Genomic DNA, 72,089 nt, shown 5'->3' on the forward strand with positions numbered 1-72,089 from the left:
TGGCGGCCTTTGCAGCCAGAAGACACAATGTCCTGGTTGCCAGGCAACAACTAAGACACATGTTGGCAGCTTGTAACAACACCACCCCCCCTTGAAAATTGTTTAAAAAAAAACCTAGAACCCAGTTTATCAGGAAATTATCTAAAGAAAGTTTTCTTATGGTTAGGTGCATGAAGAAATCTATCAGAAATCCATTCTCTCTCTTCAGGGCCGCAGCCCTTCCAAAGAACCAAGAAATGCACTTGACCCCATATAAACTTAGAGTCCAGAATCTATTCCACCACCTACTCTTGGCGCCCTTGGACAATAATTGGAGAAGGTTTTCTAGGACAGCAGATTCTGAACCTTCAGAACAAGATAAACATATCATGCTTAGTGTCAAAATGATCAGGAGAATGTGTGTGTTAATTTGATAGTTAATTTGATAAACTACCCTCTGTCGGCCGATAAAACATAGTATCTAGAATAAGTTCCTGAACTCATGTGTTATCGCTGCAAAAACGGGTCTCTTGGGCTGCTTATCGGGGATTATCCTTACTTGCCTCGCATATTCCCCAATAAGTGCTGGGTTTGGGAGATCAGCACGCTGCATCGGGGGGTAATAGGATAGCTCCCGACACATCTACAGGATAATAGGATATCACCTTAAATTACAAAATTTGTCAGTTTATAGTCTATTATCAGATAGAACAGATTAGGTGTGACAAAAAAACTCCATGATTTTGCAAGGAATTTTTTTTAAGGAATAATATTTCTCACTGACTTGACTGTAAATTGGTGTAGCACTGTTGCTGTCACATATGAGTTGTATTGGTATAAAATCAGTGTTTAATAGCAGGGATTCTATTACTTTTTAAAATGTTAGAATTGCTGAAGCTCTTGAAAGGGATTTGACCAAATATAGATATAAATACATTTCTCAGTAATATAATATAACAGATAATATGTTACAACAGATCCTCCAAAACCTAAACGTGAAATAACTGTATAAGATATTCAACTTCCACAAACCATAATAATAGACTTAAGGCCCATACACACTATGTTACTAACAAGCAACCTGGTATTAATGTGTCTGATGAGGAATTGTTACTGAAGCAAATTGAAAAAGCAGCAGGAGTAGGAGACGTAAAAGTGTTCAGAGATTTTAACTATCCGGAGATAAATTGGACAAATGACTCATGTGATACTGCTGGGGGTAATATGTTTTTAAACACACTAAATGATCACTACTTACTTCAATTAATCAAAGAACCAACTAGGTACAATGTAATCTTAGACCTGGTATAAACTACTAATGAGGAATTGATGTCAAATATTATAGTAGGGGAGCCCATAGGAAACAGCGACCACAATATGGTCACATTCAATATCAGCCTTAATAAGCAGTCCTATATAGGCTCAACTAGGATTCTAAACTTTAGTAAAGCCAACTTTGACATGAGGAGGGAAGCTTTAAGGGACATTGAATGGGAAATTTTGCTTCAAGGAAAAAATACTACGGAGAAATGGGAGGTATTAAAATCACTGCTAATTATTAATACTTGCAAATTTATTCCCATAGGGAGCAAACAAAGGACTAAAAAAACAATGTGGCTTAAAAAAAGATTAAGGAACTAATGGGCAAAAAAAGGCGAGCACTTAAAAAATACAAATCTGACAGGAATGCGGAGTCATTCCAGCACTATAAGGATTGTAACAAAATATGCAAAAAAGAAATAAGAGCGACTAAAGTAGAAACTGAAAAGCTAGTGGCACGGGAAAGCAAATCAAACCCCAGTTTTTTTAAAATACATCAACAGCAAAAGATTAAAGAAGGAGAGTAAAGGACCTTTAAAGGACAAGCTGGGAGTCTTAATCAAAAACGATAATGACACTGCGGACAAATTAAATGAGTTTTTATCATCTGTATTCACAATAGAGGACCATATGCAGGGATTAACACACAATCTCAACAAAGGTAATGTCTCACAACTAAGTGCTTATTTAAGTGAGGAAGTAGTCTGTGACTGATTAAAAAAATAAAGAACAATAAGTCACCTGTTCCCGACGGAATTCACCCAAAGATTCTCATGAAGCTTCACTCTGAACTAGCAAGACTGCTATTTTTGATCTTCAATGACTCACTTACATCAAGTATGGTTCCCAAAGACTGGTGTATAGTGGAAGTAGTGTCGATATTCAAAAAGAGAAATAAAGCTGAACCTTTCAAACATGTCAAACAAACTTACTAAGCCTTTATGAAATGGTTAGTGTGAACCTTGATCAGGGTAAGGAGGTGGATGTAATCTTTTCAGACTTTGCTAAAGCTTTCGACACAGCACTGCACATGAGACTTATCTATAAGTTACAAGAACTAGGGCAATTGAGCACAAATATGCAATTGGGTCAGAAATTGGTTAGATAATATGGAGCAGCGCGTTGTGGTAAATGGAACTTTTTCAAATTGAACTGAAGTACTAAGTGGAGTGCCACAAGGGTCTCTACTTGGACCACTATTGTTCAACAGTTTCATTAACGATCTAGCAGTAGGTCTAGAGAGCACGGTGTCAATTTTTGCAGACGATACCAAATTGGGTAAGGTTATAAATATGGAGGGAGATGCTGAGTCTCTTCAGAATGACTTAGTTAAACTGGAAGCATGGGCGGCAAAATGGAGAATGAGTTTCAATACAGACAAGGTAATGCACTTTGGTAGCAAGAACAAAAATAGCACCTACATACTGGATGGGGTAAAATTAGGGGATTCTGTACTGGAAAAAGCCTTAGGTATTCACATAGATAGCAAAATAAGCAGCAGTACCCAATGTTAGATTGCAGCAAAGAAGGCTAACAAGGTATTAGCATGTATAAAGTGGGGAATTGACGCAATGGATGAGAGTGTTATACTATCATTATATAAATCCCTAGTGAGGCCACATATTGAATACTGTGTACAGTTTTGGGCACCATATTACAAAAAGGGTATCCTGGAACTAGAAAAGGTTCAGAGGCAGGTAAGAAAACTAATTAAGGGGATGGAAATGCTGGAATACAAGGAAAGGCTTGCAAGGCTAGGCATGTTTACACTGGAAAAGAGGAGACTAAGAAAGGACATGATAAACATTTACAAATATATAAGGGGACACAATACAGAACTTGCGTGTGATCTGTTTTTGGTAAGATCAACACAGAGGACATGTGGACATCCGCTTAGGTTAGAGGAGAGGAGATTTTGCTCACAGAGACGTAAAGGTTTCTTCACAGTAAGGACAATACGTGTTTGGAATTCCCTGCTTGAGAGAGTAGTAATGGCAGACTTGGTTAACACTTTTAAGAAAGGGCTAGATAAGTACCTAATGGATAAGGACATACAGGGCTATGGTACGCATTCACGCACTATAGTAAAAAGAAAAAACCTGAGGAAAAAACACAATGGCCGACATTAGCAACAGACAAAATTAGTCCTAAAAATAATACAGCGTAGGAGACCACACATAGGTTAAACTCGATGGACAAATTGTCTTTTTTCAACCTCAGAAACTATGTTAAGGCCCATACACACAGGGCAATTTTGAGCTGAAAGCAACTCACTTTTGGTATTTTGAGCTGCTTTCAGCTCAAAACCACTCATTGTGTATGCCCTGGCGATGAGCGGTGAGTGCTGATGCGTGCTCCCGTTACATCGCTGGTGGCTGCCGATCATCTGCTGGTGTTACTAGCAGATGTACGGCGGGGTGGACGACTTACCATTGTGCCCCCGCTGACATTGCTGGGCAGGGAAAAAAACGCTCAGCGTGTATGCACCTTTACACTAGGAGATTTTCATTTCAAAAGACTTTGACAACATATCTGAAAGATATTTCTTTCACCAAAGTAGTGTATACACACTCAGCTATTTTCCCAAAGAGCAGGAGATTTTCAGGAGGTGAAAGACTTTGTGGAAAATCTTTCATTAGAAAGGCTATTTAGATAATTGGCTGGGCCAGCAATGTATACGTTACCAGCTTATTCATATACATTGTTGGGCAGTGTTGGAGGGAACGTATACATTGCTGGACTGTGCCAGCAATGTATATATTTACTGGCTCATAAATCAACATGCATAGGTGGGCAGTGGTGCCAGTAATATATACATTGCTGGCCTGTGCCAGCAATGTATATATTACTGGCTTTTAAATAAATAAGCATTGGTGGGCAGTGGTATATACATTGCTAGCCTGTGCCAGCAATGTATATAACCCAGGGACACAACAATGGTTGCAGCGACTCACTTCACAGAGAAAGCTGTGCTTCTGCCGCTGCTTGCTGATCCCCAGCGTGCGTCTCCGTGTGGTCACGAGTGAGCTGGAGGGAGCTGGGCGGGACCACTGTGCTGAAGCTGATGTGGTTTGGGGAGGGAGCAGGGCAGGTCCACCGGGCTGAAAGTCGTTCATCTTTCAGCCATCATCACTCGCGGCCGTACACACTGAGCGATGATGGCTGAAAAATTAACCATTATCGCCAAACATGCTGGTAAAACCAGCCAACAGACCACCTTGCTGGCGATGATGCCGGAGCACGCATCATCGCCCATCATCCGTCACTGGGCCATACACACTGGGCGACTTTGACCTCAAAATCACTAAAAATGGCAAAAATAAGCGATTTTGAGGCCAAAGTCGCCTAGTGTGTAAGGGCCTTAAGAACCCTATTCGGTACGGATTGCAAATTCTGCTAAAAAGCAGTATTTTCCATCCAATCTTTTGCATGCTGAGGGCCGCCCATCGCAGGGAAATGCTGCCCAACATGCTAACTGCCGCCCACTAACTGTGACTACGCACTAATAGCGATTGCATAGCAATTGGTTCGTGGTCGCAGAAACTAGGGAAGCCTCCTGCCAGCGCTGCCCCACTACCATTTTCGACATGCTGCCTCCCGGAATGGTCCGCTGCCACCCCCCACCCGCCCTGCGAATGCCTCTGCCTGATTGCAATTAATGCAACCCGAAAGCATCTCCAAAATTGCGGTTGCAATGTGTTTCCGATGCAACATAAATAGGGCTCCATAGCCTTCATAAATATCCATGAAATAATTTTTAAAAGCTACTGGATACAATAATACACTAATATAGGATACTATGCAGCAAACTAACATCTATTTTTAAACATCAATAGTTTTTTTTTACATTTTTGAACACTTTAAAAAGAAGGGATACAGAAAAGAAAAGGAGGGCGAAGGGAAACATAGATCACAGTCGGCTATCACACTAGTAAGAGAAATGCAGTTTAGAATAGCCCCTTAGGGTCATTGAATTATAAATACCATTTTAAACAACATAGGAAGCACAATCTAAATAATAAACAAATACTCAATGTAAAGGCCCATACACACTGGGCAATTTTGAGCTGAAAGCAGCTCACTTTTAGTGTTTTTATAGCAGCTCTCAGCTCAAAACCACACAGTGTGTATGCCCCGACGATGAGCGATGAGTGCTGATGCGCCGTCCTGCTTCTTAGCCGGCGACTGCTGTTCATCTGCTGGTATACCCAGCAGATGAACGGTGGGGTGGACGGCTTTCCATAGCATCCTGCTATGGAAAGCCATTCACCCCCACTAACATCACTGGGCAGGGGAGAAAAGCACTCAGTGTGTATGCACTGAGCGATTTTCAGCTTAGTGATGTCAGCGATCATTGCTGTGCATACACGATGGCCAAAAACACCTAGTGTGTATGCACATATAGACTCTGTAATAAAGTTATGCGATTTAGACCAGTCAACCAACAGGGAAGGGGTAGTGGACAAGTAAGGTATGCCAATTTGCCTAAAAAAAATTGTTCAGATTTAGGTACATCTTCGGGGTATTGGTGGAGAAGAGACAGAGAGGGTGATTCCTGGATTTGAACATTAGGAATTTTATAGGATAAGGAGGATATCACCGTCCAGAGCTGTTGTATCTTTGGACATCCCCAAAATATATGAAAAAATATTACCTGCTTGTGAGCAGTTCCGCCAGTAGTATATTGACTAAGAAGGCCATAATTTACGGAGCTTGGTCACAGTGAGGTACAACCTGTGAAGTAATTTAAAATGCATTTCTAAATGGTTAGAGCATGTCAAAAAAATGATGGGGTGTGAGATATATGGACTCCCATTGCTTGGTTGTAAATATCACTTCCCATTGTGTCTGTCTTTTCATTTTATCCATATACCGACTTTCTGATGAAAATAAGTTCCAATATTTCTTATTGACATTTTAGATGGTGGTTGGAGGGAAAGTCAAGGAGTAGCTTATCTTAAACATGCAAGCAACCCAGTGGCTAACAAGCAAACAAGTAAACAATTCCTCAGGAGGCAGATGATAATACTTCTGGAAATAGAAAAAGGGAGCGTAGAGTTGTTACATAAATTATCAGCTATTTTGGAGATGCCTGAGTTCTTCCATACAGAAACTCGAAGGTCAGGACTCAAGTTCGATAAGGCATCTATTGATAGATTGCAAGTGGACAATACTATAGGATTAGAGGACAATAAGATGTCATCCCAGGAGATAAGGGAATTTGATATAGCTTTAGGAGAACTGGGCAGTAAAAGGCAAAGTTGTTTTGGAATCTATATCAGCCCAGCCAATGGGAAAAGTGAGACCAAGGCTTTCTCTAAGTTGACCCAAGGTTTAACTGCAAGGGCTAAGGTTCGGTCACTAATTTGTGCTACTATGCATGCCAAATGGTAGAGTGCTAAATTTAGAACAGCAAACCCTCTTCATGCCCTTCAGCAATGTTAAAGTAGTGTATTTTGTGGCAAAAGATGTAGTCCAATCTGAGTGTGTGGTCCTAAGCACAAAAAGCTATTTATTCCATAATAATAAAGTATAAGTACCACCAGTACAATACACAAGCCCATGAAGAGCACTGCTCTAAGATTCTATACAGAAATTCTGTGGCCTTTAAGGTCCCAGCTAGCAATTTTAGGCATTTCCAAAGGAACAAGGCTAGGACATCACAACTGTAAAGAAGCTATACAATAGAGGTCATCATTCATGGGTTGAAGGTTCTGGACATCCCAATTACTTGACTTGCGATAGGTCAAATCCTTTGGTTTATGTCCCCTGGAATGAGTACTATCTTGACACATGTATTGCCTCATGGCTTCTCTTGTAGAGTATCTCTCTAGAAAGTCCTTCTGTGTTTCAGTATCGTGGGAACAGTTGAGTTTCAGGGCCAATGAAATTATAAACAAACCTCTAACTAACATAATTTCTTGATGGATCTGAAAGCATTATACTGTACATATTATCACATACATATATGCCGTGCATATTTGGTATTTATATAAAACAATGCATATTTTCTCATGCTGATTAAAACAAGTCTAAACATGAGCAGACAGCTAATCAAACCTAGAAATATACGGAACTACATTTTTTATGTGAGAACAATGTATTGATTATATTTAATAGCTGCATGATGTGGATGTAGTTATGTGACCGGCAGTCAGGAGACCTGCGGTCACAATACTGGCACCTACATCCCGCCCACCTACAATCCCAACAGTTGGCATGCCGATGTGGCAAGCCCACGGCACGTTGAGTGTTGCAAGCCCGCAGTGTAGTGAGTGCAGTGAGCCTGCAAGGGGCTTCATTGCACTCACCCCCCCCCCCCGCCGGCCATCTCAATGCAGGGATGCCAGCGTCGGTATTGTGAGTGGCTATCTCCCGACCACCGGTCATGCGAGACACACCCGCCTGATGCAATCACTTTCACAGTGTCACCAGGAGATTATTAAACAGATACAGTATTCCATAAATCCAACCAGTACATAGTTTGCGTACTGTGTACACAAATCACTTTTATCTAGATAGTACATAATGAATGTGTGTGCTGGCTATTATAAAGGTGCCTTTATTACTTTTTGTTGCAAATACCTTTTAATTGCACCAATGTTACAGTACATACCATATTTAAAAGTCATAAACTCAACCATTATCAACCTTAATAGAACTGGCGACCTGTCATAAACATGCAAATAAGTTGAAATCAAATGCGAGCAAATCGCATACAATCAAACTGAGCGATTAGTGACCTGTATTAATACATGCCTCCATCCAATATATCTGACAGCAACAATTGCTAAATTTATGTATTATTCCCACTTTATTCGGTTTTATTTTTTGTAAAAGAAAACTTTATGTACACCATGCAGTCGTTTAGTATCATTGCCCTGGTTCTGTGTATATACAGTAGCTGTAAACCGTGCAAGAGCCTGAGCTGAGCTGTATCACATCCAAGGATAATGGACATGACATACTAAGCTTTGATATAAAAGATAAAATACCTGGGGAAAACCATGCTGACCTACTCTCCTGAGAACTCGAGAACTGAAGATAGAATCAGAGTTTCATTGCATTTTTCCTCATCCCCATCTCTTACCTAGTGAAATAGGCTGGATGTGATGATGCATTTTACAGTTAATTACATCAGAATGGTCCCACTCCGATGCATGATACCGTGGTTTGCGGCATTATGCAGAAGGGGGGGCTTGATATGCAAAGTGCATTGCCATGCCCCTTACACTTGCAATTTGGCTGCCTTCAAGAGAGGGGATTCGAAAAGTAGTAAAGTATGTGAAAACACAGAACAGAGCTAATATCATAAGTAAAAAAAATCCATAATTGTTAAATCCTCCAAAATCGATAAAACAGATAAAATTGTAATTTTTGTAATGTGAAATTCAGATTCAGAATCTGAATTCCAAACCATGGGAAGATCCGGACAGGGTTTTGGTTCAGTCCAGATCCACACAATTTGGGTCTATTGAGATTTCTGGAGAACTGAACCGCACATCTCTAATCCTCAGTCAGGAAAGGAGCATCAGCACCCTGTTTAGGAAAGTCTGAGTAGTAAGTATTAGGAAACAGTGAGGAATCATCATCGGTTATTGCAGACATTGCATAAGGAGCATTCCCATTAGTATTAAATATGACATTTTAAAGTTCCTTTAAACAATTTGTAAGAATTATCTCACTTGGGGGGATATTCATTATCGCTAAACAGGGTTTGTTTGTTTTTTATTATATTACTCCTTTTTCTTATTTTTAAGTGGCAGCCTCAGTCATCAAGGTTGTAACTCATATCTCCTTGTTAGAGACTTGCCACAATAATTTCCACACTCCCCATACTAAAGTATGGGGGTGTAGAAATTGTGAAATTCATCAAACTCCAAAAATGAATTATTATCAGAATTTAACAGGGAAACTGTTCGCCATCCTGAGATGGCGTACTGCCCCCAAATCTCTACCCAAGCTGCCGTTTTCAGATCTTTGGCTGCAATGTCGCTGGCAGTACCCCAAAGGCCGCAGCATTATTGATCTAGGGGAATGCTGACCCAATTTTCTGAGCATTACCGAGAGAGTGGCATCTTGGATGCAGTTTTGCTGCCCCTGGCAGCGTGATTTTCACGGACATTCTCAGATGTCCGATAGTCATGCAGTTGATCCGACGCTCCTACTTTACTTTAGTTTTAAACTGGTCAAAGCATTATATAAATTTACTTTTTGTGTTTAAATAAAATAAGAAATGTTACTCACATTATTAATATGATGAATTAATACTGGTTTTTTTTGTTTTTTTTTCAAATACAATTTTTATTATTATTCAAAGGTATAGGTGAATGCACAAAGAAGATGTATCGTCAACTGCATAAAATACAGTAATCCAGTAGTACAGAAACAATTAACATGAAGAACTAATCCAAAAACAGCGTATTAAAATGGAAAGAAACCTCGACTAATACAATGCAGATTGGATTATAAATTGAGGATTCTGTAGTGTTTATCCAAGCGAAACTATGACGAATATAAAAAATAAAATTAGTAATAAAAAGGAGAACAGAAAAAGATAAAAGAAAAGGAAAGAGAAAGACATGGAGAAAAGAAAAACCTAAAAAAAAAAAAAGAAAGAGACAATAGAGGGGGGGGAGGAAGGGAGGGGGGACTTTTTGTTATTATTTAAATAAAAACTTTCATTAAAATTTTTAATAATTTGTTTTGAGAATTGACTTGCAATGGGTTTGTAGTGCTGGAATAAATCTATAGACACAAGGACATGGTGGGACAAGGTTTGGGAACCACTGATTTAGAACTCGCAGAACATTTGCCAAAACAGGAAATCCTGCAGGTTTTGTAATAACCCTCACATTGCATGCCCAGGGTCACCAGGGACAGATAATTACATTAAATGACACTGAGCTTATAATTGCCTCTCGTTACATAAATAACTGCCGTGTGCCGCCTGTGTTGGATCTTATAGATCCTCAGTGGATTCAGAGGAAGATACTTTGCCGTCCCCTGAGGTTCAAAGTCCCTACCAAGCAGCAATGATTATTCTCCATATAAATAACATGAATCCTTATAAGTAGTAGTGCAGAATTCAAGAGTTATGCACGTAGTGTATGTATACATACTGTATATTCTGATATGGTGCAAGAGCCTTAAGAAGCAATTTTGATTTCATCCCATGGACTTAACTCCTAATGGGTTCCATAGGTGAAAATATATATATAAACTTCAGTATGTTTCTTAAATTTTAAGCAGCTGAAGATAGCATCTTATTGCTGTTACATTATAGAAGACGCCAGGTATGTGCATGTCAGTTATAAATCTTGTAACACACATTTTGTAGCTCTAAATATTTACTTACTGATTAGCAGAACATGATTTGTATTTTTTACATAGCTTCATGTGATCACTATTTTGTATATTTATACATATTTAGAGTTTTATGCATTGTATGGTGCCCCCACTGCAGCCCAGTTCTGCCTCTGTAGTAATCGGCAAATATATAAGTGTAATGTGTGTGAGTCTTCATCTCATGAATGCTCGATATAGGATGCCAGCCATGTAAACATTACAGCATATACAGCCACCATACCCACAAATGCAGCACCAACTGGCTGGTAGTTCAGTGCTGCTGCTGGCAAAGGGCATGTGAAAATGCACTGTGCAAGGGGAAGAGATAGTGCTATGCGCAAGGGGGAGATAATGCTATGTGCAAGTGGAGGAGATAGTGCTATGCGCAAGGGGGGAGATAATGCTATGCGCAAGGGGAGGAGATAATGCTATGTGTAAGGGGAGTAGATAATGCACATGAGGGAAGACTGCCCTACACATCAGATTTTACAGTCTATAGCAGTGGTTCCCAAACTTTTTGGAAATCAGAAGTTTTTTCACGCCACCCCTAGGCTAAAACTTTCTTACTGTTAGATTTAGAAAGAGAAATTAAATTAAGTAAATTGTGTTTATATGTCAGTTGTGGTCAATTGTAAGGCGAGGGACAGGATTTGCTTCTGTTTGTCCACATATGTTATGACTGGCAGCCACCAGCACTGGTTTTGCCTATTACATTGACCATAAATAATTTTAATTGGTCCTGGACTATCAATCCAAGGCACCCCTGCAAGTGTCCTGAGGCACCCCAGGGTGCCACGGCACACAGCTTGAGAACCACTGGTCTATGGGATTTAGGCAGATAGACAGGGGTGACACCGGGTGGCAGAGTCAGTGTGCAAGGCATGGGTGGCTCTACCTTAGGCAGCTTTAGGCAGCTGCCTAAGGTACCAGGATCTGGGGGTGGTGCCACTGATGCTGCCTGTCACAAAATTAAGGATGTCTCTGAAAGAAAGATGTTGTTGTACTTAATGCAAGTGGTGGCTGTGGAACGTATAAGTCACTCTTTCATCTGAAGGGCTGGGATGATGGTGGTTGGGGGCAGTAGGCTGAAGCTTTGTCTAGGGTGTTGAGAAACCTTGTATTGGCCCTGGTGTAAGGAGCATATAGCGGTGGGTTAGGATGAGAGCTTATAGGCTTGTAACTGGTTTCAAGAGCCCATTTTAAGCTTTGGAGAAAGGTCTAGAGAGAGTTCCAGTGAACGGAATCAGCACTGACAAATGTTTGGAGATTGGAGTAAGAAGAGGCAATCTGTATAAGTAGTTGGGAGAGCAAAATTGGTGAGTAGTGGGAGTGTGTAGGGAGATCATGTCAAATATGTAGAGGGAAAGGATCAGAAGAGGGCTTCATAGGAGAGTGTGAGGTGTTGGAAATGGGTTCTGTAGGTAAAAAAAAAGCCAAAGTAGGGTCTGCCCAAGAAAGGAGTGAAAGATGAGCCAAGCAGCAGCGTAGAAGATGTATTGGAGATGAGGGGATCAGGGTGGCCAGACAGGAGGTTGCAATGGTCTAATTGAGAGAAGACCAGGTAGTGAAAGCGGGTTTTATCGCCAGGTAGAGAAAGGGTCTGAGATATTATCAAGGTGGAAGAATAAGAGATCTCTTACGGTCTGATTGTGAGACATCTGCTGCCTCTTTTCTCTACAGTCATGGCAGGCGCATTCCTTGTATGCAAATGTTGGAATCATCTGCCCATACAGTATACTGTATGTCACTAATCTGTGCAACTGCATGTGGAAGCCCATGTCACCAATTGTTTTTACATCCACAGCCACCATTATTAGTAGCTGGACTTGCACCCACCTAATACAGGGGGTGTAAAATATCCACACAAAAAAAAACACATATATAAAAGTAGGTGCTATTATAATGTAGTATAGAACAAAGCAGAATCACCATGCCAAGAACTGCATGCATTGCCATTTGCAGCCGACTCAGAGTCTGACACTTAGGACATCAGTTATAGCGTGTGTTTCCCAGTGTAGTGCCGGGTGTCACTAATTCCTCAGTGCAGTGCCAGATGTCACTAATTTCTCAGTGCAGTGCCAGATGTCACTAATTTCTCAGTGCAGTGCCAGATGTCACTAATTTCCCAGTGCAGTGCCGGGTGTCACTAATTTCTCAGTGCAGTGCCAGATGTCACTAATTTCCTCAGTGCAGTGCCAGATGTCACTAATTTCTCAGTGCAGTGCCAGATGTCACTAATTCCTCAGCGCAGTGCCAGATGTCACTAATTTCCCAGTGCAGTGCCGGGTGTCACTAATTTCTCAGTGCAGTGCCAGATGTCACTAATTTCCCAGTGCAGTGCTGGGTTTCACTAATTTCCCAGTGCAGTGACAATTGTCATTAATTTCCCAGTGCAGTGCCAACTGTCATTAATTTCCCAGTGCAGTGCCAGGTGTCACTAATTTCCCAGTGCAATGCCAGGTGTCACTAATTTCCCAGTGCAGTGCCAAGTGTGGCTAATTTCCCAGTGCAGTGCCAGCTGTCACTAATTTCCCAGTGCAGTGCCAGCTGTCACTAATTTCCCAGTGCAATGCCAGGTGTCACTAATTTCCCAGTGCAGTGCCAAGTGTCGCTAATTTCCCAGTGCAGTGCCAGCTGTCACTAATTTCCCAGTGCAGTGCCTGGTGTAAAGGTTTAACTATGGAAATGTCCATGTGTTTCAAAATTGACAGAATGCACAATAAAATCCTCGTTTTACCTTAGACGTTACACTTTTGCTCATACAGTATCTGAATATTTATTGAAGAAGAGAATTTAAAATGCAAAATAGACTATGTAATGAAGTGCAGTAAGCAGGACGTGACAGAGACTTTAATCCGTTAGGGTCCCATGAGACTGTATAGCCCGGCAAGGGCTCAGTAGCCGTGTGTCCCTGGGAAATAATGAACAATGCTGTCAGATGTGCATGTGCATATCTCTGTGATTATAACTGTAATCTGTTATTCAGTATGACACAAGATATGGCTCAGCTATATAACACAAGGGAGGGGCTAATACAGTAATATTCAAACAATACACAGTACAAAAGAAAGGGGATTACTCCCTGACGGAGCTCAAAGATTTACAACAGCAACACATAGCATCTTGTTAACACCAGACAGCCAACCCCTAAAAATTAAATAAAATATAATCCTAGTCTGAAGTTCTGCCCGAGTTGTTTTTTTTCCATGGATTTTCATTCACAAAAACATTTTTTATAATAAGCTGAAGTACAATCACTTTGCAAGGTCTTGACTTAAAGCAGCCACCTACCCTCTAAAGCTTAATATGCAAACCAATACTTAGATGGTCCCCGATCTTCAACTTCAGATAGTTAGGATTTATTAAATCAGGGTATTGCTAGCGGGGTTTAAGATGGTCATACAGTATATCTGAAGCAGTTCCTTGTTATAAATCAGGTGCAGGATACTGGAGGGTCAAGTACAGCAGATGGAATCATACAAAGTCCACAGAACAGCAAAGGTCAGGGCCAGTGGCAGACAGGGCAAGGTCAGGACACACCCCAGGATCAGGGCTGGCAGTAAACAAAATAGATTTCAAAGGGCAAGCCAAGATCTGTACAGGAGGAGACAGAAAATTCAAAAGTTAAGTGATGGGGAAAAACAATTTAAAGACAGGATTTGGACTGTTTCTAGGATGTATGCTACTTATTCTACATTTATTCTACATTTATTCTCTATTAGAAATCATTGTGCTTTGACTGTGATACCGCATTATATTATAATGTGAGTCCTTCTCACTTTGTTATCTCACAAGATGTTTCTTGTCTTTTCATGTTTCTTGTAACATGTCACTTATCTGTACTGTTATTCTGGATGAACATCATTATACAGAACCTCTACACATTATCAAATCTGATTTGTATCAATTGTGTTAGCAAATCAGAAGGTGAAGGCAATGAAACAAATACATATACATTTATAATTGCAGGCTTATACAGTCATTTAACTCTATGAAGTGATTCATGTGGAGTCTATAATTCCTAAAAGTGATATTATAAACAGAACAGATAATTGAAACTTTTAAAATATCTTTGTTTTTACTCATTTTTTTCAAAGACAGGAAATCATACTGACAAAAACATTGGAATTAGTTTAAAAAAATTACAATAAAGTAATGAACAAAATTTGTATTAAAACATTACAAACAGGAGTAATAACAAATGAAAAACAAATTGTGAACAATTTTTTTTATATATACTTTAATGACTCCTTTGTTTGAAGCACTGTTTTACAGGATTGATTGATTTACTTGAGAAAAAAAAATGTAAAAGGCCAATTCCCTAATGTTTGAGATGTCCTAGTCCCCATCCATATGCTTCTTCCCCCTATCTATAAGAAACTTTTTGTTTTGTTTTTTTTCCATTTTAAACAATCATATAGACTCCATGCGTAGAGTCCTTCAGCTTCTTCTGCTTCTCTCCTTACTTGGGGAAGGACAGTCATTGCCTGGCTGTAGCCTCCAGGCTTGGACAATGGAGTCCTTCACTCAACACGCAGATATCCTTTTGGGGGCAGTTTTTGTTGTCCACTCTGGCTTTGAGTTTCAACAACCGTCATTCCAGGAGCATCCAAAGCCTGCTTTATGTACTGGGTAAGTGTTGATAGTATCTTTATCATCAATGGTTTTTATTGAGAAATTATCAAAATATGAGGCACAGAAAAAAAACGAGAGGTGAGGGAATTGGGTCACATGAGAAACCCAATAAACCAAAGTTGAGAACAAAACAGGTCTAATGACCAGCAATAACAGCTAGAATACACATTAGATTAGTAGTAGGGAGAGATAATTTTTTTAAACTGGGAGAGTAACATAAGGGAAGCCTTTGTGGACAAAAAGGTTTGGGATCCATGTAAGGTCCACTAAAAGGTAGTCTGTGCAGCTGGCCATTTTGAGGAACACCCAACTTTTGACTGTTGGCAAGTGTACCCAATCCCTAAATTAAGCCAAAAGACAAGCATGCTGGTACCCAACAAAATCAGATAGTGGCAGTCCATCTTGTTTTTAGTAAGAATTGATCTAGAATGTGCTATTATCAAGGTGGGGGGATCCATTACAACTGGCTCTCACTGCCCCTTCCAGCTTTCTATGCAATGGCAATGGTAGAAATAGATAAATAGATAGATAGCTATGAATAGATACATAGATATGAGATGAATAGATAGATAGATAGATAGATAGATAGATAGATAGATAGATAGATAGATGTAAATTAGAAAGCGTGGATGTGAGAGATAACATGGGACTGGTAGAGGGGGCTAATTTACATAGGTGCTTAAATAATTTATTTAATTTTTGTTAAATTTCAATTGCATTGATAATTTACAAAAACTATCAATTTGCCGAATCCAAACTGCTGTATAAATTTAGAATAGTTTCTGTGTAGGGTGTCCAATCCCAGGCCCTTTTTGTAGTCCCTGTATTCAGGATTGAGAAATTATCATTCCCGAAATTCCTGGGATCCCAATGATCCAGATATCAGGACTGGCCACACTATTTCTGTGTAAACAATATAATTGTAAAACTTAAATATAGTTTGCAATAAGAAATACTTGTATTAACTCGCATACAGTGTATATATATATATATATGTATATATATGTGTGTGTGTGTGTATATATATATATATATATTTGATAAAGATGATTGGGAGGCACTCCACAGCTGTAGAAAAAAGTACACAGCCCCCACATATTGCTTTCAACATTTCAGGTGCAACTTTAATGGCACCTGTCATCAGGATCCTGCTGAAAGGTGCCATTAAAGTTGCACCTGAAATGTTGACAGCAATATGTGGGGGCTGTGTACTTTGTTCTACAGCTGTGGAGTGCCTCCCAATCATCTTTATTGTGTATTGTTCCCCAGTGGTCTGTGGGAGGACACCCAGGTACTACAAACCAAATGTGGAGTACCGGTCATAATGTGCAAGTTTTATATATATATATATATATATATATATATATATATATATATATATATATATATATATAAATCAGTAGTAACTAGATAGTAATACTTAAGAATATCTCTATACAACCCAATATACCTATCATCCAGAACACAAATTAGCTCCTTTGCATAAGATGTCATAATACCACTGCAAATCATCTACTTAATGTGAATTCAAAATATGAAAAGCCTGAATTACTGTATTTTAGGTTCCACATCCGTTATTACCGGGATGTCCTAGGGGTCATGTTTGCAATTGAGGAAATCAACAAGTCTGCAGACCTGCTGCCTAATATCACACTTGGCTTCAGTCTCGTGGACTCATGCATGTCCGAACTCAGGGCTGTTGGAGGAGCTTTGTCCCTGCTGGCTGGGGTTAGAACCCCCTCTCCAGGATTTGATTGTCACTTCCGCTCTTTCATGGTTGGGATTATAGGAGAACTGGTATCTGCCTTATCGCTTCCAATTGCCCAGATCCTTGGGGTCCTCCACTATCCACAGGTATTGTACATGTACAGTTTGTTTGTATTTACTGACTGATAGAAACATAAAGTTCTGCAACTTAAAACTAAAAACTGCCTAAAAAATATAAATTTTTCCATTTTCACATAATTCTAAGTCACCCATGATGCAGTCCTATGCAAATGTCTGCCTTTATTCTAAGCAGACGTACTGCCCCAGCCCACCAGCATCATCACTGGTAATGCCACTTACACCTACCAAATGCTTGGTGCGGAAGATCCAACTAAAAACGGAGTAACATCTGCAAATGCTCAACTCAGAATAGGTCACAACTCTATTTACATACCCATGCCACCCCCACAGGACACTTCTCCTACATGCAAATGGCCCATCGCCACCCTACTGCCATCCAGTAATATCCACTCAGCTGGTGGTGTGTATGGAGGCTTCAACGCATGCACAGTTTGCCTTAAAATTGCATTCAGACAACTCAGAACCAGGTCCGTAGTGACTATTTACCCTATTGCACTTTTCAATATTGCTTTTTTTTCTTCAACACAATAAAAACAGCCATGTTAACTTTCTAGATCAGCCATGGAGCAACTCTTGCGGCTCTAAGCAATAAAATCAATTTCCCATCATTTTTGCGAACATCACCCAGCAACAGGTTTCAGAGTGTCGCTTTTACTCAGCTCCTTGGTCTATTTGGATGGACATGGGTGGGGATGGTGGTTGTGGACAACGACGTGGGGAATCAGGGTGCACAGGCCATCCAAGCTGCCATAGAGAGAAGTGGAGTTTGTTTAGCTTTTTTGGAGAAAATCCACCTGAGTTATTCGGCAAAGCAGGTAAAGAGAGTGGTAGATGTCATTAAGGAAAGTTCGGCCAGTGTGCTCATACTCCATGGCCCCGAGGTCCATGTGAAGACTCTGCTTGACACTATGTTTGACGAGGGTGTGACTGGAAAAATTTTCATGTCTTCGGCTTCCTTTGGAATGACGCCTGGCCTCTTCTCCAAAAAAGCCTGGAAGGTTTTGAATGGGACAATTGGGTTTATTGCTAATACAGGAACTATGCCAGGCTTTGAGGAATTTCTCCTTCACCTTCACCCAAGTGGTAACTCTACATATCCATTCACGAGGCTTTTCTGGGAGAGTACATTCAACTGCAGGTGGCCTAGAGGAGATTTAGAACCTGATAACTCAACTGGCCCTGACATAAAGGAGAAAGTGTCATGTACAGGGGCAGAAGAGTTTGGAGAGAAAATGCCATACTTGTTTGAGACAAATAACCTCAGTTATACCTATCACGCCTACCTGGCTGTATACGCCTATGCTTATGCACTACACTCTCTTCTTGGCTGTCATACTAAAGAAAAGGGGGGTTTTAATAATGCACCCTGTGAGGATATTACTGCTGCACAGCCCTGGAAGGTAAGTGACTGACTGTACCATTATACCTGTCTGGCACCTTGGAACTGGTTGATGGATCCTAGCTTTTCAGAGTTTGAGATAAGCACTTGATCCTATATTAATTCTGTATATGAATAAAGTGTTTTTACAAATTGTTATACATTTTTCTTTTATTATAGCCTCCGGAAAAGTGGAATGTATCATCCTACAGTAGCTAATAGAGGACCAGAACAACTCCACGTAGTTCAGATGTATTATTCATGATTTATTGTCTTCTACAAGAAAGTCATTTTGTGATACATAAATATGCAATGGGCACTCCCTTATATTTTGTAGAATGTCTCCAGTTCTCCAGGTCATACTGGCTCATGACAGTTGCAGGGTAGTTGCTGTCTCATAGTGAATATCAGTTGACACTTTCCTGACTGATGTGGTTGCTTGTGTGTATATAATGGCACACCGGACACAAGAACTGCAGTTACGCAAACCAATCTGTCAGTGCAGGAGCAATTTTCTTCTTTTGCAGGAGCTAAGACGCAGCGTTGATAGCTCTGTATGGAGATGAGGCAAGAGGCCTCTATTACACGCAGATGCCTCTTGCTGCAGCAGTGATCTGAACTGCCTACTAGGTCACAGCATCAGATCACTCACTCACCATCGGGCCGCTTGTGGCACCCATGGTAGCACCCAAGCCGCGTATCACAGATACCAGGAAATCTCCATCCTAGGACAGAGATCCCTGACCTGGAAAAACGGAGGCCATCAACACCCCCTTTCCGTCCCCAAATGGCATCAGACTGTCGAGCAATGGCAGTCTGATGCTGATCACATGACCCACTAATGCAGGTGCAAAATGGATCCTGCACCTTCCTTACATTGCAGCATGGGGCACACCTCCAACCGCATCTGAATAACCCCCATAGTGCACTATGCAAACACACATTATTATTGATCACATAACACTGAAATTATATATACACATTACACATATCTTGCACAATAAGTTACAATTTACAAAGGTACAGTAAGTGCTGTCACAAAGGAAATGCTCCCTAATGTATGCAGAGTGTGTGTGTGTGTGTGTGTGTGTGTGTGTGTGTGTGTGTGTGTGTGTGTGTGTAAATAAATAATGAGCTTTTGAATGGTTACGAAATACTATTGGCTGTTGACAGTGTATACCTACCTAAGTGTCCCAACAGCTTGAACCCATCTCACGTGTTACTGTGGTTTATTCTCTTGTGTTTACTAACAATTAAAACTTATAGTAAAGCCGGCTATACTGTCTTGAGATTTTATCATGTTAAGAATCTAAAAGTCCTCACCATTCCGCACACAGAAGCATGTATGATAATAATAATAAAAAATATGAGCTCCTTCATGGTCTACCTGCATAATGGTGGGAATCTCACCTGAGCACCTGTCTGTCTGTTCTAGGATACTGACTGGGATCAGGTATGATTCCTCTCCTACATCATGAGTATGATGTAAAAAACTGTTTTAGTCATTATTGTCTGTGAGATAGACATGCAGCCTACAGGTCTCGCATACAGGTGCAGACCAATATGTCTAGCTTCAAGTCAACCATATCTTGGAATAAGAAGGTAGAGAGGCATCAGAAATGGAGGCTATGTGGAATATATCAGTAAGGCTAATCAAGCAACTTACATAGTTCAATAGGGACCATCTACAAAATGCCAGGACGGCCCTGATTAGCTTCAGGTCTCTCTCTTGGAAGAGAAATAGTTAATGCAGAAAATAAATAATAAAGTCCTCGGTGGCCCAATGACCAGCCATCCCACTGAGAGAAGTCACGATGAGGTCTTTGACCAATATGCCATGGCCCTTGCCACTAGTAGTTGTGTATGCTGATGCTTGATTGGACTGTACACTATAACGCTAAACATAATGAGAGGTGCCACCATGATGACACATGTGGTGTCACATACACACAAAAAGAAACATGCTGGTACACACTGCTAACATTACTATAAATTCTGCTGTTTAACATCAAGTAAAATTAAGGTTCTTTGCTTAATTGTGGCCAACACCCACCACATCCAAGTGACCTCATCAGGTAGGTTCCTATCCATCCTAAGGTTGAAGCCCAGGGCATGGGACTCCCCTAGGCAACCCCAACTAATGAGCCCCAAGGCACCACACTAGTGAGACATAGCAAGTAAAGTGTTATATACTGTAAGAAGCAGCTGCTATGTGTTACATAGGTGAGAGGTAATAATAAAAGTGTTAAAAGTGTTACATTGAGTAAAACAATGCTAACAAATATGATATCTGGTCTCTAATTAGCTATCAATTGTAAAGTTGCAAAATATTAGTATTCTCAAAGCGTCTATATCATATAAATATCCATATCTATAGTATGCTGACAGAACGGAGTTAAGCCTGTGGATAAGTATCATTAGAAGTACAATTTAGCTCATTGCAATCCATATTACAATATGATTGAAAATTTTAATTCTGTTATGTATCATTCCAAAAATCAACAATAATTACATAATTGCACAAACTAATATCATCTAAATGGACAGAAAAATCATTATAGTTGATGCTTTCTCAGGTGCTTCATTACCTCAAGAGAACCAGTTTCTATGGCAAATCAGATCAAGCTGTAACATTTAATTCTGACGGGGACCTCCCGCCATCCTATGACATCATCAACATTCAAATCATTAATAATAGCTTCAATCTGGTGAAAGTTGGGAGATTTGATCCGGAGGCCAAGTTGGGCGACAGAATTACACTGAACATCAGCGCTGCCTTGTGGAATGAGCACTTCCCACATGTGAGTGTGGCTAAGTATACTCTGCATTGCTAATTATAATGAATAACAGAGGAAAATATGTCTCCAGGAAAACTGAAATATATTTTTCTTATTATTGGCATTTACTGTGAAAGTATTGAGAAACTCTACTAAGTACAGTATGAGTGTGACGATGTTACATATATGTTTACATATTTAGGATAAAAGAAAAAGGGCAGACTAGATGGGCCAAGAGGTTCTTATCTGCCATCACATTCTCCTTCTATTGGGTCTATTTACTAAGCCTTGGATGGAGATAAAGTACCAGCCAACCAGCTCCTGTCATTTTTCAAACCCAGCCTGTGACATGTCATTTAGGAGCGGATTGGCTGGTACTTTATCTGCATTGACTTTCTCTCCATTCAAGGCTTAGTAAATAGACCCCTAAGTTATTTGCACTTTTTGCTAGGATCATTGGTGATATTATTTTGGCATGTAGACACCCTCCTGTTGCTATGTGTTCAACTGCTTCTCATTCCTCCTAAACCCCAAACAAATCGGCCAAAAATAACATGAGTCAGATAACCAGGAAGGAATACACAGGTGTACCCCACAATTCCTTTAATAAAATTTCACACTGCTATTGGCTGGGGATTGTGAGCTGTGATAGTAATTTACAAGTCAGCAATATCTCAAGCAGTTCATGAGAACAAGAGGACATCACAGCCACTGTGTGCCACATTGGTGCATCTTCATGACACTGGTACTTAGGTGCTTCACTGGACAGTGCATAAGGCATTGGCCGAATATGGCTCTCTCCATCTCTTCAAAATTACTTAAATATTAAAATGTCAGTAAATACAATATGAATGAGTCCAGCTCCTTCTTCACCGATTTTTCATTAGCCATTTCCACCGTCTTGGTGCATCATTTTCTTAACCCTATCAATATTATCTATTTCCCATTAATATACATTACAATAAGGGAAGAAGGCACAAATGATGTTTAGTGAGAACACTGAAACACAGCTATCATCACCAACTAATGGCTCATTCCCCCTGTCAGTTCAGTGACCCTGGATTTATCTTCTAACAGGTGCCAGTCTCTGTCTGCAGTGAGAGCTGCCACCCTGGGCAGCGGAGAGCCCCTCAGACACGCAGACCCATCTGCTGCTATGACTGTGTTGCTTGTCCTGCTGGTGAGGTGGCCAATGGCACAGGTGAGAGGCACCCCGTTATATCTGTTTACCATGGATGGACATTATTTTATACATTAGAATAATTATATCATAAATAGATAATTAGCAGGTCACATAAAAGGTTGAAATTTGGTGGGTTATTTGCCTGAGACGTAACATGGAACTGTGTATCTAAATGTTTCACTATGCAATGGTGACTTCAAGAAACTACTATAGAAGTCCAAACATTTACAAAATGTGCTCCATTTGAAGTAAAGGACGGAAAGTAGAAGTAGAAGTAGAGGGCAAGGCAACCACACTGTATTATGGTGTTAAGTTGAATATGGCTTATACGTATACTCCTTGTGTGTTATAAACACTCTCCACATATGTGGTATCCAAGAGTTACCAGCAATGATATTATTATAACCTTCACAATCTCCCAAAACCTAGATGAACAAAATTACTCAATCAATGTCAGCACAATGGTTCTTTGTAATATGAAGTCCCATTTATTCAATCTCCCTAAAAACAGGGACTAGTCACTAAAAGTTGAAACACGTTGGTGGACATTGAGAAACTAGCAGCAGATTTGGGAATACCATCTTGGAAGGTCACCACCTAATCTGCAGGATTCCATATTCCTGGGAGTGATCTATCATTTATATTTTACCACCTTGGTAGATCATTCCTATTATACTGTATGATGTTATGTCCCCATGATGGTGGATATTTATTTTTATATTGTTCTCCCTGCTTTTAATACACAAGGAGTATACATATAAAACACATTCAATGTAACATCATAATTAGAGATGTGTGTCAACCCCCGTGTCTTGGTTTTGGATCTGTGTGTAATTTGTGTTTTGGACCTGTATTTGGTTTTGCCAAAACCGCCCTTGCATGTTTTAGTTTTAATTTTGGATCTGTAATTTTTTTTACAGAAATTCCTAAAAACAGTTAAAATCACAGAATTTGGGGGTGTTTTTGTTCCTACAGTATTATTAACCTCAATAACATTTATCCCCACTCATTTCCAGTCTATTTTGAACACCTGACACCTCACAATATAATTTTTTCATCCACTTTAGGCTAAAAGGTTGCAGCGAGGTAGCTGGATGACTAAGCTAAGCAACAACAGTGGGTGGCACAAACATGTGGCACTTAAACTTTCGACATGGCACATCTAGCAAACAGAGTGGCACCACAATGGCAGACAGGGAGGCAGTTTAACAAACAATAAAAATGTTTGTCGTCTACACAAGAAGCAATGCTTCAAACAGCACATAATGCAAAGAAAAGAGCAAGATGGGTTTGTCCCAACCACCCTTATGTTGTATATTAAACAGGACATACACAGTTTAACAAACCAATCACTTCTGCGACAGGGACTGTCACTTGTCACTGAAAGGATTGGTTTGTTTGGGCCCCCACACAACAATCTGCCAGTGGTAGATACATACACAAACTTGCTCTACATAGGCAAGATGTCATCAGCATTATCATCATCCAATTCCTTCCCCTTATCTGTGTGTACATCATCTTCTTCACACAATATTAATTTGTCCCCACTGGAATCCCCCATTCCAGGAGCCTTTGTATTTTTTGATGTAATTGCCAGTAAAGATTTTCCTCATGGAAGTTGTAATTCATTTTGATGAACATCTTTTCCAGATTTTGGGGAAGTAACCTCTTTTGCTGCACTGAAAACTCTTTCTGAGTACAAACTGGAGGGTGGGCAACTTAAGTGAAGCAACGCCAGTTTGTGCAATGGCCTCCAAATTGCCTCTTCTCCTGCCAGCAGTGAAATGGCCTGTCTAACATGCCTATTTCGATTCTATCACTGCGGTACGGCCTGCAGCATCACAGCAATTGTATGAATATTACACTGCGGTATTACTGTGACAGTAATTGTATGAAATATTACACTGTAGTACGGTCTGTAGCATCACAGTAATTATATGAGTATTACACTGGGGTCTGGCCTGCAGCATCACAGTAATTGTATGAGTATTACAATGGGGTACGGTCTGCAGCATCACAGTAATTGTATGAATATTACACTGGGGTATGGCCTGCAGCATCACAGTAATTGTATAAATATTACACTGGGGTATGGCCTGCAGCATTACAGTAATTGTATGAATATTACACTGGGGTATGGCCTGCAGCATCACAGTAATTGTATAAATATTACACTGGGGTATGGCCTGCAGCATTACAGTAATTGTATGAATATTACACTGAGGTTCAACCTACAGTGTAGCAATACTTGTATGAAATTTGTGTATGACCTACAGTGTCACAATACGTGTATGAATATTACACTGCGGTTTGATCTACAGTGTCACACTGCTTGAATGAATATTACACTGTGGTACAACCTACAGGGTTTACAATACATGTATACTGTGGTCTGACCTGCAGCATCACAATTCATGTATGAATATTAAGATGCGGTACGACCTACAGAATCACAATACTTGTATGAAAATTACACTGTGGTACAGCCTAGAAGGTTACAGTATGTGTATGAATATTACACTGCGGTCTGACCTGCAGCATCACAATATGTGTGTGAAAATAATGCTGCGGTACAACCTACAGTGTCACAATACTTGTATGAAATTGGGGTAAGGCCTGCAGCGTCACAGTACTCATATGAATATTACACTGTGGTATAACCTGCAGCATCACAATACTTGTATGAATATTACACTGCAGTATGGCCTGCAGCATCACAATACTTGTATGAATATTACACTGCAGTAAGGCCTGCATTATCACAATACTTATATGAAATTGGGGTATGGCTTGCAGCATCACAATACTTGTATGAATATTACACTGTGGTACCACCTGCAGCATCACAATATTTGTATGAAATTGGGGTACAACCTACAGCATCACAATATGTGTTTGAATATTAAGCTACGGTACGACCTGCAGCATCACAATACAGATGGAGCCATGCTCATCTGAGGTGGTTCTATCGCAGGCGTGCACTCCCAGCATGACTATGTGATCATAAGCCTAGTCACGCTGGGAGTGCACAGAGACGCTCCCCATTCTATGAATTGGAGAGCGTCTCCATCCTGGCATGGGCGCCCACCATGACGGAGACAATCTCCAATTTTAGTGAATGGGGCGCATCTTCATCACAGTCGTGCCCACCCAGACGGTGGCGCTGTAGTTGCTAGGCGTGCCTCGGTTGGTGTGCCCAGGCACAGATGGAGCCATGACTAGCGTGGCTCCATCTGTACTTAAATGAATAATACATTGAGGTACAACTTACAGCATCACAATACTTGTATGAAATTGGGGCATCCTGATGTAGTGGGCTGCAAGGGGAGGGTTAGGGTTAGACTGCAGGAAGAGAGGGATAGGAGGATTACAGTTAGGCTGCGGGGGGAGGGTTAGAGTTAGACTGCAGGAAGAGAGGGATAGGAGGATTACAGTTAGGCTGCGGGGGGAGGGTTAGGGTTAGACTGCAGGAAGAGAGGGATAGGAGGATTACAGTTAGGCTGCGGGGGGAGGGTTAGGGTTAGACTGCAGGAAGAGAGGGATAGGAGGATTACAGTTAGTCTGAAAGAGGAAGGTTAGGGTTAGACTGCAGGAAGAGAGGGATAGGAGGATTACAGTTAGGCTGCAAGGGGAGGGTTAGGGTTAGACTGCAGGAAGAGAGGGATAGGAGGATTACAGTTAGGCTGCAGGGGGAGGGTTAGAGTTAGGCTGTGGTGAGGCTTATGGCTAGGGTTATGGTTAGTATAGCTGAGTGCACCTGTTGGGATTTTAGGCAGTCGTGATGCCGGTGTCGACATTCTGACTGCCAGTATCCCATACCCAACTATGATGTACTTATGTAAGTATAATTACACACATTGGTTATAATACATTAACTTATTTATAATGATATCTATCAGTTTTTGTGTACCTATGTATGTATCATTTTAGTGAGTTAGAATGGAAAATTATGCTTATATTCACTGTATGTATAATAATAGAATAATATTAGGCTTTTGTCTCCTCCTTGTTCTTACTCATAGAGAAATTTATGCAAATATTTATTTTAGATTTTATATAGGACTTAAAAAAAAAATTTTTAGGCTGATTGTTAAATCGTTGCTATTACTGATGTCCCAATATTTCCACTTAGATTGTAAAACTTTTTGAACAGTTTTCTAATTTCATGTCACCCACTCTCATATTGGGGTATATTTACTAAGATGGGAGTTCTATTTAAGATGGGATGTTGCTCATAGCAACCAATCAGATTCCAGGTATCATATTCTAGAAGGTGCTAGCTAAATGAGAAGTAGAATCTGATTGGTTGCTATGGGCAACATCCCATCTTAAATAGAACTCCCATCTTAGTAAATCTACCCCATTGTTTATTATCCATTGATGCATTTTTGTTTTGTCATTTCATTTCTATACCTTTGCAATTTGTACTATTACAATACACAATACAGAGAGAAAATGTAAATATATTACATAACTTAAACTAAAATTCTGTTGTGACTACATAATTACGTGTATCATAGTGACTACTAATGCATCTATATTACTACTTAGCATCCACTTCCAGAATAAAGTATAAATCCATTGAATATACACAATTACAATAGAAGAGATTTTAGGGATTTACTGACTGTCATATTATTATTTAGATGCAGACAAGTGCCTTAGATGTCCTTTTGACCAATGGTCCAGCAATGAACGAGATCGGTGCATCCCAAGGGTGGTAGAATTCCTGGCATATGAAGAGCCATTGGGAATTATGTTGGTTGCAATGGTCGTTTCTTTCTCAACGCTCACTCTCTGCATCTTAGTTGTGTTCATTAAACACCAGGAAACACCAATGGTCAAAGCTACAAACCGGGAGCTGAGCTACATCTTACTTGTGTCTCTCATCCTCGGCTTCCTCTGCTGCCTGGTCTTCATCGGACAACCATCCACTTTCAGTTGCCTCCTGCGGCAAACACTCTTCAGTGTGGTCTTCTCAATTAGCATCTCCTCAGTCCTTGCTAAGACCTCTATGGTCATCTTGGCCTTTAAAGCCACCAGACTTAACAGCCCTTATAGGAAATGGTTGGGTCCTTCTATCCCACGTAATGTTGTAGGATGTTGTTTTATTCTGCAAATTGTCATTTGCTCAGTCTGGCTTTACAACTCCCCCCCTTTCCCAGCTCTGAGCGATGACCCAGAATCCCATAAGATAATATTTGAATGTAATGAAGGACAGAAACTGTTTTTCTACGTGACATTGGGTTTTCTGGGCTGTTTGGCTATGGTAAGTTTCTTTGTAGCTTTTCTTGCAAGAAATCTTCCTAGGAGCTTCAATGAGGCCAAACTGATCACCTTCAGCATGCTGGTGTTCTGCAGCGTCTGGGCCTCCTACATCCCAGCCTACCTGAGCACCAGTGGGAAGTACACTGTGGCTGTGCAGGTGTTTGCAATCCTGGCCTCCAGTGCTGGACTCCTGATCTGCATATTTCTTCCTAAATGCTACATTATTATTCTGAGGCCAGAGAAAAACAACAAAAAACACTTGACAAGCAGAAGAGTAAATAGGAATGGCATTTAAATTGTTTTATTTGAATTAATTGTTTTATTTGCTGCCTCTCATTGTTTCTTTTATCTAAAAATAGTTTTTTTTAGATTTTTCCAGTAATGGGGGGGTAGCATTGTAGTAATCTTGGATTCGGGAGAAGAAGGTACAGATATGTCTTATATTCTAGCCTTAATGCGTCATGCAGCGCGAGAGCTGCCAGGTCCTGTGCAACTCTGCTAGAATTGGGCATCTTTTCTTGCTGAAAATGCACCTTAGTTGCAGTAAATGCAACTAAGATGCATGAGGAGACTTTGCTGATTAATGTGATATATGACACATGTATATTATGTGTGACTGAGAAAGTCTTGAGTCTAGTGTTTAAAAGAATGAAATGCGTTGACATCATTCCCCAAGTTTGCATGGACTTCTGTAGCTATTGAGTGGGCAGTGAACTTTGGAGCTACTCTGCAGATGTTTTCTCTAAGCTAATTAGAATTATACCAATCCCCCAGGCATTTGATAAACTATTATCCTGCATTATAGGATTACCAAGCTGATTAAAGAGCTGGCGTGGCCACTCTAACATTCCTTCTGAAGTCTCCACACCAGAATGGGTAAATATTAGCTTATTTACACAAAAAGAAAAGTGGTAAACTTATCCGGCGCTACCTGTCAGATGACATATAATGGATTTCTTCAAATGGTATTCCTCAATGGCCAGAGTTGGAATCCGCCCCAAAAATCAATCATATGGGGATATATATATATATATATTTATATATATATATATAGTGAAGTACAGGTTTTTAATGACACAACACTAAAATCACATAAAAACTCCACACATTACAAACATAAAACAGTGGTAGCCATAATGACCGTGATTAAATGGAATTACCAGAGGAGTATGAACTGACAATATGCAGTTCAGAGACAGCATTCACTGTGTGAGATCCGGATTCCCACAGTTCATAACAGTGCTGAATCAGCTTCTCTGGGTCAACTTGTCACCATCTTCTGGATAGCCAAATGTCAATGTCCCCGCTTTCCAACATGTTTCTACCCCGGTGCTGGGGTCTTTTTCAAGGAATCCCGGTTGTATAAATGTGGAGCAATCTGTAGAACTTAAAAAGGGTGCTTGAACCAATAGTATTCCGCCCATCACAGCTGATGCCCATATGGCAATTTACTACAACTCCCACAATGTCACACTGCAAGGGGTGTCCGTTGTCCTAGTGACGCTACGTCACTTCCGGGCCTTTATCTCACTTCCGATTCTGTTATTATGGTGTCTGCATGATGATTTACTGCAACTCCCATGATTCCCTATTACAATGAGTGTTCGTCCATGGTGGCGCTACGTCACTTCCGATCTGGATAACTGATTTTTAATGACCATAGCGACGATCTGGTAGCGTCCCGCCAGCCGCCACTGATCCCTATACATTTTTGCAATATAAGTCCAGTGATCATTGGGCTAAGCTTGGCATCCGCTCCCACACACTCACAATTTAATCCTCTGCAGCGCTACACAGAGTCCATCATAAGTTCTATAGTAGTAAACAGTCCAATTCATGAATTTGTACACTGCATATAAATAAATAAGTAAAAAAGTTAATAATATCCTAAGACTACATAGGAGATGGATACTAAAATAGTCAATAATAAAAGCAATCTCTGTAAAAATATCTATAAAAACCATTTAATTTAAAAATCAAGGTTGAGGCCTCCAGGTTTGAGAGTCCCTAACTCACAAATTGTTCTCATTTCTGTTTTTGTCAATTGACTGGCCGAATCCCTTTGTCTCCAATTGCCCGATACCCATCTAAGACCAAAGATTCTCTTTATTTCTGATGTGCAACTGTTATGCATTTGTCTAAAGTGCTCTGACAGTGCATGGGTTTGTAAACCTTTTTTTATAATGGCATATATGCTCCCCTATATGTACTTTCGAAGCTCTCGATGTGTAGCCAATATAAAATAGTCCACATGAGCATTCTTTTCCATACACAACATTATTTACATTGCAAGTAATAAATTCGTTAATTCTGACAATGTTACCATTTATTTCTACTTCTGTCAGTTTCTTTCTATCACTCTTTATTTCCTTACAACCTATACATGTCCCACACCTAAAGAACCCTTTTGTTTTTACTAGGGATCCCATTCTTTTTGGTGTACACATACTTCTTACTGCTTTGGAGCCGATATTTGGTGTTTTTCTGTAGATACATTTTGGTTTTGTAGGTAGTAAGTCTCCTATAATCGGATCTTTCCTTAAGATACCCCAATGTTTACTTACAATTTTTTCAAAAATCTTATATTGACTGTTATAAGTTGTTATGGAGGCCCAGTCATAGGAAGATACATTTGTAGATGTTTTTGTTTTTTCTATCAAGAAATCTTTTCTGTCTATCGCTCCTACTTCATTCATAGTTTGCTCTATATTCTTTTCTCGATATCCTGAGGCTAAAAGTTTATCTTTCATCCATTCAACTTCTCTGGTATAATTCTCATTTATTGAGCAGTTACGTTTTATCCTTCTCAGTTGTCCACCTGGAATTGATCCCAACCAGTTGGGATGGTGGCAAATTTCAGCTCTAAGGAAGGTCCCTGAATCTGTGGGTTTTCGTAAAACACTTAGTGTGTAGCTGATTATCTTCCACATAGACAGTTACATCTACAAAGTCAATTGAAGTGGTGCTTTTTACAAAATAGAACTCAATAGTAAGATCATTATGGTTAAGATAAGAATAAAATTCATTCAAGGTATCTAGACCTCCTCTCCAAATAAAAATCACATCATCAATGTATCTGGACCAGGACAAAAGGTTCGCTCAAAAAGGGTTCCGATTCCAAATAACTTCCCATTCCCATTGACCCATGAAGATATTTACGTAACTTGGAGCGAACCTGGTGCCCAGTGCCATCCCCATTTTTTGGAGCTAAAAATCATCATCAAATAAAAAATAGTTATTGGTTGAAATGAAATATACTCCCTCAATGATAAATTCCTGTAATTTCTTCTTCAGCTGACAACAATTTCTATAAAATGTAAAATATCTCATGTGTCCTTCAAATGGGAACTATTTGTTAAAACTAAAGGTTGTAAATAAAAGTCTATAAATTCAGACAGGTTGTCCATAGCTGAATTAATTTCTGACACTATAGCTCTACCAGGAGGGAGTTTTGGGTTTTCATGGATTTTTGGGAGAATGTACATCACAGGTGTTGCTGGTTCAGCATTTAGCAAAAATGTATACTCCATTTCTCCCTGGACTTCTCATTTTTTATATGTATCCAATAATATTTAGAAATTATTGAGTATTCTATTTGTGGGGTCAGTTTGCAATTTGTGGTACGTACTTCTGTCTCCTAATTGTTTTAAACCCTCTTGCTCATACCAAAGTTAAGACATAATGACAATTCCACCCCATTATCTGCCAGCTTAATGACCAACTCAGTATTTTCCCTTAAATTTTTGAGGGTAAGTCTCTCCTTTCTTGTTAAATTTTGTTAAAATATCCTTGTGAAGACACAGATTCTCTGATCACACAGTACACAATAACATTTACAATTGCAAGCCAGGATGGTATCTTACTTACTAAGTCCCGACAGTAGTTTAGGATTACAGATTCCTGCGATCTCCTGCTGTTACACGCTGGCTGTGGTTCTGTGTCCCCTGGTCTAGGATACCAGCTCACACAGCATCCTGCACCATGGATTCTTGCCACTGATAACACCGCAATGCCTAGTCAGTGTTTGCACTTCAGAGGTACATCCACTCTCTGACCTTCTGTGCAGATCCCTCCCTCAGTGCACATCCAGTAACCTTTTGAATCCAATGGATCACAACAATGCTTCTAGGCCTCAGCACACTGGAAGCACTATCTTACCAGTAGCTTTCAGAAGCCAAACACATCATTCCTCTGAGGCGAGGAACTCCACTGCACTCTCTCAATAGCCCCTGTTTGCTATTAATTAACCTCTGTCTTTCCTACCATGAAGCGACACCCCCTGGCTCTGTATTGGGTGAGTTACATTAAGGGGCTGACTACAGAACAGTTTCCGATCAGACCTGCTTTCACATGTCCAGGCATCTCCCCTGGGCCACACTAGATGTTAACTAAATTAACCTTACTTAATTAATCTGATTATGTGGCCTGGAATCCATTGTGTGGGGAAGAATGAGGGGGGTGTATGGACTGACATCTGAGACTGGCTGTATCTCCAACAGCAAACAAACAGGTTATCTGAGCAGTCACATGGGGGAACATTATTTTACAAACTATGACACAATAACCAACACATTCATATATATACATCGTCATATGCATTCTGTACAAAACATCAGGCTAGAGATATTATTCCCTGATAAGCACAAACACATATAACAGAAGGATTATATTTCACAATAATATGTGATGTCCAGTTCTACAGTTCTATTGGGAATCCAGGCAGCATGCTGTACAGGTGATAACACAGTTCTTTCCTTCCTCTTTACACTTACGCACTGAATCCAGAAACAGGCTGGCAAAAAGTACTGCTCATGACCAGCTGGGACTGCGTCCGTTACAATCCTTATGATTTAAATTTTGTATTTCATCCACACATAAACATAAGAAGGTTTCTAAAAAGTTCTCTGTTATATGGATGGGGTTAAAAATCGATTTAGGTTTAAAATGAATTCCTCTGGCTTCTATATCTACTATTTCTCCATTATTTTCCTAATTTTAGAAAATTTTCTTAATAGATAACTTTCTGATGAATTTATTCAAATCCACAAACGTGGAAAACTTATTCAAAGGCAATGAAGGGGCATATTTATGCCCTTTTTTCAATACACTGATCTCCTCCTTTGCTAAAATATGGGAGGATAAATTAAATATTTTAGTTTTCCCCTCTCAAATTATCTTATTCCCGTTTTCCTTCAGATTTACTTGTTTTTGTCTCTTTATGATTTTTTTTCTTTTTGTTTTTCTTTACCTTTTTGTTGACTTTGCCACCTCTACATCCCCTTTTATTTTTTATGTTACATGGGGGCAGCTCCTTTCCTTGTACAAAAAAGCCGGTGATTCTCCTATTTTTGATAGTACCTGGTAACTATTCTCTTTAAATCGATAATTCTTTTTTTCTCTCTGATTTCTATTCTTATAATTATGTTGATACCCAGAGTCTCTCCAGTGATCATTCCCCTCCTGCCTTTTTTTATTTTCATATTGGTGGAGTTTATTATTTCCTACCCAATTCTCACCCTGATGTTGCCTCCACTCATTACAGTCTCTGTACTGGGGTCTCTCCCTATAATCCTTTTTATCCTGCTCCCTCCTTTGTTGGTACTGTACTCTTTTAATATCCTGCCGTTCTCCCTTTCTCGGTCTATATACATTAGTATCCCTTTTCAATGCTGTTTTTCTTTGTGGTTGTATTTTATTCCTATTGTTGATTTCATACTTTAAGGGAATAGTAATTTCCTCCTCCTACTACTCCTCAGAATCATCCATCCCATTCTTTGTAATTTAGGAGTTTTTTTTATCTCTGTTAAATTTTTGGTCTTTCCTTTCTATGATATTCTTCTAATTTTTCTTTATACTTATTCCAACTCTTTTTTCTAGTTCTTTAAATTCTGCAGTATCTCTTAAGGGAATGATCATTTCTCTATATTTCAATACTTCTAATTCCAATTCTGCAAGTTCTTTTTTCCGATCCTCTATGATTAACTGAATCAATGAGAAGTAGCAGGTTTCTAGAATTTTATCCCAATTATCTTTAAAATCATCGTTTGCCAAAGAGAAGGATGCTACTTTTTGTATTCTCAGACCCTTGGGTATGATCTGGTGGGAGAGGTATCTTTGCAGTGTTACCATCTCCCACCAGATCCTGATTTCTTTCAATACAGTATGTTCTAATGTTTTCATGATACTCTCTAAATCCTCATCCACCACAACTATAGAGTCTCCATCTTCTCTAAAAAAATATTCAAATGTGGAATTTCTATTTTCTCTGCACTTAAACATTCTAGCAGCACCCAAATGATCTCAAGTGAGGAAACAAAATGCAAGTATGTAACATGAAAGAATGTGATAACAGTAGGTGCACTTTCAATCAGTGTGCAGCAAGACAGTTATACCTAATATGGGGTTTCCCCTTGCCTCCACCAAAGCATATATGCTCAAAAAGAAAAGTGGTAAACTTATCCGGCGCTACCGGTCAGATGACATACAGTATAATGGCAGGATTTCTTCAAATGGTATTCCTCAATGGCCAGAGTTGGAAACCACCCCAAAAAACAATCACACAGGGATATATATATATATATATATATATATATATATATATATATATATATGTAGTGAAGTACAGTTTTTTAATGACACAAATACAACAATAAAATCATTTAAAAACTCCACATATTACAAACATAGAACAGTGGTAGCCATAATGACCATGATTAAATGGAATTATTGGCTGGATGAAACACTCAGTGCCTATACTGGAGCAGACACACTTGCAAATTGCAGCTGCACTGGGACGCCAGTGGCCAGTGGGGTGCCAGTGGCAGGCTCTCCATGGCTTATTGTCATATTTATAAAAGCGTTACTAACACATAAGCTATTACTGCGGTATAGTCGCATATTTATTGCTTGCAGTACCGTGCGCTGCTAGTGCTGTTTATTTACATGACTCTATACTGGCAATATTATCTGCTATTTGCCAGTGAGTGGACACAAATGTTTTTTTTATTTAGCCATATAAGCTCTTTGTCTCTTTGTAGCCGCATATTAACTGGCGGCTCTACCCATTATCTGCTATTTGCCAGTGAGTGGATACAAATGTTTCTTTTCATCTACCACAAGCTGTAGCTCAGAGTAAGCACGATATTATACTAAAATAGGATTATATACTCTAATATACTGTTTGTTATTTAATGATTTTCTGTTTGTGATAAAGTTTATGTGTAATATTTTGTATGTTTATTATTTATGTAAATCATTTTTACCTATTTAAGCAAGCCTCGTGGTAATTGATAAGGTGCAAATATTTATACAATATATAGGATTTCCTATACACATTTCATTTATTATGTAGAGGGCCACAAAGCACAGTGATTTCTCCTTACATCTTGTTGTTTTTGATATGTGGCCCTATCCATTTGCAGCTGGTTAGGCTCTATATATTTATCTATATTAATTAGCATCAGGAGGTGTAGTAGGTAATTCTACTACTTTTTGTTAGTTTGTCTGTATACGGTGCAGCACAGAACTGCTCTGTTCTGCAGGGACTGATGTGAATCGCCAAACTATTCTCTGTTATGCGCTGCGGAATAAGTGTGCACTATATAAATAACTGGTAATAATAATATCAACCCATACCGGTATATATGACATTGATAATAATTGGTTACAATATACCCAGCACAGTTCAAATTTGAAATATGCCAACTGCCAGTGAGTCAGTGTGAAATGGCAGTTGGTGTCAGTTGGTGCGGCTCCTCTTTTTGAAATTTGAATTGACTGCAGCCCCTCCTCTGGAGCTCCCACTGATAATAAATTATCCACATGTAACTTACTTCACTGTAAATACTATATAAACTATTAAGCACTTGCAATATATTACTCAGTAGTTGAAGTGCCACAGGTGTAGCACATACAAGATTCCCTGAGGATCAATTTCCTTAATGTTGCAGCTGATTACTGTTGGACACTGTTGCAGTCAAGTTTTATACATAGAGCAAAGTTCTTGTCCCCCGACAGAGCTAGTTGAAATAAACCGCACTTTTTACAGCGAATGGTGGCACTGCTGGTTAGCGACATACTCTGTCCTTGTAGTACCACTTACATGTCTTTCCTTGCAAAGTTATCAAAGTTCGCTTGTATTAGTTATTTATAAACTGGGAGAATGAAGTGGGTGAGCCTATTGTAATATCTGCAGAAGCTTAGCAATGCAAAATAATATATAATGGTGAATGGCTTAAACGCGTTTGGTCAAGAGACATCCTATATAGTTGGATCTGCTTGCACCCCAGCACATCTTTTATAGCTGCTACTACTCTGCAGCTCGGTAGATCCTGTATAATGAAGTAATATTGGGTTTAAATCTCTGTTAAAATTTGGATGTGCAGCTGGTAATTACACAGGACAGGGTGTTCACAGGGCCGCTGAGAGCCACGCCGGGCCCAAATAAATGCTTGGGGGCGTGGCTTATTAAGTTGGCATCATTATGCCCATTTAAAAAGCCACATTTAAAAATTGTGAATAATAAAATAATTGCAGGGCCACTTACAAGGGGGCACCATTTTAACATAGGGGTGTAGGGGGAGGGCACCAGCTTCCTACCTTACTTGATATTGTCAAAGTCAGAAAAATATCTCTATGCACACTACCATATTTGCACCTCACACAGGTCCGTGCTGCGCATGCGTACGCTCTCCCGTACGTGCGCATACTCACAGTCGCGGGCACCCGCAGGCGCATGGTATGCGTATTTACGGTAGAGTTTATGCGATCGTAGCGTGCGACTCAATCATTACATATTTTCACTAATAATGTATTTTGTAGATCATGGTCCCTTTGATAGATTCTGAAAGTTTGGTTAATATAGAATGTTCATGAACAGAGAAATCCCTCTTTGTTTGATACGAAGGGTCAGACAGGAGTAATACAGTGGTGTTTAGTATCCATCGGAAGAATATTTAATTAGAAATATTCCGGTGTTGGTTTGAAGCAGATCAATCACTCGTGCGAATAGTTATGGACATAAGAAGTTTATGAACATTTACTTTATTTGCACTTTATTACCCATGCGGCGGGAAACCCAGTTTCCCTCCCACCTGAGCTGTTGGAAATAGTCACAGCCCACCTGTATGAATCAACCTATGACCTTTTGTTATAATGCGAAGCCGAATTCCTGTGTCCAATGAACAATAAGATTGTAGGGACCATTGAATTGTATTGTGTGTGGGGCATAAATAGGCAGGCCGACCGTATCCAGTTCACTCTCTTCAACGGTTCTCATTGCTGATAATCGGGAGCTGGATATCGAGGCGCATGCGATCGTTTCCCCTTGTGCGTAAGTTTTCTCCGTAATCATATTGTCTTACTGTGAGCCATCTCTCTCTCTCCCTACTCTTTCTCTCGTATTTTCCTTTAATTGTATTGTATTGTATTTCCCGTGTAGTTATCTGGTTAGTTAGTCTATGTTATATTGTAGTGTATCATTTGTACTGTGATTCCTTTTGCAAGTATAATAGTTATAATACATATAATAGGTTTTGGACCCTAAGCCCAGGTATCTGTGTATTCTTTATAGGGTTAAGTATTCTCTGAGCGTCGGTGACGCTCAAGCAGCTTTGTAGTTAATCAGGTTACACCAGGTTGCACTTACACTCTGTCTCTACACTAAGGTATACTGTGTATCTCATTGTTAAAGGTATAGATATAAAGGTTTTAACGTTGTAAGCGTCTGCACCGCTGGTGATCTCCTCGTGGTCCCGAGCGTACGCTACGCTATAGCGAATCATTACGTTAGTCGGCAGCCAATAGCGTGCCTGCCTGTGATCACTGGGCCGTAAGCGAACGTGACGCTTGAGCGTCTCGACTACGGTTGAGCGATCGCTACACAACTTGCGTACCCTTACGGTACTTCTTACGTAGATAGCGTACAGTGTTCTTAGACCTCCTAAAGTGTTTTATATACGATAAATATTTAGCTTTATCAATTGGCGGCTCGCCCGTCCTTCACATATCTGCACTAGGTAGATCAGCAGACATTATCCCTCAGCAAAGGGCGGGAGGTTGTATCCCTCGTAGTGCTGACAGGATAAGCGTCTGCTTCGCTTAGGTAAAGAGTGCTGAAGGAATCCGGGAACCGGAGGTAAGAACAAAACGCTAGTGTCTTTTAAAACTGTTTATTTTTCTGTCTTGCGTACACACGCACGCACACATATATATATCTGCATTTCTTTTTCTTTTTCATTTTCGTATATCACTCTCCTGTCTGCCAGTTTTATAGTTGATAGAAGTGCTAAAAGAGATTTGCCGTTATTTCATAGTTTAAGAATAGATAACATAGTTAAAAGATAGACAAACACACAGTTTTGCCTGGGAGATAAGGCGAAGTCAGTGTGTTGTGTGGTAGATGATCAAGGATCATCTACATTGATAAAAGTATAAATTGTGTTACGGTGGATCTTTGCTTTGCGTATACGTGTCTCTAACAAAGACTTGCGTACGCAATCCAAAGGCCGACGCACGCAGCGTATATTACGCAACGGAGCGTCCGGTTACGCCCACGTAGCTCAAGTCACGATAAGTTGATTTTTAACGCAAAGCGATAAATAACGCAAAGCGATAAATAACGCGAGGCGAGAAATAACGCAAGTCTATTTTTGGGTGTCCGAAATTTAATTAACAGATCCTGCTCCTAATTGGTAACACACCTGATCTAAAGAAAAATTTCTGCGCAGAAATAGAAATAGAAACAAAAGTGTACATGTGATGAGTGAGTGTTTTTACAATTTTTAAAGGCTGAACCACAAGAAAAGTCGAGTACTCGTGAGGTACATGCGTGTAAGTGACGTGCACGGTGGCTAGGGAGGCATCCCTGGTTAAATATACAATTTTGAGCATTAGAGTATAGCAGACCAGGAGGTCATACTGTAACAAGACCAGGAGGTCGTACTGTAACAAGACCAGGAGGTCATAGCAGACCAGGAGGTCCAGGTACAGCCGACAAGGAAGTCCGCTATACAGTTCACAGGCACAACACCGAAAAGGGTTGGTGCAACACCCATATAGGCCATATAAGCTCTGGCTGAAGGAATTCGCAGCCGTAATTTTCGATTCCATTGGTCTTTCCGTACATAAGCTTAGTTGTTTGTGTACTGAACGATTGGACCGCACGTAATTGTGTACATTAGTTAGTAATCTGACCTAATACCATTAGAGTAAAGGGGTCACAAACGCTATTTGTACACTCTAACGTGATTTGTGTAATTTTTTTATTTTAAGGGAAGTTTGCTGCTCACTCAGGAACTATCCAGCAACCAATAGTTACTGGAAAGAGTAAGTGTTCTTCGGATAACCCTCGCAGGTTCCAGTAAATAGAGGTTCAGGTCGCAGGGGCCCTAGGTCGAGTACGCCAGCACCATATCGGTGTGATCAGGTCGTATTGGTCGGCGTGGGCGAGTGAGTGGGGTACTCGGTAAACCGCCACCGTCAGCCTATTGTGGACATTTGGTTTTGCGTAAGGGTTGGCTAAATAAAGCAACACTTTCGAACTATGGGGGCCACTTGTTCAGGTAGGGGGCGATCAACCTCGGTTCGGGTTGATTCAGTGGTCCGACCAATTGGGTCGGCCAGGTATATAATGTGTGAGAAATATGGAAGTCACACAGAAACTTTATGTGATGAATGGGAGAGAATGACAGTACATGACGGGGAGAAATTCCCAAGAGTAGGTAGCTTCAGCTCAGAAGTGTTACAAAATTTAAGGAGGAGGATATGTCTCATAAAATCAACAAAGAGACGAATCCAGCATTATGATTATTTACAGTTGTGGCAACAGGAAGGTGAGATACAGAGAGGTTTGGCTCAGGCGGCGGGATCTGGCTCTAACAGAAAACTGATTGCCACGGCCCCACCGCCACCATACATATCAGGAGAGAAGTTGATTGCGGAGAAAGACGCACTAAGGTGTAACACAAAATCACTTAGTAACTGTGTAAATGTTAATGATAATGTTAACCCATTAACCCATGCAAGTATTAACCCGTGCAAGTTGTACCCTGTTTTGAACTTTCCTCAGGAGTGTGATCAAGAGGACGAATCGGCAACGATTTCAGCGCTCTCTCTAGCAGCCACCATAGCAGAGACCACAGTAGGCACAGCTCCACCCACGAGATTAGTAAAGGCCCCTAGCGGAGGGATAGGTGAGGTCGTATCAACTGGTAAGTACGGCACCATGCATTATGCTGAGACTATTTCACCACAGCCTGTAGAATCTACACAGAATGAGGTTGTTAGAATTACACCTGTTAGAGTAATAGCAGTGCCAAATGGGAAAACAGACACATCAGGAGCCACTCCCATTAGGAACATTGCCATGTACACCCCATTTTCCCGAATGGAATTAAGGACCATAGTGTCTGAATTTCCTGACCCTAGAAAAGATTTAGTTGCCAGTCAAAAATACATCAGAGACTTAGGTAACACTGTAGAGCCCAACAATAAAGACTGGCAGATATTGCTGAGAGCATGTTTACCCTCAAATGTCGACGCAACTCAATTTTTAGCTGATTGCGGACTAGATCATGATGTACCTCTTACAGATGTGTACAACCAAGATAATGTGAAAAGAATAAACTTGCAGTTAAAAGAGTATTTCCCAGCAGTAGCTAAATGGAATAAGATATTCTCCATTAAACAGAAGGAGTCAGAGACAGCTGCAGAGTATTTTCACAGAGCATTATTAGATATGGCAAAATACACAGGCATAGAGGACATTAAAACAGACACAAACCATCGGGAAGTAGCAGTATCGGTACTGATGGATGGTTTAAAAGAGTCATTGAAGACTAGGGTACAGACCACACAACCATGTTGGCGAGGTCTGTCTGTGGCTACTTTGAGAGAGGCTGCTATTGATCACGATAGAAACATCACCAGACACAGGGAACAACAAGGTGATAAATTAATGTCAGTAAGTATACAGGCTCTGACCACAAGGCAGCCTTTGTTTGTATCACCAAATCCTGTGGGTAAGTCAAGTATGGTTACTTGTTATTCTTGTCACAAACAGGGACACATGGCACGAGATTGTAGAGTAAAGAATCCACGAAACTCATACCAACCCCCTAGACAACGACACGACACACGACATTGGGATCGGGGTCCACAGAAACGGAGTTATGAGCCACATACAGGGGAAACAAAAAGATATCCCCCGAACAGAGACTGGCATGCCTCTGGTAGTTCCCAGCTAACTCCCTCACAAGTAGTTGCTGCCAGCGGGATTCAGGAAGGTCACCATACCCAATAGGGGTGTGGCCATACCTGTAATCTGCAGCCAGTAAAATTAATTGCCAACCTTGGAAGTGAACCCGAGATCGCAATTAATGTAGCTGGTAAAACTTTAAACTTTCTTGTAGACACAGGGGCGGCCAAGTCAGTGATAAATTCGACAGTGGGCATGAGAACCACTGGTAGGACAATTCCAGCCATGGGAGTAACAGGAGTAGTCCAGCACTACCCTGTTAGCAAACCAGCCGAGATTACAATAGGACCTTTGCATACCAAGCATTCCTTTTTGCTGGCTGCATCGGCACCAACTAATCTCCTGGGAAGAGACTTACTGTGTAAAATGGGGTGCGTCATTTATTGTACTCCTGAAGGTGTATTCTTGGACATACCTGAGAAACACGCTCAGGAAGTGCGAGACATGTTAGACTCCCCATCAAAATTAATGTCACATACCATTATGACAAATAGGAATCCATCCCAAATAGAAGAGATGACATCTCAGATACCAGAGTCACTTTGGACAAAAGACGGACAAGACACTGGATTAATGGCAAACGTAGCTCCAGTAGTTGTACAAGTAAAAGATGGTAGGATAGCTCCAAAAATCCCACAGTACCCTCTGAAGCCAGAGGTGGAGTTAGGAGTTTACCCAGTAATAGAGCGCTTGCTACAACAGGGCATTCTGGTAAGAACGTCCAGCACTGCCAATAGTCCCATCTTCCCTGTTAAAAAGAGTGGGGGGAGGGGTTACAGACTAGTGCAGGATCTAAGGGGGATTAACAAAATAGTTGAGAGTCAGTTCCCCGTAGTGCCAAATCCAGCTGTCATCCTAATGCAAATCCCTCCCACTGCCAAATTTTTCACTGTTATTGACCTCTGCTCCGCTTTCTTTTCGGTACCTCTGCACCCTGACAGCCAATATTTGTTTGCATTTACATACAGAGGAGTCCAATACACGTGGACTCGATTACCCCAAGGTTTCATAGATAGTCCAAGTATATTTTCTCAGGCTTTGCATGATTGTTTACAGTCTTTCCAACCAGACAGTGGATCAGTATTGATACAGTATGTGGACGATTTACTACTGTGTTCAGATTCACTGGAAGCATCTCTGAAGGATACGAAACAGCTCCTGTTTCATCTTTCAGACACAGGACACAAGGTGTCCAAAGACAAGTTACAATTATGCCAAACTAAGGTAAAATATTTGGGACACTGTCTAACACAAGGACTGAGACACCTGACCGCTGATAGAATCCAAGCAATTAGAGACATGACTCTGCCACAAACCCAGCAACAGATCAGAACGTTTTTAGGAATGTGTGGGTATTGCCGTAATTGGATCCCAGGGTTTTCCATTTTGGCGTTACCTTTGCAGGAAATGGTCTCCTCAAACAAACCTGATAGGATTTCGCATACAGACGAGTCCGAAACAGCATTTGAGAGACTCAAACAGTGCCTAACGCAGGCACCAGCACTAGGTATGCCAGACTATGGGAAACCCTTTGAACTATACGGAACAGAAAGTGCTGGTTGCGCGGCAGGTGTACTAACCCAAAAACACGGTGATGCCAGTAGGCCAATTGCATACTACAGCGCTCAACTAGACACGGTAGCGCGATCCCTCCCCACATGCTTGCGAAGCGTTGCTGCGATAGCATTGCTAGTGACAAAAAGCGAAGATGTCGTGCTAGGCCACAACCTCACAATCCATACGCCACATGCAGTATCAGCCTTATTGAATTCTGCCCAAACCAGACACGTCTCATCAGCGAGGTTTACAAGATGGGAATTGGCACTAATGGCCCCCGTAAACATCACCATAAGGAGATGCAGTGCATTAAATCCTGCAACGTATCTCCCAGGTGTGCCTGGTCAGGCACAAAGGGTGGAAGGTGAGAGTGATGGGGAAGGAGGATTTAATATAAAGGAAGATACACATGATTGTATGGAATATTTGACCCAAAATTTTACCGCAAGGCCTGACATCAGTGACAACCCACTGGAAGATGCAGAACTCACGTTCTACACGGACGGTAGTTGTCATAGACAGTCAGACTCGGGAGACTTGTGTACTGGATACGCAGTCGTAGATGACCAAGACACCATAGAAGCGGAACCGCTAGGCCCACCTCACTCAGCCCAGGTTGCTGAACTGGTCGCCCTAACCAGAGCATGTGAATTGGCTAAGGGTAAGTCAGCCAATATCTACACCGATTCTAGATACGCATTCGGGGTAGTCCATGATTTCGGAGCCCTATGGCGTCTCAGAAATTTCATGACGGCCGCTGGTACACCGGTAGCGCATGCAACTCACATAAAAAGGCTTCTAACAGCGATACAGGAACCCGACAGAGTGGCTGTTATCAAATGTAAAGCACACACATATAGCCAAGACCCGGTATCACTTGGTAACAGCCGAGCAGACGAAGCTGCTAAGTTAGCAGCTGCTACCCCCATACAGACAGACACCACACAATTGATGGTATTTAATACCATTAACACACAGAAGTTGTGTGAAATGCAAAATTTGTGTTCCACACAGGAAAAGGCAGTCTGGAAGGCAAAGGGATGTGGCCAGGAGTCCTCAGGACTCTGGACGGATGGACATGGTAAACCAGTGGCCCCCAGAACATATCTTCCATGTCTGGCTGAAGCAGCTCACGGGCTGACTCATCTAGGCAGGGAGGGGATGTGCAAATTGGTGAGAGCATATTGGTGCGCCCCAGGATTCTCCTCTCATGCGAGTAAAAGAGCAATGTCATGCCTTACCTGTTTGAGAAAGAATACTGGAAAGGCAATACCTACAGAACCATCCCATATCCCACCTGCCGGCGGCCCTTTCCAGGTAATACAAATTGACTTTATACAATTACCCCCTTGTCGGAATTTGAAATATGTACTTGTTTGTATAGATGTTTTCTCAAATTGGGTCGAAGCATTTCCTGCGGCTACAAATACCGCTATGTTTACTGCTAAGAAAATTGTGCAGGAATTTGTATGTAGATATGGTATCCCTAGAATAATCGAAAGTGATAGGGGTACCCATTTTACAGGTGATGTCTTTCAAGGAATGTGTAAGTTGATGGGAATTGATAGCAAGCTGCACACTCCGTACCGTCCACAGGCGAGTGCGAAGGTCGAAAGAGTGAACAGCACTATTAAAAATAAATTGAGTAAAGTGATGGCAGAGACAGGATTGACATGGCCAGAAGCTTTACCCATTGTATTGTACAGTATCAGAACCACTCCCAGGTCCCCTCTTAATCTGTCTCCCTTTGAAATCTTGTTTGGTCGACAACCGCATGCCATGATTAACCCTCAGGATGATTTGAAATGTAACAATGAAGTAACTGTAAAATACTTGATTAACATGAGTAAACAGTTAAGGAATCAAAATGATAATCTGAAGTTGGTGATTTACCCGATCTACCTGATAGTAATTGTCATGACATTGAACCTGGGGATTATGTAATGATACGGAATTTTCTACGCTCAGGTTGCCTTATTGACAGATGGGAAGGACCATACCAGGTCTTATTGACTAGCACTACAGCATTGAAGGTTGCTGAGAGAGAGACTTGGGTCCATTCATCCCACTGCAAGAAGGTTGCTGATCCAGAGAAGTCCCGTGATAAGGAACAGACGGTAGAGGTTGTATCACTGGAGTGTCTGTTCCAGGAGGACTGAGGCGGCACCTGAGCCTTGAAGACCGAGAGCTGTTGTCGACTCCCCACTCCCTTTTATTGTTTTCCTCCACTTCCCATCCCCTCTCCCTCAAATTTCTTTATCCTCCTTCTCATTCTTCTCCGTTTCCTCCTATAAGATGGACTTGCCCCAAGAGACTGTGATCCGGATTTTCCTGTTGACCATGATGTTGACCAGAGCAGTCTGTTCCGGCGAGAGTACCATGGAGGTCGATAGAGGTTCTGGAATGGGTTCTGATGATAAAGATGGAGGCGCAGTTTTCCAAGATCAACCTAACCAACAAGCAAAGGCGAGTATCAGAAAACGATCCGATAGCATTGACCATAGAAGGAATTGTGACGGATTGTTAGCTGAGGAAAACTGTATCTGTAGGCTCTGTAACAATGTCATTGAAGATGGGTGCATTAAGAAATGCCAATCCAGTTTTAATATCCATATGGACCGGCATCCATTGAGTGACTATCACTCCTTAGTGGGTAATGTGTTAAACAAAACAGATTGTTGGGTATGTTCTCAAGTACCTCAAGGTCATAGCAAATCAGGGCTAGTACCATTTCCTTTAACGATAGGGGAGGTACTTGAGTTAAATGGTGGGAGACCGGTGGACAGGAGGTTTAATATATCCAGCCCTCCTAGTTTGAAGCTCCACCAATACCATGTGGATAGGTCCCTACTATGTTTTAACATCTCCAATCCCAGAAAGCCGGGAAATTGGGAAGTGTCATGGAGTAACCACACCATGACCTTTTCGCATAGAGCAGATAGAATGCCTACAGATACAGAGCTTGTACGCCACATAGCCAGTAGAGGAAAATCTTTCCGGTATAGGTACACCTTAGGAAATAGGATTACGAGAGTTGGAGAAGTATCACCAGGATACTGTGCACATATCGTACAACCTGATACGTGTATTAAGCAGATGGAAGAATTAGGGTTAGGAGATTTCACCTGGAAGGTGTGTAATATGGTTATGTCCTTCTCCGTCCCATATGTTCTCCCCGATGACGCATATTTCATATGCGGGAGAAAGGCGTACAAGTGGCTTGCCCCAAACTCTGAAGGATTGTGTTATATTGGAAAAGTATTGCCTGAAGTGATGACTGTAACACATGACAAAATGAAAGACATACATCGTGGTGCCCAAGCTCCTTATACTCACACCCACTACGAGCACATTGTTAAAAGGCACCTGATAGAGAAGACAGAGCATCCGGCCTCTGATCTGATAAGTGAATCCACCGGGATTCAATTCTTAATCGCGTTAGATTTCACCCGCACCGCTAGAGGAGTGCTAAATTATAAATACATATCGGCGCTCGCAACTTTGTTAGATAATATCACTGAAATGTATGATGACACGTTTAGATATACTGGAAGGGAACTTCAAGCTTATAAAACAGAACTGGTGCAGCATAGAATGGTTCTTAATTACCTCACAGCAGTGACAGGCGGATATTGTGTTACATTGGCAACACAGTACGGCGTGAAGTGTTGCACGTATATCACGAATAGCACCGAGGATCCGGTCGAGGTCATAGACCAAAAGATGGACGATATTCTCCAATTGAAGTGGGAATTTCGCCGAAAACACAATCTCACTCTTGCTGCTGTAGGTAATGAGCTGACTGGTTGGGTGTCATGGTTGAACCCGCGAAATTGGTTCTCCGGTTTGGGAGACTGGGCTCAAGGAGTCATAATGGATGTTGGGAAGTTTCTCCTATGTATCTTAGGTGTTGTCATATCAATTGGCTTGATATTTAGATGCGGTCAGGCTTTAATGAAGTGCAAACATCGTACCAGGGTAATGAGTTTGAGGAGTGAGGAAACTGTAATTAACCTGGATTTGATTTATGACCCAATGATAGAAATAATGATGTAATGAAAATGCGATTATACGGTCCGTTTCTTTCACCTGTTTTTCTGGTTTTTCTCCAAGATAAAAAGACCCACTTGGACGAGGAAGTTGACAAGACGCTATACAGACAACGGATAGACCAAAGAAGAAGTTTTGACCACTTGAGATACGGACATTTGATGAACTTTGCCATGGATCCCCAGTTTCCCTAGAATTCTTAAACTTACGCTAGCCCAACATTTTTTGTAAATCTAATGGCATTGACAAAGCTTTTTGCTCACACCTAATGGGCAACACAGCGCAAAGAAGACGACTTTCAACTGATACCGAACAAAACTTCAACCGACAGATGTACATTAACCTGACATAGAATACCACCGCATTTACCGTAATTATGTCTTTTCTTCATTTCTACAACCCTCAGGTAATGACACACATAGTATAGGGAATACAGGCACAGATATCAGCAATCACATATCCCCCCATTCATGTATCATCAACTAAAATGTTCTCCCCATTTTGTTCAAAATCCGAAAAGAGCTCGGTAAAGTTTGACAGCCCATCCACAGACCCGTACCACGGGATAAGAAGGAATTCAAATGTATACTTCGCAATACCTCGAAGCTTGATTTACAACACGTACGGCACGATGATACATGACCCCCCAAACATGGACTCATACACACATGCTTCTGCTATCTCACTAGGTCATACCCTCTTCCCACCTACTCCTCTCTCCTCCCTTACCCAACCATGGAAATGAATTAACCCCTGACATATATTTTTCTCCTTTTGAAATGTTTTAGAAGGTGGCAGTTATTATTGACTGCCAAAGGGTGGACTGTCAAAGTCAGAATAATATCTCTATGCACACTACCATATTTGCACCTCACACAGGTCCGTGCTGCGCATGCGTACGCTCTCCCGTACGTGCGCATACTCACAGTCGCGGGCACCCGCAGGCGCATGGTATGCGTATTTACGGTAGAGTTTATGCGATCGTAGCGTGCGACTCAATCATTACATATTTTCACTAATAATGTATTTTGTAGATCATGGTCCCTTTGATAGATTCTGAAAGTTTGGTTAATATAGAATGTTCATGAACAGAGAAATCCCTCTTTGTTTGATACGAAGGGTCAGACAGGAGTAATACAGTGGTGTTTAGTATCCATCGGAAGAATATTTAATTAGAAATATTCCGGTGTTGGTTTGAAGCAGATCAATCGCTCGTGCGAATAGTTATGGACTTAAGAAGTTTATGAACATTTACTTTATTTGCACTTTATTACCCATGCTGCGGGAAACCCAGTTTCCCTCCCACCTGAGCTGTTGGAAATAGTCACAGCCCACCTGTATGAATCAACCTATGACCTTTTGTTATAATGCGAAGCCGAATTCCTGTGTCCAATGAACAATAAGATTGTAGGGACCATTGAATTGTATTGTGTGTGGGGCATAAATAGGCAGGCCGACCGTATCCAGTTCACTCTCTTCAACGGTTCTCATTGCTGATAATCGGGAGCTGGATATCGAGGCGCATGCGATCGTTTCCCCTTGTGCGTAAGTTTTCTCCGTAATCATATTGTCTTACTGTGAGCCATCTCTCTCTCTCCCTACTCTTTCTCTCGTATTTTCCTTTAATTGTATTGTATTGTATTTCCCGTGTAGTTATCTGGTTAGTTAGTCTATGTTATATTGTAGTGTATCATTTGTACTGTGATTCCTTTTGCAAGTATAATAGTTATAATACATATAATAGGTTTTGGACCCTAAGCCCAGGTATCTGTGTATTCTTTATAGGGTTAAGTATTCTCTGAGCATCGGTGACGCTCAAGCAGCTTTGTAGTTAATCAGGTTACACCAGGTTGCACTTACACTCTGTCTCTACACTAAGGTATACTGTGTATCTCATTGTTAAAGGTATAGATATAAAGGTTTTAACGTTGTAAGCGTCTGCACCGCTGGTGATCTCCTCGTGGTCCCGAGCGTACGCTACGCTATAGCGAATCATTACGTTAGTCGGCAGCCAATAGCGTGCCTGCCTGTGATCACTGGGCCGTAAGCGAACGTGACGCTTGAGCGTCTCGACTACGGTTGAGCGATATCTACACAACTTGCGTACCCTTACGGTACTTCTTACGTAGATAGCGTACAGTGTTCTTAGACCTCCTAAAGTGTTTTATATACGATAAATATTTAGCTTTATCAATATGAAAGTGTGTTACTCCTCCCCAGCCAGTGCCATCTTTCCAGTGATATTGGAAAGATAATGCTGGCCACTAGAGAGCAAAGATGTGCCAGAGTCTTTGCTTTCTACGTGCAGCACCATCTTCCCGAAGATATCACTGGGAAGATGACGCCACAGTGCAGGTATCCGAGGGGAGGGGTTGGCAAACTGGGCCCATCCAATAGCCTGGGCCCAGGTAATTTTTATCCTCTCTCCCGGCCTCTTGGCACCACTGGGTGTTCATCCAACACCCTCAAAACATAGAGATATCCAAAACGCTGTGTAATACGCCTGTCGGATCAAACCCTGGTCGACTGCTTGGAAGGCAGCTATGCTCACCACTATACCACCAATGCTTGAGTACAATTCAAATGTATATAGTGGCCAATATGGAAATCACAACAACTGTTTGAAAGATATTTATAGCCTGCGCTGTAGCACCACGGGCGGAAGAAATTCCCAAAAAATTGGCAAATTGCATGACATTCACAATTCAAGATTTAGGCTCATCCATACTTAAGGTTTTTATGCACCATAGAACTGATATACAGTGGTATAAAAACTGAGAAAAGAAAAGACCTTTGCTGTACTTGCATATGGCACCTCAGTGAACTTTGTAAAATGTGTTTACAAATCTTTAATCAGGCAGTGGTGGAATCAAAAGTCATCTGCTAAGAAGGAATCATGATTTCTGCAAAGATTTTAACATTTTTTATGGACCTTGTCATCTGAGCATATTTTTTTTAAGAAATCTTTTTATTGAACAGTGAAAATGATACATCAATCAAGACATACAGAAGTCTCAGGACTCAAAAAACAAGAATACTACAGTCGAAAAAAGTAAAAAAAAACAGAGATCCGAATTTAAAACAATATGACTGAAAGTTTTTCCTTTTTCAAAAACTAAGTAAAGAGGAAAGAGGAGAAAAATGAGAAATGAATGATGAAAAAGGAGAAGGGAAGAGAAGAAGAGAGAGGGAGGGGGAAAGGAAGAGCTGGGAGAACAGAGATTAAGGGAGAATAAAACCTGTTTATCATAACAGGTTATAGTAAGATCAAAAGGCTGTAAATATATAAGTATTAAGGATTATCCACAAAATGTGATTCTCCAACTATAGTTGTAGAAATAAAATTTAATCTATACCAAGAAGTATTATCAAAATTTTTCCAAATTTGGTCTTGGGTTTGGGCAGGTAAACTAATTATAAAAGCACCCCACTTCTTGTGGAAAAGGTCTACACCTTTGTCAATATTAAAGGTGACCATACTGCGTTCATGGAAAAGCCCTTCCATTAATGTGTGCTCCCATTCCGTTATTGTTGGAGCAGTGGGATAAATCCAATGAGAAAGGATCATTTGTTTTGCTATGGTAACCATCACTGTCAGAATTGGTATTAAAAGGGAAATATCAAAATGCAGAAGCCAAGTAGAGAAGTCCGCAAATAGCATCAGTCTTATCAATAAAGGTAAATCAAGATTAAACACTCTGTTGAGATATCTTAGAAATTTATACCAAAATGTCTTTATTTTGCCACATGACCAGAAATTATGTGTTAGATTGGCTCCCAAAATGGAGCATTTAGGGCATAGTCCCTACTCTGATGTGTTAAAATGTCTCCTTTGAGAAGGAGATACATACATCCTATTGAAAACTCTTATGTGCACCTCTTGAAGTCTAGCTGATTTTAGATATTTAAGAGACCGCTTTGTATTTACCAAAACATCAGAGATATCCGGGAAATCAGGGACTTCTTTTTTCCAGTCTAGGAAAAGTGGGCCCCAAGACGGAACGCTAGCTTCAATAAGATCAGAATAGAGGAATCTAATTTTAAATGAGTGGGTAAGACAAAAAGCAAGAGTGGTATTTACGATATGGGAGGACTGTTGTGTGCCTAAATGATCCTTCAAAGCATTGATATAATGTCTTAGTTGCAGATACATAAAAATTGTCTTTGAGGGATAGAACATTTTTACTGCAATTGAGTAAAGGAGAGGAGTCATCCACCAGGGTCAAAAACATCTTTTATGGCATTAATTCCTTGACATGGCCAGGTATAAAATGATTTGTTATGCAAGGAAGGCAGGAATTTGGGATTTCCCCAAATAGGGATGTACGGGGTAGAGAAAGGGTCACTTTTAAGATTCTTATGTTAATCATGCCAGGCTTTATAAGTATTATTGTAGAGAATGTTGGACTTAATTTCTTTCAGAATATCTATTAAGGGTGTTTGGAGGAGTGCTGCCGGGGAGTAGGAGTAAAAGAGCCTCTTCTAAGGTCAAGTTGGTATAAAGGTCTTGACGCAGAAGCCAGTCAGAGGCATAGTGAAATAATGAAGCTCTGGCAAATATCTGAACATTGGGTACACCTAGACCACCCCTCTGTTTATTAAGGTAAGTACGTGCTCTAGGCATATGAGGCTTTCCATTTTTCCGAATAAACCTAGAGAATAATTTAGAACATATCAATGCATCTTTCCTTGAGATCACAATAGGGAGCATCTGAAGTAAATATGCTAGTTTAGGGAAGGTTACCGACTTAATCACAATAATTTTACCCAAAAGAGAAAGTGGAAGATCAATCCAATTTTCCGATAGGGTTTTCATTTTCTGGTTAATTGGGGGGCAAATAATTGAATATATCTGAGATAATTGAGAAGCGATATAAACCCCTAAGTATTTCAGTTTAGTAGAATTCAGCGTGAGCTGAGAAGAGAGACTAGAGAGAATCGGGGTGTCCCCTGAACAGTTTAAAGGTAGTAATTCAGATTTGTTTATGTTTATTCGATAACTGGCAAAGGAGCCAAAATCAGAAATAGTCATAATAATGTCTGGGATAGAAGTCATAGGATTACTTATAAAGAGGAGCATATTGTCTGCAAACAAGCTTAATTTAGAGACAACCCCATTGACTGATATGTCGGTGAAAGTTGGTAATTGTCATAGGGTGATAGCAAGGGGTTCCAAAGCTATTGCAAATAGTAACGGTGATAGAGGACAACCCTGTCTAGTCCCTCTTTTAGTGAAAAATGGAGCAGAGAGGTATTTATTAACAAAGATTTGGGTGGGAGGGTTATGGTATATGATCTGCAGAGTGTGTACAAGTTGGGGGGAAGCCAAATATTTGGAGGGTCGCGAACAAATGGTCCCATGTCACCAGATCAAATGCTTTCTCAGCGTCCAAAGACAACAGAAATGCAGGACCATTCGCTAAAGACATCTCCAAAGACTGTAAGACAGCTAGAATTTTTCTTATGCTAGTCCCTGAATGCCTACCCCATATGAAGCCAGTTTGGTCTTCATGAATTATTTCAGGAAGCATTTTCTTCATTCTGTCTGCTAAGAGCTTGTTAAATATTTTATAGTCAATTTTAAGCAATGCTATAGGCCTATACGATGAAGGTAATAATGGATCTTTCCCTGGTTTAGGCAAAACTCGGATTATTGCAAAATTAAAATATCGTGGGGTTGAAAGAGAAGAAATTATGCAGTTATAGAAAGATGTAAAAGAGACTACAATTTATGGGGAGATGAGTTTTTTAAAAATTCGGTAGATAGCCCATTGGGGCCTGAGTTTTCAGGTTTTTAAGCGTTTTAATAGCATTTTGCACCTCCTGAGTAGTAAAAGGGGTTATAAGCGAGTCAGCATGTTCTTAGATTTGTGGCAATGATATCCTTTCCCAAAATTCTCATTTAGCTTCAGTATTGATAGGGTCTTGGGGGTAGAGGTTATTATAATATGTATGAAGGATATCTGAGATCTTTTTCCCATTGAATTGGGTGGCGCCAGTTTCATTTAGCAAAGCAGCAATGTGATGGGGGCCATCATTCATTTTAAGAAAATTAGATAATGAACAACTAGATTTGTTCCCAAATTGTAATATGTTATGTTTACCCGCAGTCAGAAATGTATTATCCATTTGTGTTAAAACATCATCAAAGTGTTGTTTTGCCTCTCTATATTTATTTTTATTATCAGGTGTGGGAGATAATTAAAAAAATTGGAATGAGGACGTTAGTACAGATTGAGCATCACGGTATATTGCATTTTGCTCTCTTTTAAATTTAGCCACAAAGGCAATGATTTCTCCCCATAGTACCGCCTTGGCAGTCTGCCAAAACAGACCAGGTTCAGATTCATGCTCGGAATTATTTTGTTGATAAGAGTCCCAAGCTGCCTGCAGCATAGATTGAAATTTTTGGATGTTGATAATTTGGCTGGGAATCTCCAATGGGAGCAGGGTCCTAGTGTAAATGTGGTCTGAAGAGTTAGTGAAATGGGAGCGTGGTCCGCTATTAAGATCGGTTCTATGTCAGTATCAATAACCCTGGTGGACAAACTATCAGAAATAAAGAAGTAGTCTAGATGGGAAAAGGAATGAAACGTGGATTAATAGCAGGTATATTCCAAGTCAACAAGGTTATGTAACCTCCAACCGTCGACAAGACCCAATTGGGTCGCCATATAATTTAAATTAACCTTAGGGAGACAACATTTTTGAGAAGAAACACTTTTTCTATCTAGTATTAAGGAAGAGACCAAATTTAGATCTCCTCCCATAATAATTGGATAATTTGAGTAAGGTCTAAGGAGATCTGTAATTTTTTAATAAAAAGATTTATCATACACAGTAGACGCATAGACATTGCATAGAGTATATCTAGAACCCTCCAGTGAAACATCCAAGATAACATATCTGCCTGCAGGATCTATGATCCGATGATGGATATTATAAACTATTCCTTTTCGAACAAGAATAGCAACTCCTCTTGCTTTTGAATTAAAAGAAGAGGATGCAATAAGCTGGTGACGAAGCATACTAAGTATTACATGCTTAGTAGGCGTCAGATGGGTTTCCTGTAATAAAGTAACATCAGCCTTGATCTTATTTAGATAGGTAGGAATCCGTCGACGCTTAATGGGTGAATTGATGCCCCTCACATTCCAGGAATATATTTTAAGATGGGAAGCCATAGTCTGTACAGAAATTTGATCTATCCAAACCCCCGACATCCACCATCGGACCACAAAAAACTAGATAATAAATAATTTCTAGAAATATAAGTAATTTACCAACATTATGTCAGTAAGAGATATATCTCCTCAGCTCCCCAGCGAAAATGTAGATAGAAAAGAAGAAGAAAAAAGAACAGAAAGGAAAGAAAGAATAATATCAAATAAAGTAGTACAAAAGAACAAAGTACAAAATGAAGAGAAAAGTCACCACATTGCAGTTTCAAACAGTAACCGTGGAGTAAACCCATGAATGGGAGAAACAAGGGATATAAGGGTCTCCCAACGTTGGACAGGGAAATATTAACTAACCTCCCCTGGGGAGGAACTCAGAACATGTAAAACAACCATATGGGTTTTCAGTATACTATACCATAAAATAAGAAAAATACCATTAAGTCAGCCCATGCTATTATGCTACTAGTTGGTATGTGATGAGGAAGGCAAATTACCCTCATTGAAATATGTAAACCCATAACAGCTAAGAAACAGTAGTAATCTGGATAAAAGAGGCAAACACAAAACATTTAGAAAACCTTTAAACTCACTCATTTTGGTCCATGGGATTTGAGTCTGAGGACTCCATATTGTGTTTTAGTAAAGCTCTTGCGTCTTCTACATTCGTGAAGTTCTTAAGACCTCGAGCTAAGAAAATATGTAATAAGGCTGGGTATAGAAGAGCAAACTTAATACCTGATTTTACCAGCTGGGTGCAAACAGTAGATCTCTCACAACGGGCTCTGGAGACCTCTACAGAGTAGTCCTGGAATACAATGAGTCTCTGATTATCCCATTGAAGAGTGCCTTTAGTTTTAGCTGCTGACCAGATCATTTCTTTGTGACAAAAGTTCAGTCATTTGAATATTACCCGCCGAGGACGAGATTGATTGGAGTCTCGTGGAAGACCTAATCAGTGTGCTCTTTCAATTTCCATGGACAACAGTTCTTCCGGAATTCCAAGTAAATCTCGTAAATCTGAAACTAGGAAGTTAAGCAAAGCTGGACCATTTACAGATTCCTTTAGACCCACAATCCTCAGATTGTTTCTCCTTGATCTATATTCAAGATCATCAAGTTTAGGCAGCATGTGTTGTCGGGACGATGACAGCTCGGTCACTTGTTGCTTTAGGTCTTCTATTTCTTGGAAATTAGATCCAATTAAATTCTCATTGACTGATATTCTACGAGACGTGGTGCCAAGTTCCAACTTAATGTCTGTGACAGCTGACATAAGTTTATCAGCTTGTGCTTGTAATAACGGTTCAACTGTCTCCTTTATAGCTTTAACAATCTCTGCATAAGAAGGAGGTGTAGGAGGAGCTTTCAGAGGCATTATGTCTACGGGTTCAGATCCTATCCCAGAAATATGCGCTAAAAGTGAATTGAGGGACAGCTCTAACGATAAATCAGCATGTTTCCAGGCACCTTTAATACGTTGAGATTTAGGTGCTGATAAAGTGAGGAATGTGTCCATAACACGCTCAATGGGTACCACTACTTATCCAACACTGGGATCTCTATAAGAATGAATCACGGTTACTATTCAACAAATTTTACTCAATAGACATCATATTGTGGTGGATGAGGTATAGCATAATATGAACACCACAGAGTGGGAGGAACTGTGAAAAGATGGAAAAATAACAGGGGATGAATAAAATTTACATGTCACTCTGCACAGGATAACTGTATATCACCTACCATGATCTGTCCAGCAGCATCATTTCAGCAACACTAGCCACCAGATATATATAAAAAACACGAAGTTCCACAAACCTGTGGGGTGAAGTGGGGGGTGGGGTGGAAAGGTGTAGTTGATCAAGTGGCAAATGGCTGGATATGGCAGTGATTGCAGGGGCCCCGACAATATATAATTCATAGGAAAGGTAGCAAGGATATCTGCAGAGTAAGGTCACTGTAACAGCAGCAGCATATACATCTTGTTGCAAGAAGCAGAGAAATGTTCCAGACACAGGGACAGCAGGTTCCCTAAATAGCAGGAGAGCTATATAATATCCAAGAAGGTGCACTGTGTGTTTTTTTTTTGTCTTTATTATTCTTTATTTCTTAATTCTTATGTTTTTCATGTATTAAGTTTTATGTGGGCATAAGCTGTGGAAGTAAGGGATATGTGCTGCAGCCAGAATAATTCTATTTATCTCCTCTAACACTGGTACTTCACCTTCATGGAGAAGAGAGAAGATGGCCGCCGTGCATGGAGTCCAGATAGGGAGACTTCCATAGATCTGCGTCCACGGCACTAAAGAGGCGGACAGGGGCTCACTCAGGCAGCAGGTGAGAACAGGGAGCGGGGAGCAGCCAATCAGTCAACCGCTGAAACAAGAAGTGATGCACATCTTATTCCATGCACCACACGTCCCGGCGCGTCCTGATAACCAAGGTACCAGCTATTTGAGAGCAGGAGGGCCGCAACACGCGGAGATAGCAGGGGATACCTCCCGGCTCTGCATCACTCTCCTGTGGGTGGTAACATTTGGGGTGGAGGTGGAGATTGTGTATATGAGGGGTTTTAAGGTAGCGGAGGGGCAGTTGAAGGAGATTGTTGGGGTAGCAGGTCGGAGCACTCCCAACACACAACCACCTCATTTGCCAGCCAGGCCACGCCCCCATCTGAGCATATCTGAAGCAACAAATGTAAGTGCGAAAACAGTACATAAGGAAAATTATGCATTGGCTGAGAATTGAACCTAAGTCAACTGCTTGGAAGGCAGCTATGCTCACCACTACACCACCAATGATTGTGTACTTTTTGGATGCATATATTGCCCAATATTGAAACCACATCAACTGTTTGAAAGATATTTATAGCCTGCACTGTAGCACCATTGGTGGAAGATATTCAAACAAAATTGGCAAATTGCATGACATTCACAATTCAAGATTTAAACTCGTCTTTACTTAAGGTTTTTATGCACCATTAAAGTGATACAGTTGTATCAATACTGAGAAAAGAAAACATCTTTGATGTACTTGAATATGGAACCTACGAGCACTTTGTAAAATGTGTTTACAAATCTTTAATCAGGCAGTGGTGGAATCAAAAGTCATCTGCTAAGAAGGAATCATGATTTCTACAAAGCTTTTAAAAATGTTTATGGAACTTATCATCTGAGCATATCTTAAGCAACAACTATAAGTGCAAAAACAGCACATAAGGAATATTATGCATTGGCCGAGAATCAAACGAGGGTCAACTGCTTGGAAGGTAGCTATGCTCACCACTATACCACCAATGATGAGAACTTTTCAAAACCATATAGTGGCCAATATAGAAACCACATCAATTGTTTGAAAGATATTTATAGCCTGCGCTGTAGCACCATTGGAGGAAGAAATTCCAACAAAATTGGCAAATTGCATGACATTCACAATTCAAGATTTAAGGTCATATTTACTTAAAGTTTTTATGCACCCTTGAACTGTTATACAGTGGTGTAATGACACAGCCGGCACGTTGTGTCGCACAGTGTTAAAAGACACGCAATTGCTTCCTAGCCCTGGTCCAATCCCATGGACTACACTAGTTGCATATCTGTATTTGTCTATATACTAGGCAATATTATATTATATTGCATGATGCTATTGTTACAGTATACAGTTATGATTATCTGCTATATTTGGAAGATATTCTAGAAAGAGAAAAGAAGACTCTATCTTGGGGGCACTCTTTGAAATATAAATAGGGCCAGATATACCCTTAGGTATCATTAAAATATAACCTTTAATTGTATCTTTAAAATTAATAGGAATTTGAAAAGGAAAAATATCTAAACACACACACACAGGTTTATTCATATACACCTTGGGATCACTTGTCTATCACAAGGAGTTCAAAGAACACTGATTGCTCACTATGGAGCTTATTGGCTCAGAGAACACTGATTGCTCACCGAGGAGCTTGTTTTAATTATTTTTATTCAGATTTTTTTATAACTAGGGCTACTAATGAGCGCATAAGATACCATATAAATATGATGGGCATTCTGCTTCTCTCAACACTGTGTATATACCATTTGGGCAAATTTTGAATTTTTATAATTATACATGTGTTTGAGAATATAGGAGCTGACGTTCGGTAAATCAATACCTATTCATGATATGGTTGTTTAAACAGTGAGAGATCATAATTGGTTATAAAAAAATCTGAATAAAAATAATTAAAACAAGCTCCTCGGTGAGCAATCAGTGTTCTCTGAGCCAATAAGCTCCATAGTGAGCAATCAGTGTTCTTTGAACTCCTTGTGATAGACAAGTGATCCCAAGGTGTATATGAATAAACCTGTGTGTGTGTTTAGATATTTTTCCTTTTCAAATTCCTATTAATTTTAAAGATACAATTAAAGGTTATATTTTAATGATACCTAAGGGTATATCTGGCCCTATTTATATTTCAAAGAGTGCCCCCAAGATAGAGTCTTCTTTTCTCTTTCTAGAATATTTGGTTTTCTGACTCTGGGGAGCAACACCAACCCTGTATTATGGTGAATCTACCCGAGTAATCATAGGTATTTGGTTTTCTTTAAAGAATTAACCCCCCTCGTGTGTTCATTTTGTGTGTAACTGTGTCATCCAGGCACAAACAAGGGGGTATCTTGTTGCGGATCATCACAAATGTTTCTTCCAATATTTGGAAGATGTAGGTTATTTAGTTATACTGTGTGCAATGAAACTGTTAACAGGATAAGTGGAGGCCAGAGTTGTTTAAAATAGTTAAGTCAGTCCATTGTAATCTAAATCCCCTAGCTGCACAATCAGATGGGATTAAGATGAGCAGGTTAAAAAGCAATCAGGTTATGTATGGGCCTGCAGATAATCTGATCATGTACACCCCATTGTGTGCAGGAACCCAGAAACCATGTCTCCAATCTTCTGTAACACCCTCACTGACCTGCTTGTGTGAGGCATAGACGGGTACGGGTGGGTGGAACAAGGGGAATGACATCGACTGAGGAGCAGGAAGAGTGAGAGCTGGGGTAAGGGTAGAATTTTGCAGGTGACTGACTAAGAAGTAATGTTCTGTCAGAAATTCCAAGAGGGAATCATCATGTAGAATTGGATTACAGAAGTGTGCTGCACTGTGTTATAACCTAATCTGTCAATAAACCTCATTTGGTTTTTCATCTACCACCAAGGTTGAGTGATTTGGAACCCAATATCTTCACATTTTGTGACAGCAGTGGGATCACTCAAGACACCAGCAGAAAGGAATAAACCACAGCAGGAAATGGATTCCGCCCCACTATGCTACCGATACAGCAAGAAGGATCAACTACAGGACCTCTATCGAACAAGACGGATTGAGTTTAATGCATCGGACACCAGAGCAGTCTTAATGGCAAATCTAGCGGAATGGGACCAATAACACCCTGGGCAGGAGGATGATGAGGACTGCATCCCAGAGCAGTCAGAGGGTCAAGGAACCATTGCAACTGCTACAACGGGCCCTGCACTGGTCGTTGGTAGTAAAGATCAGTTGCGGGAGTTGCTGGCAGCACTAGGACAAGGAGCATCAGTACTGGGAGCTGCATTGGGAGCGCAGACCAGTATAACCGCCCCAGCAGTAGTGATAAGGCAGACATCCTGGCTGAGGTATAATGAGGTCCCTATTTATGAGGTCAGTTCGGATATTGATACTCATTTGTAGATGTTTGAATCTGTTATGACCATGCATGGAATTGCGGTGGAAGAGTGGCCTCGATATTTGTTCCCAAGTCTGAGAGGGCGGGCACTGGAGGCATGCCATGCCCTGAGTCCAGAGCAGAACCTGCTATATGAGGAGGTATGGAGTGTGCTGCTTGCCAGATATGTAGTGACTGCTGAATCGCTGCTGAATCGTATTGCATAAAATCCCGGTCTTTAGTACGAAAAGGAGATGCATCATTTATAGAGTTCAGTAACTTGCTGTGGAGGAACTGTGATAAGTGCCTGGCCGAGAAGAAGGCCCTTACTGTAGCAGACATTAAAAATGCTTTTATTTTGGAGCAGTTGCTGAACAAGATGCCTCCAGAGATCAGGTAGTTAGTGGCAGACTGGAACCATACCACCCCAGAAAAAACAGCACACCTAGCAGATGAGTTCACAGCTAACAGATCTTGGTGGAGAGGTGCCAATACAGAGGAGAGGACAACCCTCCGATGGGCCCAGCAGGATCATGATCTATTATTGCCCACTCACCAGCCGGCCCAATACATACTTCAGCTTCCCTAGCCAGAAATTCAAGGCCTTGGGGATCAGTGTCACCTGGAAGCCAGCGCTGCTACAACTGTGACCAGGTGGGGCATTTACTACGAGACTATACATGGGTAAGATGGCGATTCCCAGGTGCCCAACCTGCTGTGTCGTGGGTTGCTGTGTGCCACAAAGCATTTGGAGAGAGGGAGGGGGACTACTTCCCTGATGCGCCAGCGGCAGAGAAAGTAGCATACCAAGTAGAGGTGGTAGCAGCTATTGTTAAAGCCACCCCGGATAATATGAATACCCACCTACAACCTGTAATAGTTAATGGGAAGGAGCTGCAAGGGTTGAGAGATGCTGGAGCTTTTATCACCTTTATCTGGCCAGAATTAACTCTCTCCTGCTAACTACTGAAGAAACGGGAGGTTAAAATCTCCATGGCAGGAGGGCAGATCACTGTAATACCTATGGCAAGGGTACACCTGGGCTGGGTCCTGGACTCTGGAGACGTAAATGTATGATTTTTGGATGGATTACCCACTCATGTTATTCTGGGCAACGATCTGGGTGCTGGATTGACTAATTACTTTGTGGGAGCTATCACCCAAAGCCAAGCACAGGCTTTGGAGACAGTGCTTGAGGACCCTCTCATGCCAGCACCAGGAGTCTCGGTGGAAACGACAGCCACAAACCCTGAACCGTCGGTGGTGAGTAACACTGTACCAGAGACTTGCCTGACTGTGATGAGAATCTGGGGGAAGTAGAAAGGGTAGCATTTAGGGAATCCCAACAGACCAACCCCTCCTTAGCTAGCCTCCGCAGGGCAGTGGGATGAACAGATTGGGTGCCTCGGGAGGATCGCATTATGTGGGAAGAGGGGAGACTGTACCGGGTACACGCAAAATCAGACCTATTAGAGCCCGGGGTCCTAAGAAAACAGTTTATTGTTCCACAGCAGTACCATGCCCGGGTGCTTGCCTTTGCCCATGACAATCCCTTAGCAGGCCACTTAGGGGTACGGAAAACCCGTGCCTGGCTGTTACAACATTTCTTCTAGCTTGGGGTTAATCAGGAGGTAAAACAGTATAGAGAGTCATGTGAGGTCTGCCAACGCCTCGGGGGACCCCAACGCCGGGTGTCCCTACAACACATGCCTGTCATAACTGAGCCATTTAAGAGAGTGGCCATGGACATTGTGGGGCCTTTTAAGAAGCCAAGCAGAATAGGAAAGAAATACATACTGGCCGTAGTTGATTACGCAACTAGATACCCTGACGCAGTGGCAGTGGCATCCATTGATGCTGAACATATCACCTAGGCCCTTATGGATATTTTTAGTCAAATAGGATTTCCCCAAGAATTAGTGACTGATCAGGGAATGCAATTTCAAGGGGACTTGCTGCAGACAGTATGGGATAACTTTGGGGTCCATCTCTTATGCACCACCCCTTATCACCCCCAGACTTATGGTATCTGTGAGAGATTTAATTTGACCCTAAAGCAGTTGCTGTGGGAATTTGCTGAATCGGAGGGGGGAGACTGGGAGAAGTCCTTGCAGCAGCTATTATTCATGTACTGCGAAGTGCCGCAGGATTCAACCGGATTTTCTAATTTCGAGTTACTGTATGCCCGAAGGGTAAGGGGACCACTTGACCTACTCAGGGAAAGCTGGGAAGGGTCATTCCAGGAACCTGAGGTTCCCATCTTAGAATATGTAGTCCAAATGAAGGAGAAACTGCAGAGGCTGATGCAGCTTGTGCATGACCACACCCTGGGCATGCAGGAAAGACAGTGCCGGTGCTATAACCAAATAGCACAGGAAAGGGAGCTAGAGGTTGGACAGAAAGTGATGGTGCTAGTACCTGCCCGAAAGCATAAGTTACAGGTGACCTGGGCAGGGCCTTATACTGTAGTGGATCGGCAGGGCCAGGTAGGATACATTATTGCCCTAGACCCAATAGTGAAGCAGGTTGGTACCTACCACATAAAAAGGATAAATATGTCACCAGGGAGATAGGGGTGGTGGCAATCTGCTGCCCACCGATGGATAACTCAAAGACTGACTCCATCCATGACCTTCTAGCAGGCACCAAGGTTGACCTAGGAGTAGAGGTGGTGCCTATAGGCTCGCAGTTAACCAAAACCCAGGCCCAACATATGATGGAGGCAATGGAGGTAGAGAGGCCACAATTCACGAGCAGGCTAGGGCACACTCATGTAGTGGCCCATCATGTCAACACAGGAGAGGCTCAGCCACTATGCAATCCGCTTATCGGGTGAACCCCGAGGTGAGTGATATGATCAAAAAGGAGGTCGAGGAAATGCTGGCGCTTAGTGTTATTGTACTGTCCCATAGCTCCTGGGCCGCCAGCGTAGTCCTAGTGCCCAATAAGGATAGCAGTACCCGCTTCTGCATTGACTATAGGAGGCTGAATGAGGTGACAGTGACAGATGAATACCCCATGTCATGGGTAGATGAGCTGTTACACAGTTTGGGGATGGCTCGTTATGTATCCACTCTGGATCTTAGCAAAGGATACTGGCAGATACCCCTTACCAGGTAGGCACAGGGGGGGTCTGCATTCAGCACCCCATTTGGGCTCTTTGAATTGACTGCCATGCCCTTTGGGATGAAGAATGCCCCCGCCACCTTTTAGCGTACAATAGATCACCTACTAACAGGGTGTCAGGTCTTTGCCCAGGCATACCTTGATGACAAAGCCATTTTTAGTCAGACATGGGAAGAGCATCTGCAGCATGTGGCCCAGGTGTTGGCACGGATCAGCAAGGCAGGGTTAACAATCAGACCTGACAAATGTCAGATGGTGTTGTACCTTGGGCATAGGGTTGGTGGAGGCCCCATTCATCCAGAGCCAGCGAAAATTGAGGCCATCCTGAAATGGCCTCACCCCACTAGCCAAAAACAGGTATGTGCCTTCCTTGGAACAGCCGGGCACTACCGTAAATTTGTGCCCCAGTACAGCACCATTGTCAAACCCCTGACTGACTTAACAAAAAAAAAAGTACACCCAACAAATTGACTGGAGCCTGGATTGTGAGCAGGCTTTTTCCCAGCAGAAGGACATTTTGTCCTGATCTCCAGTGTTAGCAGTCCCCGACTTCCGCCGGCAGTTCATTGTGCAAACAGATGCCTCAGGTTGTGGAATAGGAGCTGTGTTGAACCAAATAGGGGAGGATGGTTGTGAACACCCACTTGCCTTTCTCTCCCGAAAACTTATGTACCATGAGATAGCCTATGCCACTATTGAAAAGGAGTGCCTGACCATAGTCTGGGCACTCATGAAATTGCAGCCATATGTGTCTGGATGCAAGTTCTCAGTTGTAACAGACCACAGTCCCCTTAGTTGGTTACAGCGTACTGCCGGAGACAATGGATGACTGCTGAGATGGAGCTTAGCCCTACAACTATACAATTTCTCTATCTCTCACAAAAAGGCAGAGATCATGGGAATGCATATGGCCTGTCCCATCAGTAGGAACCAGACCCAGTGCTAAGCAAGCCCAGGAGATCCCTCGCTACCAATACCCAGTGTCACGATCCGGGTAACTAGAAGCTGGTTCCTACCTGTTAGGTGCCTCCTGAGATTGGCGCAGCTAGCCAGGGCCAGGCTTAACTAGGTTTTTAGTTATTACCTACAGCGCTGGTTTTAGCGGCCTCCTCAGTGTATGCGCTTACGGTGGTGCAGCACTCTTAGCCCGGTCGTGGCTGTCACTGCCGCGCCCATGGTCCTCTGTTGGATGTGCGTCCTCTGTGTGCTCCAGGCACCACTTCCATTCCTGTGGCCGATGTGCACGTCTGGGCGCGTGGAGTTTCTACTGCTGTGGCCTCCGCCGCCATTGTTGTTTAACACATGGTTTCAGAGTGCTTCTTTCCCCTTCAATCTCCGTCTATGGGTGCAGCCATGTTGGACTTGGGTCACATGTCACCATTCTCACTTATCCACAGTGCTACTGGAGCCAGGGCATAATTGTCAGCCAATATCCCTGCTATCCAGCAGGTATAAATATCCTATCCCAGCACCCAGAAGGTTGTCAGTGCTTTAATTGTCTCTCCAGCAATTCCAGTGTGCACTTCACTGTGGACTCTCCTGTGGACCTTTCCTGTAGCATAGCCTGACTCTCTGATGGTTTCCTTCTGCGGTGCAGTACCAGCTCTCCTGTACTAGTGCCCAGTGATGCAACCTGCCTCTTTTGTTCCCGTACCCAGCACTAGCAGAGTGTATGACTCCGGCTTTCCAGCAGCCACTCTCCAGCAGTCCTCTGTGTATCCTCCTGCCGGTACTCACTAATATTGTGGAGTACAAATCCTGTGAACCCCAGCTTCATTCACAGCTTACCTGCAAACCCCAGATTCATTTACTGCTTACCTGCAAACCCTAGCTTCATTCACAGTTTACCTGTAAACCCCAGCTTCATTCTTACCTTTAACTGTGATCCCCAGCATCACCTTATACCTCACCTGGGTTCCCAAGTAATATACAGCACTCCCACTCATACTCCGGATTACTGGTCTTAACCAGTTGTGTGCTTGTTATTCTATTGTGACATTTATTGCTTGGTTGCACCTTATTGATTTTTATGATTTAATAAAAACCCTCAATGGCATCTCCTGTTGTTGTGGTCATGCCTTTGGGCATCTGGTACTACTGTCTTAGCGCATGTCTAGGAGTCCTCTCTCACCTCCTAAATTCTGGTACCCATCAGCCCTTACAACTGAGGCTTCCAGTTACTGACACCAGCCCTCAGTTGTGACACCCAGGGTACAGGAGAATACCATTACTCTCAGCAATCTTAATCCACCCATGACACAGGGCTAGGAAGAAGAGGGAGGAAATGTAACAACACAGCCAGCACGTTGTGTCGCACAGTGGTATAATGACACAGCCGGCACGTTGTGTCGCACAGTGGTAAAAGACATGCAATTACTTCCTAGCCCTGGTCCAATCCCATGGACTACACTAGTTGCCGATCTGTATTTGGATATATACTAGGCAATATTATATTATATTGCATGATGCTATTATTACAGTGTACAATTATGATTATCTGCTATATTTGGAAGATGTAGGTTATTTCGTTATACTGTGTGCAATGTAACTGTTAACAGGATAAGTGGAGGCCAGAGTTGTTTAAAATAGTTAAGTCAGTCCATTATAATTTAAGTCCCCTAGCTGCACAATCAGATGGGAGTAAGGTGAGCAGGTTAAAAAGCAATCAGGTTATGTATGGGCCTGCAGATAATCTGATCATGTACACCCCATTGTGTGCAAGAACCCAGACACCATGTCTCCAATCCTCTGTTACACCCTCACTGACCTGCTTGGCTTGTGTGAGGCATAGATGGGGACAGGGAAGGTGGAACACGGGGAGTGATCTCGACTGAGGAACAGGGAGAGTGAGAACTGGGGTAAGGGTAGAATGTTGCAGGTGACTGACTAAGAAGTAATGTTCTGTCAGAAATTCCAAGAGGGAATCATCATGTAGAATTGGATTACAGAAGTGTGCTGCACTGTGTTATAACCTATTCTGTCAATAAACCTCATTTGGTTTTTCATCTACCACCAAGCTTGAGTGATTTGGAACCCGATATCTTCACATTTTGTGGAAGCGGTGGGATCACTCAAGACACCAGCAGAAAGAAATAAGTCACAGCAGGCAATGGATTCCACCCCACTATGCTACCAATAGGATTCCGCCCCACTATGCTACTGATACAGCAAGAAGGATCAACTACAGGACCTCTGTTGAACAAGACGGATTGAGTTTAATGCATTGGACACCAGAGCAGTCTTAATGACACAGCTAGCGGAATGGGACCAAGAACACCCTGGGCAGTAGGATGATGCATAACAGAGCAGGCCGAGAGTCAAGGAACCCCTGGAACTGCTACAATGGACCCTGCACTGGTTGTTAGTAGTACAGATCAGTTGCGGGAGTTGCTGGCAGCACTAGGACAAGGAGCATCAGTACTGGGAGCCGCATTGGGAGCGCAGACAAGTATAACTGCCCCAGCAGTAGTGATAAGGCAGACATCCCGGCTGAGTTATAATGAAGTCCCACCTTTTGATGAGGTCAGTTCGGATATTGATAATCATTTGCAGATGTTTGAATCTGTTATGAACATGCATGGAATTGCAGTGGCAGAGTGGCCTCGATATTTGTTCCCCAGTCTGAGAGGGCAGGCACTGGAGACATGCCATGCCCTGAGTTCAGAGCAGATCCTGCTATATGAGGAGGTACAGAGTGTGCTGCTTGCCAGATATGCAGTGACCACTAAATCATATTGCATTAAATTCCGGTCTATTGCACGGAAAGGAGATGCATCATTTATAGAGTTCAGTAACTTGCAGCGGAGAAACTGTGATAAGTGGCTGGCCAAGAAGAAGGCCCTTACTGTAGCAGATATTAAAAATGCTTTTATTTTGGAGCAGTTGCTGAACAAGATGCCTCCAGAGATCAGAGAGTAGGTGGCAGACTGGAACCGTACCACTCCAGAAAAAGCAGCACATTTAGCAGATGAGTTCACAGCTAACAAATCTCGGTGGAGAGGTGCCAATACAGAGGAGAGGACAACCCTCCGATGGGCCCAGCAGCATCATGATCTAGCATTGCCCATTTACAGACCGGTCCCAATATATACCACAGCTTCCCTAGCCAGAAATTCAAGGCCTTGGGAATCAGTGTCACCTGGAAGCCAGCGCTGCTACAACTGTGACCAGGTAGGGCATTTACTACGAGACTGTACACGGGTAAGACAGCGATTCCCAGGTGGCCAGCCTGCCATGTCGCAGGTTGCGGTGTGCCACAAAGCATTTGGAGAGAGGGAGGGGGACTACTTCCCTGATGTGCCAGAGGTGGAGGAAGTAGCATACCAAGTAGAGGTGATAGCAGCTATTGGGAAAGCCGCCCCGGATAATATTAAGATCTACCTACAACCTGTAAAAGTTAATGGGAAGGAGCTTCAAGGGTTGAGAGACTCTGGAGCTTCTATCACCCTAATTCCCTCCTGCCAACTACTGAAGAAACGGAAGGTTAAAATCTCCATGGCAGGAGGGCAGATCACTGTAATACCTATGGCAAGGGTACACCTGGACTGGGTCCCGGACTCTGGAGATGTAAATGTTGGACTTTTGGATGGATTACCCACTCATGTTATTCTGGGCAATGATCTAGGTGCTGGATTGGCTAGTTTCTTTGTGGGAGCTATCACGCGAAGCCAAGCACAGGATTTGGAGACAGTGCCTGAGGACCCTCTCATGCCAGCACCAGGAGTCTCAGTGGAAATGACAGCCACAAACCCTGAACCATCGGTGGTGAGTAACCCTGTATCAGACTTGCATGACTGTGATGAGAATCAGAGGGAAGTAGATAGGATAGCATTTAGGGAAGCCCAACGTACCGACCCCTCCCTAGCTAGCCTCCGCAGGGCAGCGTGATGAACAGATTGGGTGCACCAGGAGGATTGCATTATGTGGGAGGAGGGGAGACTGTACCGGGTGCCGGCAAAAGCAGACCTATTAGAGCACGGGGTCCTAAGAAAACAGTTTATTGTTCCACAGCAGTACCATGCTCGGTTGCTGGCCCTTGACCATGACAATCCCTTAGCAGGCCACTTAGGGGTACGGAAAACCCGTGCCTGGCTGTTGCAACATTTCTTCTGGCCTGGGGTTAATCAGGAGGTAAAACAGTATAGAGAGTCATGTGAGGTCTTCCAACGCCTTCGGGGACCCCAACGCCGTGTGCCCCTACAACACATGTTTGTCATAACTGAGCCATTTAAGAGACTGGCCATGGACATTGTGGGGCCTTTTAAGAAGCCAAGCAGAACAGGAAAGAAATACATACTGACTGTAGTTGATTACGCGACTAGATACCCTGAGGCAATGGCACTGACAGCCATTGATGCTGAACATATCACCCAGGCCCTTATGGATATTTTTAGTCATCTAGGATTTCCCCAAGAAGTAGTGACTGATCAGGAAATGCAATTTCAAGGGGACTTGCTGCAGACAGTATGGGATAACTTTGGGGTCCATCCCTTATGCACCACCCCTTATCAATCCCAGACTAATGGTATCTGTGAGAGATTTAATTTGACCCCAAAGCAGTTGCTGTGGGCATTTGCTGAATCAGAGGGGGGAGACTGGGAGAAGTCCTTGCAGTAGCTATTATTCGAGTACCGTGAAGTGCTGCAGGATTCAACTGGATTTTCTACTTTCGACATACTGTATGCCCGAAGGGTAAGGGGACCACATGCAACAATTATAACGGGAGAAAATACTCGTATAAGCGCTTAAGAATGGGAAAATGAATAATACATTCCTTATATATCCACAATGGCGTTCCTTATTCCTCCAGCTTCGATAATGTGGTAGCAATGGATTCCACTCCAGTCCCAATGTATAAAAAACAAAAAGAAAACACAAAATGTGTACAATTGTTTAAAGTCTATCCCAATGTACATAGACCACTGGACCCACGAAGAAAGAGTTTTTAAGAATCTGGGGTTCGTAATACGACTCACAATAGAGTATTATATACAGTACATGTAGCAGTTTCTTTATCCTAGACCTCGTACACAAAACAGATCACAGGCTCACAATGGTATCTCCCAAAATATGTGTTGGATAATAATCTCACATGGAACATCTACCCAACGTGTTTGTGAAAGAGGGGCGGAGACAGGCCTCAAAAGGTTTCTTTACTCTGGCCCAAGAGTGGCTTCACCAGTACTGGAGAATAGAATAACATACCAATGTGGTATGTTATTCTTTTCTCCACATACTTATGAGAACTAAATACTTTGGGAAGAATAAAAGGAGTGATTGAAAAGCAGGAAGTACTGGTGAAGCCACTCTTGGGCCAGAGTAAAGAAACCTTTTGAGGCCCCTCTCTCAAGTGAGTTGGGTACGCATTCTTTCACAAACACGTTGGGTAGATGTTCCATGTGAGATTATTATCCAACACATATTTTGGGAGATACCATTGTGAGCCTGTGATCTGTTTGGTGTACGAGGTCTAGGATAAAGAAACTGCTACATGTACTGTATATAATACTCTATTGTGAGTCGTAGTACGAACCCCAGATTCTTAAAAACTCTCTCTTCGTGGGTCCAGTGGTCTATGTACATTGGGATAGACTTTAAACAATTGTACACATTTTGTGTTTTCTTTTTGTCTTTTATACATTGGGACTGGAGTGGAATCCATTGCTACCACATTATCGAAGCTGGAGGAATAAGGAACGCCATTGTGGATATATAAGGAATGTATTATTCATTTTCCCATTCTTAAGCGCTTATACGAGTATTTTCTCCTAAAATTGTTGTATTTGTTCTGTTTGGGTGTGGTGATACCCTCAAGGGGGATTATATACGTGAAAGCTGTCTCTTTCTTGCGCACATCTCTAAGATAACTTCCTTTTGTTTTTTGGTCTAAGGAGACCACTTGACCTAGTCAGGGAAAGCTGGGAAGGGTCATTCCAGGAACCTGAGGTTCCCATCTTAGAATATGTAGTCCAAATGAAGGAGAAACTGTAGAGGCTGATGCAGCTTGCGCACGACCACACCCTGGGCGCACAGGAAAGACAGTGCTGGTACTATAACAAACGAGCACAGGAAAGGAAGCCAGAGGTTGGACAGAAAGTGATGGTGCTAGTACCCACCCAAAAGCATAAGTTACAGGCGTCCTGGGCAGGGACTTATACTGTAGTGGATCAGGATGGCCAGGTAGATTACATCATTGCCCTAGACCCAACAGGGAAGCAGGTGGGTAGCTACCACATGAATAGGTTAAAGAAATATGTCATCAGGGAGATAGGGGTGGTGGCAATCTGCTGCCCACCGATGTATGACCCAGATACTGACCCCACAATTTACAAGCAGGCCATGGCGCACTCATGTAGTGGCCCATCATGTCAACACAGGAGAGGCTAAGTACACTAGGCAATCCACTTATCAGGTGAACCCCTAGGTGAGTGATATGATCAAAAAGTAGGTCGATGAAATGCTGGCGCTTGGTGTTATTGTACCATTCTATAGCCCCTGGGCCGCCAGCATAGTCCTAGTGCCCAATAAGGATAGCAGTACCTGCCTCTGCATTGACTATAGAAGGTGAACGAGGTGGCAGTGACAGATGCATACCCCATGTCATGGGTAGATGAGCTGTTAGACAGGTTGTGGATGAGTTGTTATGTATCCACTTTGGATCTTAGCAAAGGATACTGGCAGATACCTCTTACCAGAGAGGCACAGGAGAGGTCTGCATTCAGCACCCCATTTGGGATCTTTGAATATATTGCCATGCCCTTTGGGATGAAGAATGCACTAGCCACCTTTCAGCGTACCATAGATCACCTACTGACAAGGTGTCAGGACTTTGCCCTGGCATACCTTGATGACATAGCCTAGTTATATATGGGCATGCAGATAATCTGATCATGTACACCCCATTGTGTGCAGGAACCCAGACACCATAGGGTTTATTTACTAACATTCGTATTATTACCGATTTGGATTGAGTTTCATCACAAATGACATCGAAAGTGTATTTGTGCAACTTTTTGAATTTGTTACGCCTCATTTACTAAGCTGTCGTATTTGTATTTTTAGTGTTTTCCGATGTCGATGTCATTCGTATTTTTTGTTGTTATAATGCGGCCGATTTTGAGGTTTCTCGGTCGTGTTCTGAGGTTTTTTTTACGACTGCGTCACATGTCGGTTACAGCAGTGTTTGTCCGTTCACGGCCGCGTTTTTTTCCCTAAGTTTCGTTTTTGTCACTCGTCCGTGATTGGATTGATTCGTGATGGAGGAGTGTCTGTGTACATTAGTATAAAAACACCCCAAATCATCTGCACCTCGTGGGTTTAGCAAGTGGAGAGGAGAGAGGAAGGTGTATTAGGAGTTGGTGAGTTTGTTGGAGTTTTTGGTGGATTTGGAGCTGATTTTTGCGATTGTTGAGTGCTGTACTGTGTGTGTAAGTAGTCTTGTCATACTTGTTGTGTAGTTTTTTCTAAGTTTGTCTACTTTTTTGTCATTGTTTTTTTTTTCAAGTCTATTGTCATTGTTTGTGAGTAAGTGTGTGTGTGTGTGTGTGTGTGTGTGTGTGTGTGTGTGTGTGTGTTGGGTGTGTAGTGTGTAGTGGTAGTGGAGGAGTGTGTTTTCTGTTTTTTTTCCTCTGTGTTTTTTGTAGTTTGTGGGGATTATGTCTCAGTCAGAGGTCAGTGTGGTGGAGGAGGTTAGTGAGAGGGAGGAGGTGAGTGAGGTGGAGGAGGTTAGTGAGAGGTAGGAGGTGAGTGAGGTGGAGGGGGTTAGTGAGAGGGAGGAGGTGAGTGAGGTGGAGGAGGTTAGTGAGGAGGAGGGGGTGCCTGTTGCTGCTTTCTCCAGTGATAGTGATGGTGTTGTGGCTCCGCAGCCATGCACCACTACCAAGACTGGGCGCAATGTTAAATTCAGCTATGCTGAAAACATGGCTTTGGTGCGGGAGCTGATGAGGCATCATCGGCAATTGTTTGGCCAGGATGCTGCCAAGGTGTCCTCACGTAGGAAGTCTGTCCTGTGGGGTAAAGTGATTGCGGCAGTGAATAGTGAGGGTGTGGTGAGGCGGACAGAGGACACGTGTCGCAAGCGCTTTTATGATATCAAGCGCCGTGTCAAGGCCAAGATGGCCAAGGAGGCCAAATCAGCCCGCCAAACCGGGGGTGGACACCCCTTCTGTGCTACTTATCGGGATTGGGAGGAGCCTGTGCGGTCCCTTATTCCTCCCGAAGTGGTTGGTGCGACTCATGTCCGGGATTCGGACCGGCCAAGGCAGGATGGTGAGGGTTTTTTTAACATTTAAAAATGTTTTGTTTTTGTTTTTTAATTTAATCCTGCTAATTGTGATTGTCATTTTTTAAATTGTTACATTGTGTTGGTGATGTCGTGCAGGCCTGTGCAGCCTGTAGCTCTAAAGGTGTTGGCAAACTACAAGTCCCATCATGCATTGCCTCAGTGTTGTTAATAGTGAATGCTACATATGTTGCAGTGCATGCTGGTATGTGTAGTTCTAATA

General features: G+C 41.7%; 1 protein-coding gene across 1 annotated transcript; it reads left to right on the forward strand.

The window, feature by feature from the left end:
- Positions 1-15,160: 15,160 nt before the first annotated feature.
- Positions 15,161-28,031, forward strand: LOC134910773 (extracellular calcium-sensing receptor-like). Its single transcript, XM_063919157.1, has 6 exons — positions 15,161-15,279; positions 16,845-17,136; positions 17,685-18,530; positions 21,085-21,309; positions 22,363-22,486; positions 27,115-28,031. The coding sequence occupies exons 1-6, from the start codon at positions 15,161-15,163 to the stop codon at positions 28,029-28,031; spliced, it is 2,523 nt and encodes an 840-aa protein (XP_063775227.1).
- Positions 28,032-72,089: the final 44,058 nt, after the last annotated feature.

This window comes from Pseudophryne corroboree, chromosome 4 (assembly GCF_028390025.1).
Source record: "Pseudophryne corroboree isolate aPseCor3 chromosome 4, aPseCor3.hap2, whole genome shotgun sequence".
NCBI lineage: Eukaryota > Metazoa > Chordata > Amphibia > Anura > Myobatrachidae > Pseudophryne > Pseudophryne corroboree.

Coding starts and splice junctions, on each gene's coding strand:
- LOC134910773 (XM_063919157.1), top strand. CDS start 15,161: ATGGAGTCCTTCACTCAACACGCAGATATCCTTTTGGGGGCAGTTTTT. Junction 21,310..22,362: donor GGAATGAGCACTTCCCACAT/GTGAGTGTGGCT, acceptor ATCTTCTAACAG/GTGCCAGTCTCTGTCTGCAG. Junction 22,487..27,114: donor TGAGGTGGCCAATGGCACAG/GTGAGAGGCACC, acceptor ATTATTATTTAG/ATGCAGACAAGTGCCTTAGA.